Genomic DNA, 72,089 nt, shown 5'->3' with positions numbered 1-72,089 from the left:
CCATTCAACAACAGGCACTCTTAGAAGAGATAAATGCTTAGACCATCACTTTGAAAAACCAAAAACATTTTTAGTGCCAAATGCTTTCTGCCAATTATAACAATGAAGGTGAATCATAGTCCTGATACTGTATTGAAGTTAGATATCCTGCTTTCCATGATTTGTTCTAAAATTAATGTGCTGATGATTCACATCCTCTTGTAATATCACCTTTGGCTTACCATCTTTCATCACTGTATTATAATAAAAATTGTGTCTTTTGGGTAAAGAATGTTCTTCTGGAGGAATTTTATTATGATCCACATAAGTAGCACTCAGTTATTTTTGAAGAATTATTTCTCCATCTGTTCAAGTGTACTCTACATGTTTTACCCTGAAACAGGTAACATTACCTACCAGAATTCTTGGCTTTAAAAAACTTATTGAACCCCCACTCTGACCCTTTATTTTATGATCTGGATCTGTTTTACTTATTTATCAAGTTTTACCTGACTCTTGTTTTAGTCATGCAAAAAATTATAACCCAAGATTTTTTTTAAATATTGTACAGATTGCACGTGGGGAGTCTGGCAGTCTTTCAGATGGTGTTCGTTCTCTGCAGTGCAAATTGTCACCACAATAGAGAGCCTGAAACAAAAGCCAAATGCTGCACAAGGAGTACTTTTCTCCTGAAAAAAAAAAATTCCAACATTGGGGAGCATACTTTCCTCTGGATGCACACGCATAATTTCCATTATTGTTAATGGGAGCTATACATGCATAACACCCATTACTGCTAATGGGAGCTAAGTGCTCACACAAGGGTAGAATACAGTGAAATCTGTCTTAGAAAATCACCCAAGAGACTAGCAAAAATCAGTTGCCTGGTAGAGAATGGTTTTAAATTAAAAGCAGAACAGAAGTGAACTTAAAACCACAGGGGAACTATTTAAACTTCAAAGAGCAATGGGAATTGGCTTCTCTCTTTCTTGCTCTATTCCAGTATCTTATTTTCCTCATCCATGTTCTTGATGAGAACCAATGACCTTGTGATCTCCTAAAGAGACAATCTGGAAATGAATTTCACACCTTCATAGATTCAAATGGTAGACTTGGGGATCCTTTGGCCGAGGAAAGAATACAGCTTCTGGATGATGACATGCAAAATACAAGTCACATGGTATCTTTAATGACAGTTAATGAACCAGAATGAAAACAGTAAAGCAATATTATTATGGCAATTTATATCAATCATTCATTAAACATCAAAAACATCTGTTCAATTAGAGTGTTATTGTAAAAGTCAATGAAGTCAATGAAAGATAAACCAGAAAGTGATTTCCATCTACCCAAGTGGCTTCCACATTTTTTTGGCACTTCAGGGCCTTGGAAAGACAGACTACTCCTACAGTACCATAAAATCATAGGATTTTTCCCTAGTTCACTCTCTTTACTTTGCAGGTAAAAAAACTGCAGGAAAATCAAGTTCCCCCCTCCAAAGGCCACAGAGTACTAAAGGCAGATCTTGGACCCACACTCTAGAATTGTCCTGACCCCAGATCTAGTAGTTTTAATGTTCAAAGCCTGGAAACTCCCAAGGACTTTTACCTTTTTTGGCTTTGCATTGGTCTTTGGGAACAAATGCATAGATGGGTAGATAATGTTACAAATTCCAAAAGGGACACTTTCAGAGCTCTGGAGAGATGAGACCCAAGTGTTCAGTATGTTACGCAAATGCTTGCAAGTTCCAATTATTTCCAAAAATAGTTTCAAATACAAATCTCAACCAGTGCTTTATTTTAAAGAGGCATTAACAAAATAGGCAAAGGAGATGGGAGGTTCATTATTTCATTTTTACAAAAGAAGAATGGAAATACTGTGCTTTTCTGTTCAATCTCCCACTTCCTAGCTATCCCTGTAATTGCAGAGCACCAGCAATAAAGTCATTCTTGTCTCTTCTGTGTCACATATTTATATATATACTTTGTGTTATGCTTCATATGCAGATGTTCCTAATGGGTCTTGTTTTGCTCTGACTCTCACACAAATGGGCAGAAGCAGACAGAAAACAACATCAGGACCATTTGCAAGAGCTGTCCATTTACAAAATCCCATATTACTTCTCTCTTGCTCTTTTCGTGTGGGAAGTGCTCTTTGCTGCCTTGGCTGCCAGCCCTCTGCCTCTCATAGGTTCGAATATTAAGACAAAGGGAAATCACCTGCTCAGTGGAAGAACCAGAGATAACTGGAAATCCATTCCAACCCAGATATTCTACATATCCTGGCTTATTTATAATTCATAAATATATTCCTTCCTAAATACTCCTTTGAAATTGATAACCCTGTTGATTCAAACCACTAAAGCAAGGACAGTTTGATAAAGGAGGTCTTCCCTCAGCTAGGCAATGTCAGTCTAGTTAGTTATAAAATACCATAGAATACAAAAGAGGGAAGAGGAGAAGTGAAGGAAAGGAGAAGGGAAGGCAAAGAATCAAAAATGGAGAATGGAGCAAGGAAGAAGGGCCAGGAAGAGATGAGATAAAGGGAACAAAAGGAGAGGAGAAGAAAAAGAGAGCAAAGTATAAGGCTCCATAATGTTTAGGGTGGCACAACATGAAGTGGGTGTGATGGAGTAAAAAGAGCAAAGATTTTGGAGCCTGAATAACTGAGTTTTAACATTCACCTCGACTTTCATTCTTTATGTGATGTCGAACAAACTAAATAAACTTGCTGTCTCTCACTTTCCGATCCGACAGAGGAGGATAAAACACTGCCTATGTTATTTCATGGGGTTCTTGCACAATGAGGGGACCCATGAAGATGTTTTGTAAACCTTAAAAAAACGTGATATTGGACTCCTATGATTCTGACTGTCTAACAAATCTGATGGTCAGGGAAAAAGTCATACTGAAGGGATCACTGTGTCCAAATATCAGAACACATCTTGATGGCTTCTGCACCTCACCCTAAGTCTATGTGAATCTTCACTGCTACTCTAACTCTCTTCTGTGAGAAAAGCAACCCAGTAGAATAAAAAAACTTGGTGCCTCCTCAAAATAATCAGTCCCCCTTACTATGCCTATGCCTATAATTTAACAGGGCTATAATTTAACAGATACCATTTGCTTATATACACCATTTCCTTGTGTGTGTGTATACACACACACACACACACGTATACACACACAGAGATACAGAGAAGTGTTTTGTCTTCTTGATGTAATGTCTCCTTTATCACTATAAAGTATCCATCTTTGTCTCTTGTTACCTTTGTTATCTTGAAATCTATTTTTTCAGATATAAGTATGTCTACACCTGCTAGTCTGTGGATGTTATTTGATTGGAGAGTCGATTTCTACTCTTTCACATGAGTCTGTATTTGTAGCTTAGATGTGTCTCCTGAAGGCAGTGTACGGTTAGGTTTTGGTTTTTTTATCTAAACTGTTACTCTGTGACTTTTAATTGGTGAATTCAATTCATTTGCACTTAAGGTAATTATTGATGTATGTGGACTTCCTATAGCCATTTTATCTTCTGTTTTCTCATAGCTTTGTGCCTCTACTGATTCTTTTCCTGTGTCTTTCTGTCTGTTGTCTTTGGTTTGGTGGTATTCCATACTTTTTTCTTCTTTTTTTTAAGTTATGTGTCTCAGTTTGGGGGTTTTGTGTGTGATTACCATTAGGTTTATAAAAAAGAAAGTTTCATATAGAGAGCAACCCTTTTTATTTTGAATGCATTTAATCTCCAGCCCTCTTTGCAAATTCAGACTTTTACTCCCTGCCCTTATATCTTTTTTTCACAAAAGGTCACAAATTATTCCTATTCACCCTGTGAGTTTGCTGGTGATTTTACTTGTTGTTTTGTGACCTTTTGTTCTTTGTTTCAGGTAGAATAACCCCCTTGAGTATTTCCTGCAATGGAGGTTTTCTAGTAATAAACTCCCTCAGCATCTGTGGTCCGGAATAGTTTTTTATTTCTTCTACATTTCTAAAGAATAATTTTGGCTGGTAATTTATTTTTCCATAGTTTGAATATTTCCTTTTACTCTCTTCTAGCTTGTAAAGTTTCTGCTGAGAAATCCAACTATAACTTAATCCTTTCCTTTACAGGTTACCTTCTTCTTTTCTCCTGGCTGCTTGGAGAATTCTTTGTCATTAATTTTTTACTGTTTTACTAAAATGTGCCTGGAGAAGGCTTTTTGGATTGAGGTAATTAGTGTTCTGTTTGCTTTTTGATTCAAGAATCCAGGTCTTTCCATGGGTTTGGGAAGTTCTCATCAGCTATTTGTTTGAATAGGCTCTCCATCCCCTCCTCCCTCTCTTCTCCTGCTGATATGCCTATTATTCTTGTATTGCTCTTTCTGACACAGTCAATTAGTTCTCTCAGAGATCTCTTTTTCCTTCTGCATCATTTCTAGATTTCTATCTTCATTATCACTAATTCTTTCCTTCATCTGGTCAGCTCTATTTCCTGTGCTTGCTAGTTCATTCATTTTTTTTTTAAGATTTTATTTATTTATTTTTAGAGAGGGAAGGGAGGGAGAAAGAGAGAGAGAGAGAAACATCAATGTGCGGTTGCTGGGGGTCATAGCCTGCAACCCAGGCAGGTACCCTGACTGGGAATCAAACCTGCGACACTTTGGTTTGCAGCCTGTGCTCAATCCACTGAGCTACGCCAGCCAGGGCTGCTAGTTCATTCTTTATCTCTTTTATTGAGTTCTTTGTATCCATAATTTCTATTTGCTTCTTTTTATAAATTTCACTCTTTGGTCAAGTGCTTGTTTTGTTCATTGATTTTGTTTCTGAGTTCAAAATTGCCTTGAGTTTGTTTGCATCTCGTTGAGCATTTTCAAAAGTGAAATCTTGAATTCTCTGTGATTTAAATCACATATTTTTATGTCTTTAAGTTTATTTTCTGGATTTTTTCTTTTTTTTTTTTTTGAGTTACCCTGTTCTTTCTCTTTATCTAGGCATAATTGTATGAGTGGCACTTCTCTAGCAAATTGATAAGAAGTCTTTCTATTCTTTTCCAGTAGGTGACGCTGGATGGCAACTTTCTTAGTTCTTTTGCACTTCTCTGGCTTTTCAGGTCTCTGTGGGGTGGTGGAAAATGGCCTTTGTTTCCTGGCAAGGGCAGTGTCTCCCCAGTGATCTGGCTGCCCCAGTCCCAGGGAACCAACCCAGCAGGGGAATGAAATGGGCAATAGGGCTCCAAACCATAAAATGCCAGTGCTATACCCCGCAGCCAGACACCACTGGTGGTGTGAAATGATGTGTCATGGTGGGGTAAGCTAGGGGAACTCAGCTACCACCTTAATTGCCTTGCCCTCCCAGTGGCGGCAACCTTGGGCCTCAGCAGAGATCCCCTGTGCCTCAACTTGACCTTTGGATTAGTCACAGAGTATGCCACGCACTCAGGAAAAAAGTGTTCCTGTAGTACCAGTTCTCAGGTTCGTGAATAATCTGCTCCTCAACCCAAAAATGGGTGAGGGGAGATGAGCTCTGGGACATTCAGGGAAGGTGGCCAAGCTCTGTGTCTTTGTTTCTCTGTCTGAAATGCCATTTGCTAGACAACTGTGGGCACACCTCTGTGCTTCATGCCTGCCTGAGTCCCTGGGTTCAGCTGCAGCCAATAATGCTCACTCTTGAAGTATGCTCACTGAATCTTTTTGCTCATCCTGCCAAAGAGAGTGCTAGCCACAGCCTGATTCCAGCCCCCACTGGGCCAAGCCCCACAGTGAGCTCCAGGCTACAGGGCTGTGTCCACGGCTCATCTCGGCTTTCTCCCTTTTTTATCTCCCTGGTTTCCTTCCATTTGCCCACCTTTAGAGGTTGTAATGCGTGGATTACTCAGACATGTTTCTGCATTGAGCAGGAAATCTTTTGTCCAATTATAACTGTTCAAATTGTTGAAATTTCAAGGGGAGAGACCAAGGGGATCTCTCACACTGCCATTCCTCTGATATCTGTCTGCCCAAGATATTTTAATAATGTCCCCATCATTTGTCATTAGATGGGAAATTAGTATGTTTTGGGGAAATAAAGTATAGAAGTTAAAAAAATTATTTAGATGGGAAAGAAGTTTCAGTCTATATAAATCTTTATTAAAATTTGCATCTTCAAAAAAGACCTTTACCATGAAGGAATCTGATGGATGCTAATATTACCAGTGGGACAAATTGACATAATACAGCTTTTTATATAAATACCTTGAAGGGTACATTATCTGTATAATATTAATTAATTATGAGGAAACATTCAAGCAAATCTAAATTGAAGATCATTCTACAGAATATCCAGCCTGAATTCAAAAAATGGCAATGCTATATAAGACAAAAAAAAAGGGGGGGGAGCAAAAGAAAAATTAAATACAAGACATGCAACTAAATTCAGTGTATCACTTTTGATTATACCTCAAATCAAAAAAAAAAGGGACACTTTGAGATATTGGCTAAATTTGAAGATGAATTATACATTAGAAATACTATAACAATGATAAATATTTGAAGTATGGTAATTATTTGTGCCTTGGTTTTATTAAGTAAAAATTCTTGTGCTTAAGAAATACATACTAAAGTGTTTAAGGGTGAACTGTCTCAAGGTTTACAACTCACTCTCAAATGATATAGTTAAATATATATATGTCTATATACGCACAGAGAGAAGAGAAAATATGGCAATCTATTTGCAATTGGTTATTTAGATAAAGAATATTCTCACAACTTTTCTAAAGGATTAAAATATTTCAAATTAAAAAGGTTTTGGGGAAAAATTAAAACTGTCTATGTATTTTGAAAGTGTCTAGGTACTGACATGGCAGAAAGACCACAATTTAGTAAAAACAACATAAACAAATATGTATAGTGATCCAATTTCATAGGAGTTGTATATACACACATTTGTGCACTGAACACAAACAAACAACAGAAACCCTGGGTATAGGGTTAAACGCATCAGGCTAGAAAGTTAATTGTCTTTATACGTAAAGGTATCTTATTCTTTTGCTTTCTGATCATAATTTATGATGGTTCTAAACAGATGAGCATGGCACTGGATCACAATCTGTTTCAGTTTAGGGTCTTCGGGAAGCAAATTATGGGATGAGCTGTGGTGTGGGGGGTACTCCTTAGGATGTGCCATGGGATTAATGCCCAGTGGGATTAACGCCCGTAGAACCAGGAGAACGGAAGTAGGCTGTAGATGGATGGTAGCTTCAGTCAACCTTATGGGAAGCTCTGGAGTGAAAATAGCCCATAAAAGCTGTCACTTGCTGTGTCAAAATAGCAGCCTCCTGATAGCCTTACCTTGATCAGTCTTTGGATATTGGTTGTGCTGTCAAAGTCATAACCTTGGGCAGGGGCTCTCTAAATCGCAGGAGCTGACCACTGAAATCTGTCTGCAAACAGCATTCCCAGTAGCTTGGTAATAAGTCCTTCCTTGAAGGGGGAACAGATGGTGCATCTCATTTCTATCACATAATTTATCTCCTTTTACTTTAGCAGTTATGTATTGCTTTTTAAAAATTTGGTTTAGTTGAATTGGGGATTCTAATTTCAACTGCTCAGTAACAAAAGTCAGTGGATTTATATAAGCTCTATCCTCTTCATTCATAACCCTGTCACTGCATATGAGCTATACATTTGTTCTTAAATCCTAATCATCTCTCTTAGTCTTTCTCAGGGCTTGCTATGGACTGATTTGTGCCCCACCCCGTCCCCCAATCTACACTTTGAGGCCCTAATTCTTAGTATGACTGTATCTGGAGATTGTGTCTTTCGGAGATAGGTAAGGTTAAATGAGGTCGTATAAGTGGAGCCTCAAGGGAGATACCAGGGTCCTGAAGGTGGTTTTCCCAGGATGAGGCTCACCTGAGGACCGCTGCCCACTGTGGTTTCCCCACACGAGGGAAACTCAACTACATAAATTGTGGTAGCAGAGGACTGCATTTACGCCCTCCCCTGGGACAAAAAAAAAAAAAAAGATTGGACTCTTAATCCTACAGGGCTGGTGGGCCTTATAAGAAGAAAAGAGAGAAATCTCCCTCACTCTGGGTGCTCTCAAAGAAAGACCACGTGAGCATAAAAGCAGCAGCCTGCAAGTCAGAAAAAACAGCTCTCACCAGAAACCCAATCCTACTGGAACCTCGATCTTGAATTTTCTAGCCTTTAGAACTGTAGAAAAATAAATTTTTGTTGTTTAACCCATGTGGTCTGTAGTATATTTTTATGGCAGCCCAAGCAGTCTAAGACAGGATCAAAATTGAAGGTCAGATCCAAAACCTGCCAAATAATGAGACTATGTAATTTACAGTTCTTACACTGACATAATTTCATGCGTGGCATAATTGAATTCTAATAATAAGAATCTGTGATGCAGAGAAGACATATTCCGTTCAGCTTCCTCTCACTTTCTCTGTGTCCCTAAATACTCCCATGATTGTTCTGTCCCTACTTTTGTATTTAATTATCACTGTTTAATTTTAAATTTTTAATGTTTAAATAAATCATTGAAATACATAATGAAAAAAGTTTGTGCCTTAGAATTGGGCTGAATTTGTTACTTTGCTTGTTTTTATGATCCTGGTGTTACCATGAAGACAATCGAGTTCCTTACGGTTTATGGCTAGACTGGTCCATTTTTCTTTTCTTACCCTGGGATTCTAAGAAACTATAGTTATCAAGGAAGGGTTCCAGTAACAGTAATATTTTCCTCTTGACAGGCTGCTTTGATTTATTTTTTCAGAAGGAAAATGATGTCCTTGAAAAAATTCCATCCAATCTCACTTTTGCTTTTTTTTAACCACAATTGAAAAAGGGCTAGCTGAAGTGTGGACAAGAATAAGGCATGTCTTTTATGTCCCTCTCAGGGAATACCAGCCATCTTTTATGGGATCGAATCCACGGTCTGGGCTTTATTATCAGTGGGCCTTGAGCAGGAGCGCTAACCAACCCAAGAGAGTACATTGGGAGATGTCATTAATTGAAGGGGATAAAGCAAAAGCATGTCCGAGTGTAAGTTAATGTAGTACATCCCTAGGCAGAAATCGGTTATGTGCTTTTTCAGATGTAACATTTTAATTGGCCTACCTGATAGAAGGTTAAATAAAATGTACACCAAACCTCATTAGTAGTCAATTGTCAAATACCCTCCCTGAAACATGACTAAAACTAGCAGTAAGTGGGTGCAACTCACAATTATGAGAGACCTAAAAGTTGTCTTAAGCAATACTATTTGCAACAAAGAATTTCAACTGGTTCCATTAGACCAAACACACTTTAGCTATTTTCCAAAAGTTTTAACTTTTAAGATGGGTACTTGAAAATTCCTTTTCCATATAGTAGTCCATTTCACATGTCCTCCTGGAAATTATCTGTGAGAGTACATTTCTAATAAATTGCCACTTAAATGAAGCCTACCACCTGGCATGAAAACAAGATACTACATCTTAACATAATGATTGAAGGTTTTTCTAGAATAAAATGGTTACAAAGCCAAGAAATTATCTTTCCCTACCCACCTGCCTCCTCCCTCAAAAAAAGAAAAAAAAAAAAAAACTCTGTGAAGGATCATCTCACTCATATCAAAGACCGATGTACAAAGATGAATGCCATAGAATATCAAAAGCCCTTGAAACTCCCCAAAATAAAATAATACTCAAATGAACATGAATTCAGACTTTCCCATGATTACATTTGTCGATTCTCTTCCATGCTTTGCTGAATGAACTGCCCACATTTTCTCATTATTTCTGCAAGGCAAATACCAATGGTTTCAACCATATATACCTCTCTATACTCAGGAAGGAGAAATACCATAGCACCTTTCACTATGCTACTGGAATTCTTTCTGCCAAGAGACATTTATTGAGTTTCTGTTTTGTGTCAGGTCACCTGGGGAGAGCCCAGTAAAAAAGACAACCCCTCCCCTTCAGGAACTCATTGGCTAATGTGGGAGAGCACAGAAAAACACACAATTGCAATGCAGTGTGATAAGAACTAAAATGGTGAAAGTACAAAGAACAGTGGAAAGACATAAGAGGGATGTCTAACTTAGTCTTGAAAAGAGGGTCAAATTAAAAGATCATAGAGAAGGTTCTAAGTTGAAACTTGAAGTGGAATAAAAAACAGGATTTAGAAAAGGTAAAAGCTACAGAAAAAGGTGATAACCATAAGAACAAGTGTTTCAAATTTGTGAAAATTCCATTGATTTACAGCTTACTTTAATTTAGGTGAGGTGTTGGGAACCGCCCTTCCTGGTTTCAGAAGCTCTAACCCATGGCTAAGGCTGGGAGAGCCACGTTCAGACCACGTAAGCCACTAAGGAGACAAGGCTTATCTTCCTCACAGTGGCTCTGCTTCTACTCCTTCTTCTTCACCCTGCCTGGCCCCCAAGCTTGATCACTTAACCAATAACGGGTAAGATTCCCCAAGGGGGAAACGACTTGAGACAGACATGATCACGTGGGAGGCCCCCAGGAAAGGACTTCGTGGGCTATGGAGAAAGGGGGTGATGGACCTGCGCCCCTCGGCTTTGACAAAGCCTGAGGCCTTATTCTGTCTATGAGAAGTATCCTAATCTCTTGTTTGCCTTACTTCCCCTGCCTGACTTAAGCCTGAAACAATGACAGAGGGTGGTACAGCCCTGTGCTGGAAAGGGTGGGTTCCTTGGGGCAATCAGGCCTAAGAAAGAATATGTAAAATCCTGTGAAACCTGTTTTGTTTAGAATGTTCTCAATTAAATGATAAGCGTCCAAGCAAGAAGTGAGTTCATTCCTCAAAGTTTTATGGCTCTTTAGCAATCTGAATGGGCCCTCAGAGTTCTTTGTTATCTATTGTTTGATTCTTACTGCCTGACCATGATTAATGAGCTTTACCTGTATTCCTGTGCAAAATGAACTTAATAAAAGCCCACCGAGGAAAAGGCTCTTGGCCCTTCTCATTTGAGAGATCGGCCACCTTTCCTCCCCAAGCAGATCATGTCTTGGTAGACTTATTCACATCCATGGCAGCTGGGGGTGGTGGTGAGGGCCCTGCGGACAGAGCCACCAGCCCCACAGTGAGGTGGGAGGCATTGGTAAGAAATAAAGCAGGAAAGGTGAGTTTACAAGGAAATGAAGGCTTGAAAACTGCCTTACAGACTTTGAACTTTACTTTAAAGGCAATGTGGAGCACAAAAAGATTTTAAGCTGGGAAGTCACAGAGTACTGTTGGCTTCTGGAAAAACCACTCTGGCTCAGATACAAAGAACAGACTGGACTGAAGTACAACAGGAGGCCAAATGGCTGGTCGTAAAAAGGCTATTGCAGCAACCCAGTGGCTGTAGGATGAAGAAAAGGAGATGGAGCTGAGAAATACTTAAGAGATACTTTTGGCAGTTCTTAGTGATTGTCTATTATGAAAATGAGGAAGAACAAAGAGTTAAAAGTCAGAAGCAAGTTTCTAGCAAGAGAAATTGGATGATTGGATAAGCAAACAAGTGAGAGAGAAAAGTTATGAGGTCATAGAGGATTAGCTTTAAAATAAAATGTCCATTTCCACATTCACTGAGAAATAGAAGAACTGGTGGAACATAGTAAGTTTGTAGGTGAAGTGGCAGAAGTTGAAAGAGTTTCAATCTAGTGATTTCTTTTTTGTTTATGAAGTGAGAGGCAAAGCCATCTGCTGAGATGAAGGGAGACAGGAAGCATGAATGTTTGAAGAGAGTGGAGAAATTTTAGAAAGCTAATATTCAGAATGGGAGAAAAAGTGATGAAAGACCTATAGGAGGAATTTTAAGTGTATTGATCCATTTGAGGTTGGAGATCATTAAATTAATTGGAATTAATACCACTTAAATGGCATTACTTTTCAGAGTTAAGCGATTTTTTTAAAAGTAACATTCATCATCCTAGATAAAAAGAAGAGGCAAAAGTAAAAAATCAGATTGATCTAAAGTTTAGGATTTTTCCAGATGGCTGAGACATTTAAAAAAAAAAAAGACTAGAGACTTGAGGGTAACAGCAAAAGTAAAAATTGTTTGAAGTAACAGATAATAGAGTTTAGGCTGGGTAAGAAAGTGACAATGGGGTGGGGACACACACACACAGGATAAGTAAAAGAATCAAGGCATTAGAAGTCCTAAGAGCCTGAGGAAAAAATCTAGTAACAGTAACAGAGGAAGAGGCTAAGATAGGAAAAGGGAAGATAGATGTGGTCAGAGAATACAATGTTTTAAATTAATATTACAGAACTGAAGCAGTTTCAGATGATGACAGCTGGTGCTGACATGCTCTAGGGAGTGAGTAAATAAAGGTCAGGGCCACTAAAAAACGAAGAAGTAAAAGCACAGAGACTGGAACGATGTACTATCTCTGAAGTAGTCAATAAGGTGGAGGGAAATGGGATGAAGAAAAGGACTCTAAAGCCAGTGCCAATTTCTTTGAGGAATGAAGGGGCAATAACCAGTTAGTCAAGTGATGACACCAACAACTTTGTGTGGAGGGTGGAGTGGGCCTTCGTGAAGAGAGATTTTTGTATGAAAGAGAAAGAGCTACGAGCTGGAATGAAAGTGGAAACCACTGACACGCCCCCAACCCGGAGGCCTGTGGGAGACAAAGAGTGGAGAGCTGCGGCCTTTTCATCCTTGAATCCATCTCAATCCCCTCCTCAGCAATTCTGAAGAAGACCACCCTCTGTGGGTTTATTCAAATTTAATCACCATCTTGAATGGGGCTTATTTTATTTATATTTGTGAATAGTGAAGACTTTTCTCTCTCTTTCCAAAACTAGCTGGATTTCCATGGCATGAATATTTGGGACCTTACAGTTACAGCTGCTGCACATCAATCTTGCATGAACTCTTAACAAAAAAAAAAGTGTGTGTGCCAGCAGAAGGTACGGACCACACTGGGTTTTCCCACCCAGGAATGGTCACCCTGATGTGTAATCAATCAACAGGAAAGGTGTGCCTTTTGCAAAGAAACTTCAAGAGGTCACTTGCCTAGGTGTGATCAATCTCCCCCATGCTGATCATGTTACAGCGATTACCACTTCATCCTAACAGCTTCTTCTCGAGGGAGAAACAAAACTGTGTCTGTGAATGTTCAGTACGGTGTGTCTTGTCAGGTTAAATTACCTTGTAACATAACTCATGGCAAATTCACCTCATAAGTACAAAACAGCTGGAGATTTTAAAACACCATCAGAAAGCGTTCTATTTGGGGGTAGAATAATGTTGCGCAATTACAAGTGAACCATGTTAGTGACCCTCCTCATCAGCAAAAGAATCTGAATTTCTTTATTTCAGCACATAAGAAAAAATCTTCCATGCTGTATGGCCTCAAGTTCCACTGGCCCAAGAAAGAGATATTTGTTCTTATGACCTTTGAAGGAGATTAAGAAAAAAAAAACCTTAGCATTTCATGAGCATTTAATACATGCTAGACTAATGCTGTACACATACATACTCTCTTATATAAGACTCAGTATAAGCACCATCTCCTCCAGGAGGTCTTCTTGATCACCTCCCAAATCCAAGTATGTTAAATTTATGTGTCAATTTGGGCTAAGGGGTACCCAGATATTTAGTTAAACATTATTCTATATACGTTATTGAGGGTGTTTCTGGATGAGATTCATTTTGCATTAGTAGACTGAGTCAAGCAGGTTACCCTCCCCAGCGTGGGTGGGCCTCATCCAATCTGCTAAGGGCATGAATAAAACAAAAAAGCTCAATTTGTGACACCATGGGTGGAACTTGAGAGCATTGTACTAAGGGAAGTAAGCCGGGCAGTGAAAGACAAATACCATATGATCTCACCTATAAGTGGAACTTAATCAACAAAACGAGCAAAATATAACCAGAGACATTGAAGTAAAGAAATTGACAGTAACCAGAGGGGAGAGCGGAGGGGATAACAGGGGAGACAACCCTGACTAATGCATAGATATACATGTTCATCAAGGAACACATATAAAGCACCCATGGACAAAGCCAAAATGGGGAAAGGATTGAGGATGGGAGATGAGGGGGAGTGGGGAGGGGAAAGTGGTGGTGGGAAAATGGAGACAACTGTACTTGAAAAATAAAAAAAATTAATTAGTTTTTTTAAAAAAGCTCAGTAAGGGAGAATCACTCTCTCTGCCTGTTTTTGAGCTGGGACATTGGTCTTCTCCTGCCTTCAGAATTGGACTCAGAATGAAACTTATCTTGACTCTCCCGATTCCCAGGCCTACACACTCAGACTGGAACTGATACAGAGAGATTTGATCAGAGCACTAGGGAGGAGTAGGGAGGGACCGTAGAAGGAGGTTGCCCAAGACAATGGTACATAGTCTAGGACAGGGGATTGTCTGAGAAGCTGATCACGTCTGGTGTGCATGGAATTCTGGGCCAGAAGATTTAAACAGAAAGGAGTCAGAGACTGGCTCTTTCTTTCTCTTCCTGAATGATTAAATGATCATGCCCCCTGTGTTTCCCAAAGGACAGTATTTTAATGGTAGAAGGAACTCCATCCAGGTGCAGCCTAGGATCAGGCTGGCCTGGCAGAGGGTGGCAGGGTTATTCTTCTGGAGGGGACAGGCTCTGAGGCAGAAGCCTGACATTCTTCCAAAACTGTTAGCTTTTGTATCTTATATTGTTTTAGTTTATAAACTAACCTTATAGAAATAAGATAATTAAAAACTAACGGGGTGGATGATAGGGAAACTCAAGAATTAAAAGAGTTTAGCCTTAGTGAATATGCTTAAATGATGAAAGCTGAACTCAAGAGTTAAAAAGATTTCAGTCTTAGTCAATAGGCTTAAGTGACTAATACACGTGGAAAGCTGTTATTCCAAAATTGTGTAGCTTTTGAATAAAGACTCCTCTCCTTTTCACCAAACCTCTACCCCTGTAGTTTTGTCTAGAGAATGGAGGCAGGCAGCAGGACCCCACTTGCTGCTTGGTAACAGAACTACACCACTGACTCCATTGGGTCTCCAGCTCAGTGACTGCATGTTCTTGGATATCTCAGCCTCCATAATCATGTGAGCCAATTCCTTATAATAAATAGACAAGATATATCCTAATGGCGCTATGAAGAACCCTAACTAATGCACAGGGTTAGGACCTCATTATCTGCATTCTTTATTGGCCCTGTGCCACATAGTTACCGTTCTTTCCTATCTTGCTGGGTATGGTCTACTTTTACTTCTACACTGTAGCTATTTGGGTGAGTCTCATTCATTTCAGTGTTGCAAGTGCCTAGAGCAGTATCTAGCCCATGATTGGTGCTCAACGAATGGAACCAGTTAAGTAACGAATATTCATATTACAGTCAATACTATTATTATTTTTCTGAGGAAACTAAAATACAGTCGTCACAGCATTTACCCAATGGTGTCCACTGCCTCCCAGGATAGGGTTCCTTTTTTACAAGAGGTTAATAGTGAAACCATAAGGTGGGTAATCATGCAGATCACCAGAGAGAACAGTGCATTTCTACGTAAACACAGAACATTGGGCAGTTATCCCACTCTATATATTCATTAACGCATCCTTTCTGGGGGCGTGATGGTTATCTTCAGGCAGCATTCCAGCTTTCTGAGTAGTCAGCCAAGCCTCAGGCTGCAAAGCATTAAGATCACAGAAGGTTGAACAGAGAGTCCAGCCTTTCCCAGATGCATTTACTGCTGGAGCCGTATTACAACTCTGACTTCCCCTACAGCTAGTAAGTGGTAGAGTTGAGATTTGAACCTGGGAACATCTAACATCAAAATCCTTGCAGATTTTTCTATCCTGCACTGCTTTCTACTTCCCTTTTCAAAACAGAATTCCTGAACAATTAAATTTACTTTGAGAATTATTTCCATTAGAATAACAGGGAGGTAGGTATAGCGTTAAAGAACTTAGGCAGTGGGGACAGACTGGCAGAGTTTGAATCCTAGATCCTTTGCATGCTAAGCAAGTTTAAGCAATTACCTGGCCTCTCTGTGCCTCAACTTCCTTCTCCACAAAATAGAAGTAACATATAATATCACTTATGCATTATCAGTAACTCATTGATATAATAATGCTGTCTAAAAAGCCACTTTTAAGTGTAGAGGCTTAAACAAAAATCATTCTCACCGATCTGCAGATAGACTAAGATCTGGCTGATCTAGAAAGGATTTGGGTTGAGGGTAGGAGTGCTTTTCAGATTTTGTTTACAGCAGCTGGGGAAGCTCTGCTTCTTATTACCAGTCTGTGGGTCAACTGGGGTGGCTCTGCATGGAGCATCCTTCCTCCTCACCCAGCAGGTTTCTCTTGTGGTGATGGCAGATTTGCAGGAGGAAGAGTGGAAACACACAAGACCTCTTACAGCCTATGCTCCGGCCAGCATGTGGGCTCACATGTAATTGAGCAAAGCAGTTCACAAGGCCAAATCAAGGGGTAGAGAAATATAATTGTCCCACAATAAGACCATGGCAAAGATGTGAAGAATCAGACAAGGAGGAATTAATAATCAGGCCACAATTCAGTATACCACCCTAGCTCTAAGGGCTATTGTGAGACTGTAGTAAGTTGAATGCGTCATACACAGAACAGAACCTGGCACATGTTAAAAGCTGAATAAATATTCTGAATGTTCTGTCTATATATTAAAATAATTTACCTTTGTCATTAACCAGCTATAAGAGTAAATTAATTCAAAGGGCTTTCCTGTGCCTTTTTTGTTTAGCCTACCACTTGAGTTTATAATAGCTGCCTCACTTTCTTCATTAACTTGCTAAAAAGATCAAATAACAAATGGTGACTGATCATGTTTCCAAAAGAATAGGACATCCTAGGAATGCAAAGTATCATACAAGACTAATTCTAGATAACCATTTGGTTAAGGTCAGTAAATCCCTCTAGTTTCAAGTGATAGGAAGCCATAGTTCTTATTTTATAGATGAGGTAAATGCTTCAAGGAACTAAAGTACTTTTTTCCCTGGCCATAAATCCAAATACTGGCTGAGAAGGGATAGAATTAATGTTTCCTATCTTCTAGATGTTAGCTGGGTCAGAAACTGAACATGGATGCGAAGATTTAATCATGCTTCAGTATAAGGTAGTTCACATTCAAATTTTAGAAGTTCAAATTTTAGAAGGGTAGTAAGGAAATCTTCAACCAACTTCATAGTCTCCTCCACTCACTCAGCTAATAAATCCCTGGGAACCAGGGTTATAAAAGTGAAACTCTCCAGTGCCTGTCCTTGGGGACTTATAGCAAAGGAGTTAGCAACCATGAAAGCCACCATGTATCTCTGAGAACAAACTAATTATCGCAGCACCGTGGGATTCCAGGTGCCCACAGGCCATTGTCTATCTCCTGCTTATCCCCACTGACGAGACAGAAGAGGACAAAAGATACGTATCATGGAAAATTATGTCGCTTTTGATTCACGGAAATTCTTGTCTTCACGACCCTGTATCTAGCTTCCTATAGGCTTCCCTTGCACCTGTTACCCCACTGGGTTAAATATCTCTGAAACCCATTTCCTATGGAAGAGTTTCAAGGGCCTTCCCATGGGATTCCCAGAACTTGGAAATCAGACAACTTGGCTCAATACCAGGGAGGAAATCACCTTAAACCACCCACCATTCGTCCTTTCAATAGTTATTTATTAACCACTAGCTGTGTGCCAGGCATTGTTCTAAAGACTGGGGAGATATGAGTATAACGGACAAACATTTTAGCCTCTAATGGCTTTCTTTCATTCCCTGTCTTTCTTCCCCACTCTCCTACAGGTATTTCTTGACATCCCTCCTGAGAAACCAGTTGACCTTAAATTCTTGTCTCTGGGTTGGTGACACCCAGAATCCTTGCCTTCAGTATCAGACCCCAAAATCATCAAACTGAACAATGGGAGAAGTGGGTCCAGTCCTTGAAGACATATTTCATGCCATCTCACACATGCAGCTTGAGCTAGGCTCTGGTCCAGTGAACACAGCCTAAAACATGTTGGTTGTGTGTGGATCTTATTCCTAAACATCCCCAACTATCATCAGCTCTTTGAAAACAAGTTCCTGGTTTTATATAATCTTTGTGACATTTCCCAACCCCTATGCCTAGAAAAACACCAATCATATGGTAGTGATACAAAATTTGAGCTGAACTAAATGAAACCAATTCTAATTTAATACCTGATATCATTTACCCATACAAAGATAAAATTCTGGAGTTTACACAACTATATTTTCTGTGCTTAGAAGATAATTAGACTTTTCAGCAAGACTATTATGATCTATTCTGACCTGTATCCAAAAGTTAAAAAGTTTACATTTGAAGTATGTTGATCCACTGGTATTGATTTTGAATAACTGCTGATGAAGTTCATTTGCATGAACTAAATTACTTAAGTTATATACTAAGGACTTTCCTTGGGGCTAGGAACCTTTAAACTTGAGTATCCAGCCATGTAATATGAAAAATAGAGGCATTTATTGAAGAAGATACAAGATACAAGAAGCATTGTACAAAGCACAGTCACGCCTCAGTCTCCTTCCAAGTAGGCACCTTGGGACTTCACACAGTTCCCCCAGTGTTTTTTCCACTGTTCAAAACACTCTGCAAAATCCTTTATTGGAATTGCCATCGGCTACCCCATTGTATTTTCCTGAATCTCATCAAGTCTGAAATCTCTTCCTTTTCAAAGGTGACTTTAGTTTTGGGAAAAGCCAGAAGTCACAGGACACCAAATCTGGGCTGTAAGGGGCTGAGTCACCTGGGTGATTTGATGTTTCACCAAAAAAAACTGTGCATGAGATGTGATGCATGAGCTGGCATGTTGCTGTGATAAAGCTGCCCGTCACCAGTTGCCCTTAGCTGCAGCCCTTTTTGTTGTATTGCATCTTGACCCACAAGAACATAGAGGTAGTACTCCTTATTAATTGTTTTGGCCTGGAGGGGCATACTCATGACAGACAACACATTTCCAATCCAAAAACACAGTGAACATGGTTTTGATCTTGCTGAAATTTTGCTGTGCCTTCTTTAAGCATGGAGAACCAGGTGATTTCCATTGGGATGACTGGGCCTTCATTTCCAGATTAGCTGTAGACCCATGATTCATCCCTGGTTATGACCTTCTTGAGGAAATCTGGCTCATTGGTAGTGGTTTGAATCCAGTCATTAGCAACTGCAGCACAATGTTGCTTCTGCCCTGGTAGCAGAAGCCACAGAACGAATTTTGTCATGACACATTTCACACCAAGATCCTGCATCAAAATCTTGGACACAGTAGTTTTTGGAGTCCTGGGATCAGCTTCTAGTTCTCTCACTGTCAGTCACTGATCTTTGTTGATTGCAGCCCGTACACCTTCAACATTCTCAGGTGTTCTGCTTATTGTAGGTCTTCTGGAACATGGATCACTTTCAACTGATTCTCGACCATATTTGAAGCAATTGTGCCACATTTTTATTTGTGCTACACTCATTGCATCATCCCTGAAAGCCTTCTGAATCACCCAAATAGTTTCTGCAGAGGAATGTTCAAGCTTAATGCAAAATGGGATGTAGATTCATTGCTCTTACTCATTCAGTCATTTTGAATGCAATGGCCACACAGTATACATACTCACTCAGTGGCATCTACTGCCCCCACTGACTAGTCCAGTGAAGTTGTTGTTATTTACATGTGTGCATGCCAGTCCACTCTCCTTGGCTGCCAGGTTGCATCAACATTGCACAAACTGTTCTTCTTATATTAGCAATGACTGGACTTTTTCTGGATAGACCTCACATACATAAACCAAAACTCCATTTTCCATTAGGGTTTGTTTCACAATATTTTCAGGGTCACTTAGCAAAGTGACAACTTTATGCTGAACTATTTCAGGTAAGGCTTGGAGCTCTGTGTCATAATTTCCATTGGGATAAATAGATAAATTAGTAAAACTACACATTTAATGAGGAAAGTTATTTACGTTATTCCTGGATAAGAAAAAATCCAGCATTCCATCAAATTTTACTTTCCAAAACATAGGTATATTCATACCTACCTTCCAGGAATAAAGCTTGTAGCTAAAATGTTGAAGCAAAAACACACAAGAAATGTATTACATTCTAGGGAAAACAAAAATATGATACTCTCTTATTATCTTAAATGTTCTTTGAGAGATTGTGGATAAAGGAAAAAGATTCAAAAAGTGTATGTCTCAATAGTGTTTTCACCACATTTCCCCCTAAGTTGTAATCTTCTGGAAGTTTAAGATTTTAAGATGTTGCATAGGTGTTCACTTCAATGAGTTATAGTGACTTCAGATGAAGTATTATTAGTTGCTTCTCAGTATGGTTTTTAACAGATATTTCATTAACTAAACATCCCAGTTATAGTCTCTGAAATCTACACAATATATTTTAATACAAGGTATCTCCTTTTGCTCCTGGTGGGGTGGAAGGGCTCTTGTTTTACCCCTCCCCCTTGCTGAAAAGTTCTACATGCCAACTTATGTGGAGTGTTCTTGGCAGCCTCAGGACTCAAAATGAATGACTCTGGAATATACTGTATTTTTCCAGCAGTGACATTTGGGCCTCTAGCTTGCTCCCTGGCTGGGATGTGAGAGCAAGACACACACAGGGTTGCCTTGGGCCTGAGACAGAGTCTGCATGTTGAGTTTGTACTTCTAAGCATTATTTATCACTGATTCCCTTTGGATGACCAGGAATTGTTCACTTAAATTTTAGAAATTATAAAGTAAAATCATCTGTTCTATGTATTTAAGGAAAACAATAAAAACATCATCTGAACATATTGATTTTATGTTGACTCTGAAGTCTTTTTCTAGGAATAATTATTTCATCTTATATTAATATAATGCAAAAAATTATAATACCCATATTCAGTGGAAACATGACCTGTCCCATTCAAATTATAGAAAATAATTTCTAAATCACCAACTATCATAAAAAGATATGCATGCACACTGAAAAGGCCTTTTTCTTTTCTCTGCTGTTTCACCCAAGCAGGACTACAACTTATTTCTTTGAGACCAACCCTTTGGTACTTGTTTCTATGCCATCTTTGAAAGCCAGATCTCCAGAATTCTGTTATAATGAGCCCTAAAGAGAGAAACAAAGAGAGAGACACATAAGATTTTAATGGAAGGGTAATCTTATTAGAACCAATGAAGCTAAAGCAGCCCTAGAATGATAAATTATTTTGTTTCATCATATTCAGAACAACACTGGAAGAATATGCCAACGTCTTCTTAAAATACTGTTCTTTTTTTCTGCTTATAATCCCAAGCAGACTTCTTCAGATATTGTGAAAACACATTCACATTTCATTACCACAGCTGCCTGGGCAGCTGTATAGAAATCTATCTGTTGTTGGTGTTTCTGAAGCATTGACAGGCATTCTGCAGGGGAAACTAAGTAGAAAAGCTAACCCTGAATTAAAAGCTATGCAGATTATTCTTATTTTTATGGTGAGTAAAATTCAAATAACACACACACACACACGTCTCAGTTAATACCAACAAAAGTACACTAAAATCCTCTGAGACTAGATTGGTACGCTGGCAAAAATTGGTAGACTGGCCCTGGAGATTATACAACAGCAGCACAGCACCAAGATACTTATTTCTCTGAATGGCAAAGAGTGAGTGAGCTAAACCCTAAATCTGCATTTCCTCATGAGATTGTGGTTCATTAGAGACAATCATTTTAATCAACCTCATAATCAATGTCCATAAGCGAGATGGTACATTAAACATTGGTCAAAGGTTAGCCACTGAAATCAAAATACATGGCCTTAAATAAGAAAGATTGAATTTCCAGGATACTCATGGAGAAAAAACAAATACTCCTCCAATACCTCACCCCATTTCTTGGGTCACCAACTCCAAAGAAAGTGCCTTACTTACATGGCAGAAAGGAGTGTGGACCAATGACAATTGATAAAACAAGTTAAAGTATCAAGAGTAATGAAACAAGATTGATAAGCATGCTAAAATAATTTAATCTTGGAAAGGGGTAAGTGAAAATCTTGAGGGAGAAAACCTAGGCTTTAAATGTTCAAACCTGAGCCCTGGCTGGCATAGCTCAGTGGATTGAGCGTGGGCTGTGAACCAAAGTGTCAGAGGTTTGATTCCCAGTCAGGGTACATGCCTGGGTTGCAGGCCATGACCCCCAGCAACCGCACATTGACGTGCCTCTCTCTCTTTCTCCCTCCCTTCCCTCTCTAAAAATAAATAAATAAAATCTTTTAATAAAATGTTTAAACCTATGAATTAAATTTGAAAAGAATTAAATATACTTAAGAGCGAAATGAAATGCAAAGTTGACTTTTATTTTAAAAACAATTGCATGAACAAAGCATAACAACTGCTATGCACAATCTCTGAAAAACTGCACCCTCTCATAACCATATCCCGTACCCCTAACCTCCTTTTCTCCTATGCAGAGAGACAGTAGTTCAATGTATACCAAAGGTATTATGTAGAATGTTTGGTACTCAATCCAAAGGGAAAGTTACTTGGATATTAAAGCACATTTCCTTCCCGCTGGTATAAATAATTCCAGTTCACAGAAACCCAAGGAAATGCACAATAACATTTGTCACTAATCAAGTAATCTATGAGTTGAGAAACTAGGTAATTGTATTCCCTGGAATCTGTCCAGATTTCTAGTGCTACACTTGTTACCTACAGAGGAATATCCCTCCAACAATTTGGATGAACTGTATGGTAAGGTTTTGTGTTCTGCTACACAGAACTGAAATACGATCTTCAATCTCACACACAGTTATTGCATATGGCAGATTAATGTCAAGGAGGCTTTGAACAAGCTAGTTTCATCATCAGAATTTTTCTCTAGTACTGAGTTATGACCTAATGTGTTTCCCTGCACTGTCCCAAAGAGATGAGAAAAGAACGCTTGAAATATTATATAGTGTTCATAAAAGAGGTGTTCTTTCCCATCGTTCAGAAAAAAAAAAAAAAAAAAAACAAGGAAAAGATTTGCTAAACTCATTTCCAGAGAACAGTCTATTGTGTGACCATTGAAATACACCTAAATTATTTTGAAATACATCATACTTTGAATTATAACTTATTGAAATGATCAGCTACACATGTTATCAAAGCCTCAAGCTACTCACTTGCTTTGGATGTAGTCATCCATCACAATGGTCACCTAGGAGTTTCGTGGATAAGAACAGATTATAAAGGAGGGTACACTTAGAGTTTGATGAGTTTGATTTCTATATGAACCATCTAATTTGATTCTCTTATAGGACCAAAGACTATTTCTTATAGTGACGAATTTCTTTGTCGGTCTCAGTATGAAACATTATGGGCAGCTCAGTATATGAGCTGATCAGTGGTTCCTTTATTTGGCTGTGTCTCATAATTACTATTATTTTTATTTTGCTTTTGTTGTTGTTGTTGTTGTTGTTCTTTAGGCCGCCTGATCTTCTGAATCCTAATCTTTGAGATGATTATTGTACAGGCACTTATGATCACTTGCAAAATAGTGCTCTAGACTAATCCTCATCTGAGGGAGAAAAAACCTTAACACCAAAAATGCAGTGGGTCAATCAAGCTGTCTCCAGGCCCCACGCACTACCCAATCAAATAACGATGCCATCTATTCCTAGTTGGGTAACATAACTCGTGAAAGAGTTTTTAGGCAAGAAATAGATTATTGTCTAGAAATCATGAAGACCCCACCTAACTAAGCTAAGTGGCCCTTATTGGTACCCCATCTTCAAAGTTGCTAAAATGTATTTTGATATTCTAGTAATGTGTCCAATTCCTTATCCCAAAGTTCTTGAGAGCAAGAACAAATTTTAATTCCTCTTGGTGTCTACTGGAGAATTTTGCATGTGTTCTCAAAATATATACTTTTTTGTTGCTAAATAAACTAGAACACTGAAAGAAGACCCATGCTCAAACAGTCGATTTTATATCGCAAGCAAAATCTCTTTATCTTCAGTTCCTCATGAAGATACTGTACTAAATGTTTCCACCTGTTTTTTTTTTTTATCTTTCATCTCTCTGCTACTGTATATTTACATATAATGAATTGACAAAGACTGGGAGAATAAGACTCTACTCTCCAGCACATAAAAAGGTATTGACTTCTTCTTAATCAATTTTTGTTTGACACAGTCTTGATCTACTTAGCTCAGCCATAGAACTGAGGAATTTCCTAGGAAAATTGTGCTTTTTATGCCAAGAATCTAAAATATGTGTCATCTTTAGAATCTAGTGGAGGCATGAATTATACATATCATTCACTTAATGTTGATCAACCATCCATTTGGTTCCATTGGAGTGCAGATTAGCAGAAGGAGCTTTGATGTGCTCCAAAGGAGCCAAAATCTTAGTATTGAAGAGAAAAGAGAGTAACTCAAAATCCTCTTTGCCAAAAACTTGTGGCTGAAATTATATCCTAATGAGATTTTTTAAGCCCTTCAGTGTCCCTTTCTGATTTTAAGCAGATGCAACCTGAAATTACTCAAATATTTACATTTATGTCAATGGCTCTAATCCATTTTGTCACTTAATTGTATAAAGCTATCTTCTACAAAAATAGTAGACTGGTATTTTGAAATAAATTGATTTTTTTAAATGGACATGGATAAAAAAGCTACAGATGGGGTTTTTATATACAGTTGTTTGCTCAGTAGATGGAATATTGAATCTTTCACCCATTAAATGTATGCTCACCACAGATTTGCTGCACCTGCTATTTTACATCTCAGTATATTTCATACTGAATATTTATGTTTCTTTCAAATTAATATGGCGACACTAAATGATCAGAAATAGCCCAATGCTGACATCTACTGGATACATAAATGGATGCATTTGACTATGGAAAGAATCCCCATAGCCCACTTCATAAAGTAAAGGTGTAAGAAACATAAAGCAAAACTTACTTGGCTTTACTTAATAAACACATCTACTGGTTCTGTATAAATCCCTATTCATAACTAAACAAAGGCTATATATGAAATATAGTGATATTTCAAATGGCTAATTTGGGGAATTTAGACAAAATTGGACCCAGAAAACAAGAAACTGGTATTCTGAATGGAGGTGAGCTCGGAAATAATGCCCTTCAGCCACCACCCCATTCTTTTTGGTGAAAGCCGCTTCCCCTCCCTGTGTGTAAACAGAAAGCATAGCTATCACTCCATCCTGCCTTGGTCTTGAGAAAATGTGTGAGTCCTGTTCTAACTGTTCTTTTCCACACCAACATGGTTTCTTTGACAGATTTTTCCTTGGCTTCTATGAACCTATTATGAATTATATCTTTCTTTTGCCACGGTATATTTAATTGCCAGATAAGCTGTTACAATGGAAAGTCACACAGCATTGGGTTCGATTTCTAACTCAGCCTTTTATGTAAGTATCTGAGTGAAGTAGAGAAGCTATTTAATTACAATGCAAATAAATTACATGTTATTACACTATCACCAAAAGAATTTATGGCAATAAATGTAAAACACGCAACATTGTCTAAAAAGTAGGTGCTAACTAGTGGTTATTATTATCATCATTGTCATCATCATCATTATTTTCAGCTAAATCTGTAGAATACCCCAAACTCAAATTTTACTGCTGTGCAGTCTTCAAAGGCAGGGGCCATGGCTTACTTATGTTTTTATCTCTTGCACTTAATATAATACCCGACACAAGTAGATGTTCAATAAATGCCTGCTAATCTGAGCTCTCTTTCTGACATGGGTGATATCAGGAATCTACCTTACATCCTATAGAGATTGCACAGGGCTGAAACATATGGCTATTCTCCTGGTTAAGAAATATCACAAACAAGAAACAGTACTAAATGGAGAAAACAGGATGACCAGCTCACTACTGTCAGTTCATAGAGTTAATACCATAATAACCCACTGTCTTCTTCGTATCAAAGGAGGGCTTGCACTCATGGTATTTTGATGTGTTATTAACCTAGTCGATTTTATGGCAGGAAGGTTGGTGCAGGAAAAGAAGATTCTACTGTTCAGAAGCAAAGAGACTGACCCAGATACAGAACTGCCTCTTCACAAAGCACATTTACAGTTCTATGATCTTTGCCCTGCATGGTTTTCTATTCAAGGTTCTCCCTGCCACTAATCACAAACTGTCTCCCATTTGAGCCCTGATCAATATTCTAGCCAATAAAACTTACAAATTTAATTTTAAAACTGAGCCCTACAAATAAAGCTGAGAGCCACAGAATTGGGGCAATTTTCCCAGATGAGATACTCAAAGCACATATATCACAACTCAGAGAAACTGGGTAGAATTCAGTGGAGGAGGGATCTCCAAGGAGAGGCACCCAGTCACATGTCATGCATTACAGGCTTTCTGTTTAATTGCATTGTAAGGGCTAATAATTTAACATAGTACAAACTCAGCTGCATGAAAAATATGGGTTATTTTCTATGACTGATCTTATCTTGTTCTCAAGTCCCCTGTTTTACTAGGCAGTGAGAAAATTCAAGCTAAGTCAAGTAACACAGATGTTTACTTGAAAGGATCAGATTAACATAATCTGAAGAAATTCAAAGTTTCTCTCATCTCTCCTTCTCCAAGCCAGCAGAGACTCTGGATCTCAATAATATCTTAATTATCCTAATCTACAAGGAAGAAGGATCACTATATCAGTGTTATTCCTTGTTCTTTCTTCTGGAACCCTGTTAGCCACCTTAAAAATATCCCTTGACCCTCATGATTCTTTTTATCCCTCTATATGTACTACTGAAATTCATGGCTGGTAAAACTTTGATATTTTCTTAACATAATTGGTAATGTCCATGCCCACTCTGAAGTCTTGGTCCATCCTGGTCTCCACTCATGTTATAGATTATCTGAAATGTCAGCTACGTTTGCCATGTGGCCCCTGCCTCCTGATTCTCTGCTCTTAGCTATCACCTCTTTTGATTGAACAAGGACGTTCTGTATCCCTTCTAGGATATCCAGCCTTCTCTGGGCTTAAACACATCACACCATCACCCTATAGCACCCATACAATGTAGACCTGTGTTATTCTGGTAGGTAGTGTCCTCCCTCAAGCCCAAATGAGTGGAGCACAAACTGTTCTTATTTCAATTTCCTCCACAGGTTCTGCATTTTATGTTCATATATTCTGTTTCCTCCTTTCAAGGATGACTTGGGGAAGGCAGGCAGAGCACATGGATAAAATTTATTAATATCTGATCTATCTCCTCTCATCTCCCATCCATCCTTCTCCCTCTCTGACAACTGAAAGATTTTTATTTTTCTTACAATTCCTTTCTGGCAGAGACTTCCTCTAAATCATAGTGTCCCTTTCTGTTCCCTTTCCTAAGGGTCTTAAAACTGAAAGTTTGTAGACAAAGAAGCCATTGTACCAAAGACAAAGAACACATAGGGAAGAGTTTTCAAATGATATGCCCATTACCGGAGGAAAACCTTTGCATCTCCCAAGATGGTTTTGATTTTAGTCATTAAATGAAACTTTTGTCTACATAATCCTGGAAGGAATAGTGCAATTTAAATAGGGGATAGAAGTAAAACTTAATTCCTTGAAAGCCCCACCCAGCTTGTACTCCTATATAGAAAGAGCTAAGGAGTCAATCTAATAATTTTTTAGGAAAGAAATCCCTCAATAAGATTCCTTCTTTGAAGAGCTTAAGTTGACCACACTCAAACTCAGACTTCTCCTTCCCACTCCTCTAAATTGAATTTGTCAGAGGCTCTAGAGGTCAATCACCTGTACCTACACAAAGGGACCAACACAATGATTAATTCTGGATCCTACCTGTCAGTAAGACTATGGATGATAATATTTATTTTCCAGTCAGAATGAGATCGGAAATTCAGTGGGGCTGACCTGCAAGTGAAGGCCATACAGATAAATGACAGTAGACAGAAAAGGCAGGAGATTACATTCCTATGAAACCTCTGCAATGGATGAGCCAAAGGAAAAAGAAGAGGCCTCTTTCATGACTCTTGGCCTTTTCTCATTTGCTTCTCGTTCTCTAGCTCAGAACACAACTGTCATGTGGGGACAACATAGTCCACACTGAGTCAAGAGATGAAGGGAGATTTCTGCATTTCATAGTCAAAGAATGGGTCAAGTTAAATTAACATTAATCCATTATTTAGCAAGAGAGACTCTCAGATAGTATTATCAAGCCATGAAATCTTTGTCTGGTTTAACTGCATATGATTCACTAAATGTTAACATTCACCCCAACCCCTTTTAAGGGACTTGAGAAATCTTTTACAGCTGACAAAGAGATAATTTTTTTAATAAGAAATGTGTTTTATTGTCAAACTTTTTTGAAATCATCTAACTCATTTAAATTCATGACACTAAAACCATGTCTAATTAATAACCTTGGGGTTTTTTCCTTCTCTTTCTTTTCTTTTCTTTCTTTTTTTTTTTTTTTTTTTTATTAATTGGATAACTTGTAGTTTAAAGAGCCAGGACTGTCTGCTGGTAGGAAACAACTAAGACTGAGAAATAAGCAAGATTCTAAGGGAGGACTAATTGGAGGGACCAGAAATGTAAACAGAAGGTAATGTCTTTATTCCACCAGCTTTTAAACAGGCATCTATGGGGTGAGATATAAACTAGAGTAAAGTAAGGAACATATCCTCAGAATATCAACCACATCCAACTCCTATTCTACCATTAGAGTTTCATTCTCCCAAGACTGTGAAATGTTTTGCAAAAGTTTAAATGGCATTGTTAAAAGAGCATGGGGATAGAGTGATGTTAGTAAAATGGCAGTATAAGAGTTTCCAACACTCATCCCCTTACAAAGACATCAATTTGAACAACTAACCATGAAAGAAAATACCTTCACAAAAGCTAAGGATTTCCAGTGAGGGATTACAGCAGTTGGGAGGATACAGAAATAAGCAAAGACCCATTGAAGAAGGTAGGAAAGACAGTTTCACATTACCCCTGTCACCCCTTCCTCAAGCCCAGGCAATCCAGTTCCATGAAAGATGCTCTTCCTATAGGTGAAGCAGAGTGAAGTGAGTACCCCACTTTACCGTGGACCCCCATAGCAAGCCCACCCAGCTCCAGACAAGCCCCCACAGCCTCAGTGTTTGGGCCCAGCTCAGCAGTTGCTGACAATCAGCCCCAAAGGACCCAGGATCAGGGCCTACCCACACAGACCGGGGTCACAAGCCCACCACTGCAGACCCAAGCACCAGGCCTGCTCACCTGCCAACACAGGTACCAGTCAGCCTGCCTAAGGACTTTAGCAGCAAGTCTGCCTGTGGACAGCATGAGATGGGCCACTCAGAATCTCTGAATGGAGTGATTTATACAAAGGGCTTTCCCTTTGTCTCCCAGAAACAAGATGATCTTTGTTGTATTTGAGAAATTGTAAGCAGTACATGGAACAGAAGATATAAGGAGAAAATAGGAAGAAGTTGAAATTGGAAAGGATGCAGAGTTACAGATCCAAAAGCGGTTTTGTAGGCAATTTTAAGGACTTTAAGGAGGAAAATCATCTAATTTAGAGTGCATCAATAATGTGATTTTGACTTATGTTTTTAAAGGGTCACTCTGGCCACTCTGTTGAAAACAAATAATAGAAGAAAAGAAGCAGAAGCAAAAAAAAAAAAAAGTATAAAAGCTATTGAAGTAATCTAGGCAAAAAATAATTGGAGTAATAATGGTGGAGTTAGTGGAAAGTGACTAAATTCTGGATATATTTTAAAGGCAGAGCTTACAAGTTTTGCTCGTGTGATGTATGAAACAAAGAAGAATAAAAGATGAATCCAAGGTTTTTTACCTATGTAACTGGATGTTTGGAATTACCATTTACTGAGATGAGTTATATTATAGCTAAAACCGATTTTAGTAACCGATTAAGCAGTGATGTTTTAGGGATGTTAGATTTAAGACATCTACTATTGATGCGGACTCCGGCCAGCAGGGTCCATGTGTTGTGGCTGCGACAAACAAATGCACATGGACTACAGAAGTCCTGTGGAGAAAAAGGGGCAGCATGGCCACTCTCTAAGTAAGAAAGGGCCCCGACCCCTGCCTGGGCAAGCTTTTACTGCTTTTCTGGGCACATTATATGGGGGATGGTCCTCATTTACTGATGCATGCATCACCGGCCAGCAGTGATCATGGAATGCTGCGGATAGCTCGTCAAAACTCGAGAAAAACATACACAGAGACAACCAGGTCCTGTGGGGGAATAGGAACAGCAGGGCCACTCCTCACATGGGGAGCTCACCGCTTGGCCACCCTCCCTGGTGGGGAGAGCGCTCCCCCTCCTGAGAGGCTTTTTATTGGTTTCATTTGCATAAGAATTCAGGTAAAACTCATTACTCATTGCTAGGAAGTAAGGATCAAACAATAGATAACAAGGAAGTCTGAGGGCCTATTTTGAGTCAGGGTCAAAGAGCTGCAAAACTTTGAGGAACAAACTTACTTCTTCCTTGGACCCTTATCATTCAACTGAGAGCATTCTAAACAAAGCAGTTTTCCCAGGATTTTACATATTCTTTCTTAGGTGTGATCACCCAGGGAACCCACCCTTCTCAGCACAGAGCTGCACCACCCTGTCATTGTTTCAGGCTTAGGTGGAGCAAGGGAACTAAGGCAACCAAGAGATAAGGAGATTTTCTCCCAGATGATGAGGACTCAGGCTATGTCAAAGCCGAGGAGCAAGGGTCTATCATCCCCTTTTGCTGTAGCCCCCAAAGTCCTTTCTTGGGAGCCTCCCACGTGATCATGCTTGTCTTAGATCATTCTCCCTTTGGGGAATCTTACCCATCATTGGCTAACCAACCAAGCATTGGGGTTCAGCTATGAATGAAGCAGCAGAAGCAGCACTCCTGCCAGGGAGATAAGCTTTTGTCTCCTTGCTGGTTTATGGTCCAAGGCCACTCCCTCAGTCTTAGCCTTGGTGGGGGTTACAGCTTCTGATACCAGGCAGGGCAGTTCCCAACAATTTACTATGCACAGGTTTGCTTTAGGTGATTACCTTTTACAGATAACAAAGGAAAGAATGTTGCTAATTACTTCAAAGAGAAGGATGTTGCAGATCAAGGGTAAAGGTGTTGAACTGGTTACTCTCCATCCTTGGGAGGTTTAGCACAGATTTTAGGAAGTTACTTTGAAGATATACAGTAAACATTTGCTGCCTAAATTCAGGGTGAGGGACTTTTAGCAAAAAGCAAGCCTTATAGCAACCTAGGTACAATGCAGGTCTGATTCCTCATGGGAAAACCAATCCATGGGCTCAGTTCCTGTGGTCAACTCACTCCCCACCAGTTTTCCAAATCAGGGGCTGGGCTACATTCACCATGCCACTCGAATAGGTTCCCTGTAATAAACTTATTCAAGTAAAGATATTGTGTAGGCAGTTAGACACCATTTAGCAGAAAAGAGCAGGATAGAGATATTAACTAGAAAGTCATCAGCTTGAGGCTATTTAAAGACAAAAGACCAGATGAGATCACACAGCAATGGAACATGAAGAAAAGGACCAAGAAGTGAGCTCTGGAGCAATAACAACAGCCTATACATTGATTATTAGCCCCATTTTGCTGATGAGGAAACAGGTTCAGAAATGGTAAATAATCTAACAAGATCATACAATTAGTAAGATGCAGAGTCGAATATTGAGCAAGGATTATTATACCACACTGTGTATGATGGCAAACAGATTTGAAGTCTGGCAATGAAAGTACCAACCCTAACAAAACATTCCCAGATGATTTTCTAGGTCACTGCATCCCAAATGCCTTCCACACACCAAGCATTCCCTGGAGAATGAATAAAAATGAGTTTGAGGCCTCTTTCCCTAAGCTTCTGATTTGGTAGATCTGTGGAGGTGTCTATGAGAAATTGTGTGTGTGTGTGTGTGTGTGTGTGTGTGTGTGTGTTACATAAAATGATTTCATAGCTATAACTGGGGCAACTCATCTGAAAGACATCAGACTGAAAGTGTAAACCAAAGAGGAAAATAAAACCTGCACACTTTCCTGGAGCTTAGTGTTGAGACACCATCAACTCCAGGCTGAGCAAGTAGACACAGAGGATGGGAAGGCAGGACTAGCTCTAGACACTGTACCAGTCCAACAAGGGGAGGGACATAGGTTCTCAGAAAACACTTACTTGTGGCTCATTCACACAAAGGAAGATCCTTCAACTAATGCTCCCTAAAAGTAAATTGCTTTTTCACTGCCACAGGAGCCACCAGTTGAGACTGTTGGCCAGTAGTTGGCCCCAACCTGAGTTGCACCCAGGGAACAATCAGAATTCTTTTGTAAAATATAAGTTCCACCTAGACCTGATGATTCAGAACCTCAGAGACCTGGGAGTGTGTCTTTCAACAAGCTCCCCAGGAGATACTTATACACCCAGTTCAGTATCTATCAATCTGTGAACCTATATTCAAACCATTTTTGTAGAGAATTAAAGCCCCTAGGTCTTTTTCACATGTCCTCTTGTTAAGCTAGGAATCCCTCACTAAATGGTGTGTGCATACTTTAAGCTATTTTGAACATAAATGCAGATTTACTATACCAGCCAAGATGGCAGCCAGTGGTCATATGTAGCCACGAAGCACTTAAAATGTGACTATTTCAAATTGATATGTGCTGTAAGTGTGAAATACACACAGAATTTTTCTTTCTATTGAATTTATTGGATGACATTGTTTAATAAAATTATATAGGTTTCAGGTATACAATACAATAATACATCATCTATACACTGTGTTATGTGTTCACCACCCCAAGTCATCTCCTTCCATCACCATTTATCTCCCCTTTGCCCTATTCTGCCTTCTCCCACCCCCCCACACAGAATTTTAAAGACTTAGTTTTAAAAAAGAAAGTAAACTATTTTATTAACAACTTTATTGTATATTGAAATAATATTTTGGATATTTGAATTAAATATGATATACTAATTTTACCCGTTTCTACATTTTTTATATTTTAAATTTTTTACTTTTGCTTTGAGAGAGAGGAAGGCATGGGGTAGCAAGATAGATAGGAAGAGAGAAACATCAACTTGTCCCATTTATTTATGTATATATAGGTTTACTCTTTTCAAGGAGGGATGCCCCCCAAAAACAGAATTCATTTACAAAAAATTGTGTATTTATTCTTACATGTTTAAACTTCAGTCACCTTAAAATTACTTTCTATTTGATGCAGTACACCTATTGGGACATTTTTTTCCACTGATCAAAATACTATTCAAACTCGTCAATTTTGACACCTTTTAGTGCTCCTGCCATTTTTTGTTTCACCCCTTCCACATTGGAAAAACATTTCCCTTTGAGGACTTTTTTCATCCAGGAAACAAACAAAGAAATCGAGAGATCAGGTGAATAAGGAGGGTGGGGTACAGGAGTCATGCTGTTTTTGGTGAAAAACTGCTGAACACTCAGCACTGTGTGGGCGGCTGTGCTCGTAAATCACCCATCATGAAATGGGCAAACGTGTTGAAAGAATCTTCAAAAAAAGTCACTGAAGCCAAATGCAGTCTCTCACAACACCACCAGCTGGTACACCGATACAGGTGGGTTCCTAGAACACTCACATAGCAGGGGAAGCCTGTATTATAAGGGACCTAACTTCCTGAAACCTAACTTCCTGGTTTTTGAGGGGTCCTTCTGACTGGGGATCAAACCTGCAACCTTGGTATATCAGGATGATGATCTAACCAACTGAGCTAGTCGGCCAGGTTCTACTCTTTTCAATGTACTTTCTAGAAATAATAAAATTATACATTTTAACTATTACTTGCATTATTTACCATTGGGCAGCACCGACTAGCACATATCACTATTGATTTTCCCACTGTTTGTTAATTGCACTATATTCTGGGCTCCCACAGTCCATTGCTCATAATTCTATACAAGACTTGTAACAAGATCCTCCAATTTTATTTTTCTATGTCAGTTTCCACCATGACTGCGAGAGGCTCCAGGACCAGGCCCCAGCCTTATTCACCTGTCTCCTCTAAACCTCACACAGTGCATGGCACCTGACAGATGCTCATGAACAGTGAATCTCCCCCACTTCCCTGCCCAGGGCCACACAGACTGTTGATTGCAGAGTGCAGACTCTATCCCAGGTTGCTTGACTTCTGCTCTGATGTGCTATCCATGACATCCCACCGCCTTAACACCCCTTCTGTAAAGATTAGCACAGAAGCGAATTGAAGAAAAACTCAAATGAGCCCAATTTACTACTCATTAGCAGTTTTTATGAAGACTGGTTATAGGAAAGATTGAAACTCAAAGCTAATGTGACATTTTGAATTATCTCAAGTTGTCACTTTTCTATGCTGTGCTTCAATCTCATTAGGAGAAGTAATCAAGAGCTGGACCTGTTATTATACTGTGGCCCTGTTATTAAAGCTCAGCACTTGGGTGTATCTAATGTTCATGTTGATGCCACGCTTTTCTTATGGCACAAAGTGGAGTCTATTCGTTTTTCCCTGATTAATGTTTTGGGGCGTTTACCCTTTTCAAGACTGCTTCCTCAGCCTGCATTTAGATGCACATTGGTTTTCTCTGAAAGGATTTGCTTCATAACTTGATGGATATATTCAGGTTCTTTACAGGGAGACATCCTATGATGCTTTTAGTTCTCTCCGTTAACACCACAAAATGTCTAGGTTTTGCAGGACCCTGGGAAAATACCTTTTGTATACACTATAAACAATTTGAGCTTACAATTTATTTGAAAATTCACAAGCCCATGTGAGGTGTAGTGGGTTGTCTGAATAAAGATTTAGAATAGTGAGTAGAGAAAAAAATCTTATATATTTTGTCATCCAATCAATGCAAGTGAAGATTCTCTACAGTGTCTAGCTACCATCTTTTTCTGTTCAGATTCAGCAACTATCTTTTTGTTCTTTACTGTGAAAAGCTCTATTCCTAGGTAATTTCGTATATCTTGCTAAGAGACAAATGTAGCAATGCTGTTATTACTCACAATGCTATGGTTCTTTGAAAACTTTCATATTGAAGCATGATAGATTTTCTCACTTTTGTAGATCCCAAATACTATTTATTTAATGCTGGTTACATCATTATTTACATAATAATGTAATCATTCATTGTACTGTCATGAATACTGGTTTCTGATAACAGTTTCTAAGGTTGTTGCTTGGTTTCACTGATGATCCTAAATGCAGGTCTCATCCAGAGTATTGAGGAAACTGAATAATAGTTAATTTTCTGATTGTTAAATCTGGCATTTAGAATTTTATAAAATAAACATAGGGAAATACTTCTTCCAATCATATCTTCTCTTAAAACTCTGTCTTAGTACATTAAGGCTCCCATTACAGAACACACAGAGTGGGTGGTTCATAAATAAGAAAAGCTTATTTCTCACATTTATGGAGGCCAGCAAGCCCAAGGTCAGAATGCTAAGAGATTTGGTATCTGGTGAGGGATGACCTCCTGCCTCATTACTCTGTCCTCACTTGGTGAAGGGGCCAAGGAGCTCTCTGTGATCTCTTTTATAAGAAACTAATTTAGTTCATGAGGGCTCCACCCCAATTACTTCCCAAAACCCCCACTTTAAAATACCATTATAGAGGGGATTCAGTTTCAACATATAAATGGGACAGGGGCATATTCAGTCTATAGAACACTCTTTAAACAATTTTCATTGCATTTCTAAAATGTGACCTCTTGTGATCTTGACCACCCCAACTCCATGTACGACCACCAGCTAGGAGAATACAAGAAGGACCCATAGGCAGAATGGGAAAAGTGGTTTCATTTGTTGAAAGAATTGTCATAATTTGCCAGGCACAACTAAGGTTCTCCAGGAATAGCATAGCATTATCATATCTATCAGAGGCAGGAGAAGACATTGATTAGAATGGCCAATTGTTGTTGTAGAACAATGGCCTCAAAAGCTCTCAGAGGAGGTAGTAGAAGTGACCCAGAAAGACTGCCCGCTACCTGGTATAGAGACTGCAGAGGGATCGGAGCACTATGCTGGTCATCAGTGGTGAGGCACAGACAGAGTTAAAGATACCTGCTGCCACCTCCCCAGCCCTTCAGTGCTGTGCACTGAATGTGGCACCACAGCTGGGCACAGGCAAGAGCTGACACATGGACCTATATATGCAGCACAAGGCCAAGGGCTGGAGTTGAACTGTCCATAACCAGAACCCTAAACTCATCCTAATTCATCCTGCATTCTATGTAAGTGAGGATCATCCAAAATCTCATGTCGTGTAAAAATATACCATGCAGGCCAGCTGAAACAATCTTCTCAGCAAGCCACTCTCCTGGCTCTGCCCCCATCCAGAATGCTGGATGATCTTGTAACATTCCTCAAGGCATCTGGCTGGATGATTTCATTAGAACTCCTCAAGGCATCTGGTTTACCACATGAAGGGCATCACCGAAGAAGGTATGGGAACACTGCAAAGGAGATAAAATGGCACTGGGTCCAATGGGTACTGATCCAGTCTTGGGGTTCTCCTCCCTGGCCAATCCCAAACACGTGGGAGGGAATTAAAAGTTTCAAGGGAGACATCTCTGTGAGGGTTGGCATTAGCTACAACATATTAAATTTAGGATTAAAGGGTTTTGAAATTCCCTCAGAAGTAAACTAAAGAGGAAAAAAATTCTCAAGAGAAACTATAACATGCTAGAGGGGAAAGCCAAATCCACAGGCCATTCGAAGTGATGACGTGTTTGCACCTTATGAGTACATTTCAGATCATATTTCTTTTAACATTCATGTGACTGTAATTCTGAACCTCCAACTCCCCAGTGCAGAGATGTCCTAAAATACTCCCTGGCACACTTGTTCAGGGTTTGTATGTAAGGTTTGGTTCTTCTAATTTTACCAGTGTAATAAATACACTTGTGTATCTACTAGAGTCTGGTGCTTAAAGCTAGTTTGAGGATTTGTAATGTTTTCTCTCCCAAAAAGCACTTGGGGCTTCTATGAAAATTTGTACAACTCTACTCCAGGGACTTCCAGGGTTATGATAGTGGGGCTTTCCTTGTCAAATCCAAAATATATCTAATGTTATGTCATTTTACTCTATTACATCACATTCCACCTAATAAAAGGATGTAGTGTTGGCCAGTATTAATGACAAAAAATTGTGCCAAAGTTTGTCTGTATCACCTTTTTCTTTTTCTTGGCAATATGATATACCAATAAAAACATGGATTTTGAGTCTTCTAGAACATGGTTCAAATCCTACTTTTATGAGTTATTAACTATAAAATATTAGCAAGTTACTTTATCTCTCTAAACTTTGATTTTCTTTTCTGTAAAAATAAGATTGATAACATCTGCCTAGTAGGGCCACTGTAAAGTTTAAAAAGGATAATGAGTGTAAAGTCCTTGAAAAATAAAAGGCAAGAAGTACACACTGGTAACTTCCCTCCTACTTTACACTCTGCCCCCACATCCAAGCACATAGTGCTCCTGACTGCCTAGTACCCACAGATGTGGTACCTTGTCTCCAGGCAAGTCCATACTCCTACTTCTGACTGAATGCTTCTCCTCTCCAAAGCAATTTACTACATTTGATTCCCTTGGAAATTCTCTGTTCATGACAATGGCAGGAGTAAATGATTAATTCAGAGGTTAGCCAGATTCTAACTTTGCCAGAGATAATCAAAAGCCTGAACTGGGATCCTGGGGTTTGAGAAGCACTTAGGAGCTGTCATTGCTGGAGCAGATCATCTAGGGAGAGAGTAGTCAAAGAGCAGGCCAAAGAGATAGTCAGGGAACTATTTCTCATGAGCAGTGGTTCTGAACAAGGAGGAAAGAGAGATTGGCCCCTCCCTAACCTCCCAGGACCTTGGGCAGTGTGTGGAGACATTTTTGCTTGTTAAAACTTGCAGGGAGTGCTAGTGGCATCTAGTGAATAGAGAACCAGAATGCTGCTAAACATCCTACGTTGCACAGGACAGCCCCCCTATGACAAATTATCCCACTTAAAATGTTAATGGTGCTGAGACTGAGAATCCCTGATATAGGACAATGATCATCAATCCTGCATGCACAATAGAATCATCTGGAGAGTTTTAGAAATACTATGCCTGTGGCCTTACCCAGAGATTCCACTTGGCTTTAAGGCCTAGACATCAGTAATTTTTCAAATGTAGAGAAACATGTAGAACAACTCATGTTGGGCATGATAAGCACTTATATTCACAGTCAATGAAGTGCCTAATTGCTCTCGTTCTTTCTAGACTTCAAGTTCCAAGAGACCTGGGACCCTGAATCTTGTTCTCAGCAATATCTCAGTCTAGCATTGTAATTGACACATAGTAAGTAGCTACTAAAAAAGGAAAGGAAGGAGGGAAGGAGGGAAGGAAGGAAGGAAGGAAGGGAGGAAGGAAGGGGAAGGAAAGAAGGAAATTAAATTAAAATGTGAAATGAAAGCATCACAAACAAAAGTTTAATGGTCCTCATCAACATCCTTATGAGAAACTTTAATCAGAATTGGTCAGTGGGGGAGTTATTTAGAACTTCTTACTTAAGACACAGGGTTTTGACAGCCAACTCACTCCAGTTGAACTTCCAATTACTTATTTTCATCCAAAACTAAGCAATGTCATAACTCTCTATCATCTCAAATGTGTATGTGTATTAAATAAATACAGTCACTTGGCTATCTTAAAATGTGCTTTCTTCATAGTTCCCTTAGCTGATATAAAGGATATAAAATGTGGGTACTAATGCTGGTAAACAAGCAATCTTTGAGGCAAGATTTCAAGTAAAGCTTCAACAATCATAAAAGGGTATAAAATGTCAAAAGAGCCTGAACTCTCAAGAAGAAGGAAAAAGGGGAGTCCACCAAGGGGAAGAATTTGCTTATTAGCCAGCTCTCTTCCTCTGTCTTCTTGTGAGTTTTTAGCATCTTTTGACCTGCCATAAGTAGCCAATATGATCATTTTAAAATAGCACTACCCTACAAAAAATCTCCAGTGACTTCCCATGGATTTACAATAAAATCCAACTTCTTAATATGCCCTACATGTGACCTCTGCCTACTTCTCTTATATCATCTCCTACCATTCTTTCTCTTCAGCCATCGTGGAAGTCCTCTAATCCACATTATTTCAGAATAACGTATCCAGAAATTTCAACGTATGTGCCACAAGAAATTTTTTAAGATATGCAGTATCTGACTGTTTAGTCAGGGCCACTGACCTCTTTTCCCTTAGACTGTCAAATTAAATAATCACAACAGCCAACACAATAATAGCTGTCCAGTGTGAATGCCCTGTCTTGAACCATGAATATGTGTCATTTAATAGAGTTGCAACTTATTGGTCATGTAGCATAATAAGATTTCATCTGATTAGTTAGTTCTTGGTACCAAAAATCCTTGTATAGAAGTATAGGTACCTGATTTTTTAAAAAGTAACTTTGCAGCAAAAAGGGTTGGTCATTACTATTTTTTTTGGAAATCAATCAAAATTATACCTACTTTTTGTCTGATTGGCAAAACATATATTTTGGTGTGCTGCAGAATTTTAGTAATTAGTCTATGTGTGCCATGAGATGAAATAGGTTGAAAATTACTGGTAATCTAACAACACATATTTATCCTAGCCTTATGTCCTTTGCCCTAGCAGGAATCTTAAATCACAGGTTGCTCACTGCTGTTTGTTATTCAGCTAGCACCTAAACATTGCCTCCTCCAAGAAGCCTTCCCTGATCATCTAAAAGAGCTCCCATCACTCCCTATCACACCACTCCATGTTAACATTGTGAATAATAACACTTAGCCTCATGTTTTTCTTCTTTGCTTACAAAGTTTCTGTTTGTCTCACCACCCACATCAGAACATATGCTTCAAGAGAGTTTGGATTTTGCCTGTCTTATTCATCATTGTCTCCCCAGTTGCTGGGTGTATCAACAATTCCTATCATATAGCTGGCACTTAGGTGAATGAATCAAAACTGGTCTCTGTATATAAGAGGCTGAAGCTGGTTCCCAGAGTCATTTCCCAAACAACAAAGAAAATAGCCTGTAAAATCTAAAGTGGAGCCTTGGATGGTATAGCCCAGTGGATTGAAAATGGGCCTGCAAACCAAAGGGTTGCCGGTTCAATTCCCAATCAGGGCACATTCCTGGGTTGCAGGCCACGTCCCCTGTAAGGGGGCACATTAGAGGCAACCGCACATCGATGTTTCTCTCCCTCTCTTTCTCCCTCCCATCCCCTCTGTCTATAAAAATAAATAAAATCTAAAAAAAAAAAAAAAAAACCCTAAAGTGGAGTTTACTATCAAATTATCAAACACAAACATATCTTATTGGTCTTCAGGCTAATTATGGGTATCCAGTGTTTCTAAAAAGGCAACACCAGAGACATACTAATAAAGCAACACTTTTTCCTTCAATATGAGTTTAAATTGCATTGTGTCAATGTAAAAGTAATGGTTTTGGGAGGATCTGCCATGAGCCTGATGTATCTTTGCTCTCAGCCCCTGCTGGACTCCATCAAGAAGGAGTGCTTAACCTTTTCAGAAGAAGGAGTTGTCAAGGCTTTTGATGTTACAAAAGAGACCCATACTCCTGCAGGCCCAAAAAGCATATAGAAGACAGTTCAGGTAAAAGGCCATCCTGAGGACAGTGGGCACCAAAGGGAAGAGACACACAGTAGGAAGCATTAGCTGAAGTCAAATATCATTAAACTTGATATTTTATTTGGAGACTATCCTGAATGTATTGATCATTATTTAGCTTTTTAATATACCTCTTAATATAGGCATCTTTTCATTCCTAATGTATCTCCAGGAATAAAAAATAGTTCTCAAATTATTATTCAGGGTTTTAAATGAAAAGATTAAAATATCATAAATGTGCAAGCTGGAGAGAATACTATGCCAATTTTTGCTTGGAATTTATTTGCAAAAAGTAAATGTCAACTTCAAGATCTTAAAATGGAATATAAGATGATACTACTGTATTTAATCCATAAAGGCATTCAAAAATGATACAATCAGAAACATTACCAAATTGCAAATGATATCAGGTTCTGTACATATAGATGGATCTCGCCTAAGGTGTTTAAGTGCTAAGAATCAATAGGTTAAAACAAATATACTCTACATGACATTAATTCAAGTTAAAAGTTTTAAAATGAAAAGTGCTCTTCCACTAAATGGTAATGTTGTTCCCTAACAAACTACCAAATCATGCCCTTGTCAGAAGAAATAAACAGAATAACAAAAGATGTGCCCCCAAGTGCCTGAGAGGCAGAGTGTAGCATATTAACTAAGTCACGTCTTTCAAACTGCACTGCACCTCCCTCCTGCTGGCAGCATATGTTAACAACATAGCTCCACGCAGTTCCTGACCTCACGCGGCTCAGCACAGGTACAGTGCTACAATAGGAGGGTCCAGAAGCCTGCACAGGTACATAAAAACAACAGGTCATGCCGCCTCTGCTCCTGTGAAGACATAAGAGACACCTTTTACACCTTACACGATACAGCTTGGTCTAAGGCCTTGAGAACTGATGGGATTAAAAAAGGGTGCAGTGCTGAGACTCCTTGCTGAATGTAACATCAGTCGTTTAAGACCATCGTTCCAGCCACCACCACCCCCAGAAAAGACCATTGTCCTTGCCTCAAAGGTTCCTAGGGTGCATTTTTTTCCATTGCCATCATGGAATATTTCCATTGTTACTTGGTCTTCTTTCTAATTTGTGTCTTCAGACACAAAACACATACCTTCCCAAAAGACCCAATACCTCCCCTTCAGCAGAAGGACAACCTCCCCCCTCCCCTACAGAAGGCTTACCAAACAGGTAAAAACAATATCAAAACTGATGCTTGATCTGATTATTTACAAGTGTGTTTTCGATGAGAAAAAAAAAGGTGCTAATTAATATTCATATTCAGGGAGGAAGCCCAGTCTGAAACATTCTGAGTGTCATCTCTAGTCGTGACAATGGCTTTAAAATGACCCTTCTTTTATCTTACAGGGCTACAGAAAGATGTTTGTGACTGGTTTTCTGGACCTTCCCTTGAGCACCAGGGACCATGGCACAGCCATGAGATCCAAGGAAGGCAAGGATGAGTGACGTGGAAAAATTTATACTGAGTCAGAAGAACTGCGTATGACTTCTGCTATAATCAATTATCTTCTTTTTATTTTGCCTTAACTATTTAATATAGATAAGCCTCATTTAAATCTCTATAAAGCTAGGATGATAATGTCTAGCTTACAAAGGTTTATTTGTTATTTTTTTCTATCGTCAGTTAGTGTCTCTAAGTGCTGGGAATTTTTTTAAAATGAAAGGGAACTAGGCACTGTTTTAACTGCTTTAACCACAGTAATGAGAACAAACATGGAAACAGATAATTGGGTAGCAAGATAATCTGTCACTCTGACAGATCTGACAACAGGGACCAGATGGATACAATCCCTCGTGACACCTCATCAACACCACCATGACTACTCAACCAAAACTTGTAGAAAAGAGAGAGGAGATTTGATGGTAAAAACTCCGAAATGGTTAAAATTAAATCTGAAGTGACTAAATTTACTCAGAATTTATTTAGATAAATTTTTCTGTAAGCAAACACAATGGGCTTGAAAGGGAGATTAAATGGCATTTTTGGTCAAGATCCTCAGAAGTAGACCCTGAGGCAAGGAGTCCTACATGAGTAAATTATCAGGGAAGTATTCCTGAGAGAAACAAGTAAGAGAAAGGGGGAAGCAGAATGTGGAGGACAAAGAAGTCAAGTAAGGGTTCAGGCAAAGTCCCTTAGAAATGGCTTTAGTCTATGCCTCAGGGTGGATAGTGCCCCTGTCCCTTGAATGGGATTCCCTTGCCATTGTTGTATCATTGGCTCCCGGTCCCCTTGGAGGGATGTAACTCCCAGGCACCTCCAGCTCTCTGCACATGCGTCTTTGAGAAACAGCCGCAGCAGTCCAAAATTGGTCCTCTGAAGAAGAATTGCAGGTGCAGGTGGGGAAAGTGAATGGACACTGACATCAGGGCCAGAGTACACAGACATAGGAAAAGGGACATACAAGGCTCTGGGAGCAATACTGACAGTGTCCAGTAGAAGATGAGTTACAGAAGTGCCAGGTTACACATTTCATAGCTGAGAATGTGGACTGAAGTACTATCATAACTATAACTGCAATACAGAAGTATTATAATAGAGGATGACCATGAAAACCCCAAGGAAGCAGTGACCAATTCTATCTGAGAAAAATGGGTATATTTATAACAAACTGTATGATTCCTCCTTTGAGGGGCCATCAGGTTTTTTGGAGTTTCCTGAAATCAGACTGAGTTGAGACTTGATCCTGTGTGTGGTTGCCTTGCATGCCTGGGGACAAAGTCAGAAGTAAAGCCCTATCTACAAATTAGTGATAAGAAACAAGTCATAGACCCTAAGACAATTTTTAGAAATGAAAGACTGTGAGTTGAACAAGTACAAAAAGAGTGTCAGCAGCCAGGAGCCAGATGAAAATTAGGCACAAGGACCCTGGCTTTTAAGCATGTGCAGGGCAGGACAGGGCAGGGTCGTCCTGGGTATCGCAATGGTTAGAGATGCTAGATAAAAGTGCCAGAGTGACCAGGCTCAGGTCCCGATGGAAGTGTGGGGTTTTAGATACAGCAGGAACAAATGGCATTAGAGAAAGAGAGAAAAGTTGTGCAGAGGCGTGGAGGCCAGAAGTTGCTGTAACTTGAATTTAAAGGACATGGTTAGGAGAGAAAGACAAGGCTGGAGAAGTAATTTTTGGCCACCTTGTCAAAAGCCCTGCAAGCCATTCTGAAAAAGTGTTTACTTAGCCGAGTGGCCAATATATCTTTTTCCCCCATTTATAAGAAGATCATATGGAGGATAAATTAGAGAGAAAGAGAGAAGTTTGAGGGCTGCAAACTCCGGTTAAGAGATAATGTACAATGTAATTAATAGCCTCCCCAAAGCGATTTTTGTGGATCAGGGAACTAGCCAAAAGAAAAAAATAACAGATTGTTCTTAAAAGATCTTTAAATCTTTGCATTCTGTTTGCACATTGGTAACTGCGAAGGAAGGAAAGAAAAAAAATCATCTATTTTTTAAAATTCTAAAAAAGGCTCGATCCTCAAAGTATGTTGATCTTGAAAGTATCTTGCTCCTGCAGAACAGCATTACTGAGGTGAAACAGGAACTGACTCCTCCCTAACAAATAGAAGACCGACTCACGACATAAAATCCTGGCTCAGGGAAGGGATCTTAGAAAAATAACACTAATGAAAGTGATTGAAACATCTCAAACTATGGAGAATGCTGGTATAAGCTAACTGTATTACATTGAAACTAACTTTTAGCAAGTGAAAATTATTAACAGAAGGCAAGACAATAGAAAATTCACACCTACCTACAGATGCCAAACTAAAGCAATGTTAGTAAGATTAGACACCAGGTACAAAAGAAGAGAGCATGTGGGGCTACATTCAGTGCAACTTGGTACCAAATTGTGCGTTTTAAATGAGGCAGACTGTACAGTCTACTATTAGGCTGAGGGTTTGGGACTGAAGGAGAAGGAGCAATCTGGGATAGTGAGGCAAATGGAGAATTCAATAGTGTGTGTGCTCAGCACCCAAGTTGGAGGTACCTGGTGGGTGGCTATAACTATATATTCAATTCAGGGAAAAGATGGCTCTGGAGATACAGATGTAAGATCCATTTCTATTTAGACTGCAGATGAGCCCTGGATATTAGTGGAAAAGTCTTTAGAGGGAGAAAACAGGCATTCCAAGTATACAACCCTGGGAAATTCCAGTATTCGAGATCTGTCGTATCTAAAGAAGACCTAATAAAAGATGTTTTAAAAGAGTGGCCCAGAAAGAATGAAACTAAGTAGTATTCTCTAAAAGAGGAAAGAGAGCCCAGAATGAAAATCCAAGTATGTCTGCCTGGGCCTAATTGACAGATCCACTACTTCCCACTGTGTGAAGGGCAAATAACTTAAACTCTTTGTACCTCAGCTTCCTCATCTGTAAAATGAGGATAATAGCAACCACTTGATAGAGTTGTGTGGACCAATGATTGGAAAGTGCTCAGAGCAGGCCAGGCAGACAGCAGATGCTATACAAGTGCTAAGAAAAAAAAAAAAAAGAAGTACTGCGGAGACATCACTTTTATTAAGTTGGTTAATGCCTAAAAACATGTTAATTGGATTTGATTATTAGAAAGTCATTGTCATTGGTCCTATCTAGGCACTGTCTAGGAAAGCACACATAGTTATTATTTTAAAAAATGTTCCAACTTGCTTATTATTTAGGGTTTATGAACACAAGAGAGGAAACAATGATAATGTCTTTATAAAGACCAGATAAAAGAGAAATCTACTGAAGATTAGAGGTAAATTTAGCACAGCACACCAAAGTATAAAATTATCACCCACATAAATGAAAAAGACACGTGGAGTTTTTGTTATCAGCGATATTAGATGTCTGAAATTTCACTGGAATTACTTTAGAAACACAGATGAACAGACAGATGCATACTCTGTGGATATATGAGTGCGAATACGAGGAGAGTAGATGATGCAAATCATAGCTGGGATAGTCTGCTCACCTTAAACTTATGTATCTTTCTTTCTGATTATGATATTTGCTGAAAAAGAAGATACAGCTTCAAAGAACACAAATCTTGCTTTATAAGCACTAGTGTGTGTACCATGTTGTACAATTTTATGCCCAGAGATCATTACTCTCCTTTATACTTTATACTTATACAGCATTTATTATATGCCAGACACTATTATGTTATATGTTATATTATATTATATATTATGTTATGTATTCATTCATTTAAATTTCACAGCAACCTAATAGGCAGTTATTAACATCTTCATTTCACATGCAAGGAAACTGAAATACAGAGAAGTCAAGCAACTTACCTTTTCTTTTTCCTCTAGTGTTTGGAACTGTCCTGCCTGGCTTCAGAATCTGTTACTTCCCAGGGCTAAGGCTGAGTGAGAGACCTTGGGACCATAAGCCACTAAGGAGACAAAGCTTATCTTCCCGGCAGGGGTGCCCTCTGCCCCCTTTTACTTCACTCTGCTTGGCCCCAGGCAGATGACTGGTTAGCCAATGATGGGTAAGATTCTTCAAGGGAAGGACCACCTAAGACAGGCAGGGTCTCAAGGGGTCCTCGGGAAAGGGCTTGGGGTGCTATAGAAAAAGGGGGTGAGGGTCCCTCACCCCTCAGCTTTGACATAGCCTGAGTTCTCATTCTGTCTTCGAAAAGTCTGCTAATCTCTTGGCTGCCTTACTTCTCCTGCCTGAATTAAACTTGAAACAATGACAGAGGGTGGTGCAGCCCTGGACAGGAATGGGCCATCAGGCCTAAGAAAGAATGCATAAAATCCTGGGAAATCTGCTTTGCTGAGAATGTCCTCAATTTTCTGATAAGGGTCCAAGCATGAAATGAGTTTGTTTCCCAAAGTTTTATGGCCCTTTAGCTAACTGACCCTCACTCAGAATAAGCCCTTATAGTTCTTTGAATGTTATGTATTGTTTGACCATTAGTGCCTGGCAAGGATGAATGAAGACCTTCCTTCAGGTAATGCTCCCAAAAAAGCAATAAAAGCTTGTCCAGGCAAGGGTTGGGGTGCTCTCTCACTCAGAGAGTAGCCGTGCCATCCCTTTTTCTCCACAGGACTTCTGCAGTTCATCTGAATTTGTTCATTGCAATCCACAACACTGCGGACACCGCAGACATCACTGGCCAGAGTCTGCATCAGTCTAGTAAATGGCACAGCAAAGATTGAATTCAAGTAGACTGGCTCCAGAACAAAAGCTCTTAGCTGTTATGCTACATTATTTTTCGATGAAGAAGGAGGCAATAAAAATAAAGAAGATGGAATGGAAAAGCCTACCCTTTCTTTCCAAGACCTGTAACATTTTGTTATAGGCTGAATTGTGTTCCCTCCAAGTTCACACGTTGATGCCCATTTAACCCCCAGTACCTCAGAATGTGACTGTATTGGAGATGAAGCCTTTAAAAAGGTAATTATGGTTTTAAATGAGGTCATATGGGTGGACCCTAACCATATATGACAAGTGTCCTTATAAGAAGAGGAAATTTAGACACACAGAGATACCAGGGATGGGAGTGAGCACACTGAGGAGAAGCCACGCAAGGACGGAGCAAAAAGGCAGCTGTCTGCACATCAAGGAAACAGCCTCTGAAGAAAACCAAACCTGTCAGACACCTTGATCTTGGAGTCTAGGCTCCAGAAGTCTATAAAAATTAATTTCTGTTGTTGAATCCACTCAGCCTGAAGTATTTTGTTATGGCAGCCTTAGCAAGCTAACACACATTTTAAATACCAGAGGTGAGTTATTAAAAAACATTCTCAGACATTATTTCATCTAGGAAATCCTCCTTAGCTTAGCTGAATCCTGTTTTTACCCTAGCGCTTCTTATGGTGGCCTCTTTATAGAAACGTGTTCCCTATCGAGCTAGGTCCAGGCAGGAACTGTTTACCATCTTTCCATCCCTACAAGGCACATAGGTGCCTGGATCAACATAGACTGTGTGTTTACTTTTTCTTACTTGGCGACTAATATTACCATCTTTACTGTGGATTTATTTTCAAGACCAATTCTTTTCTATCCCCTACTCCTACAGCTGACACTTAAAATGCTTTCATCCAGAGATTATCTCTGATTCACAGGTATACAGTCCAAGAATTTTATCTATCCTCTCAAAATGAGCAGTAACGAGTTTTCAAAATGAAAGTTTTCCATGCAATGGTGAGGAAAGAGACTGCAGAAAAATTGACCTTCTCTTTTAAAATACTAGAGGTCAAGCTTTTGAGATTCCAGGAATTCTGCAATAAGTCATGTGTCCTACTTAAGTTCTGGGCAAAGAGGCCACCACGGACTTGTTTTAGCCGGGAGCAGTTACTCAGGATTCTTAGGAGCTTCTCTTTTTTGGCAAGTAAACTCATTTCTTGCTCCCTGAAAGTTCTTTCTAATCATCCTTCACAAAGCTTCAGAAACTTCTTTAAAATGAGATTTATTACCTCTTTATGCCTTCTGAGGTGAGTAGGAATGATCAAGCCCTCAGCAGACCTTACTATAACAGTCAATTTGATCAGGCTTGGCCTCCAAAGAAACAAATCAAGGAGGCAGCTTTATAGTAAATACAATTCTAATGAATGAAGAAAGGAGATATAAAACAAAAGAAAGTGAAATTCATTGAAAGACAAACCATTTCAATTTATGACATTTTGGGAGCCACATTGTGAAGATGGAGATGGATAGAAGGTTATAACTCAAGGACGTCCTGCCTAAATCAAAGGAGTTTTCATAAGGGGCACTGTATTTACAGTATAGCTTATGATTTGTTAGCTATCATAGGTACTACAAAGAAACATTTGTTCACCCATTTTCCTTTTGAAGGATACAGTGTATAGTTGGCTACATAGATCTTACCTACAAGAAAAGCTCAATTTTGAAACCTATTTGAGTTTTTTCTATTAGTATGAAGCTATATATTGTAAGACTCAGTATATTTTATGTATTCTCCAACTTCTATATCTAATATAATTTTTTATATTATTTTACAGTATGTTTGACATACTCTGAAAATGCTGGAACACTGCAAAATTGGCCAGGCAGAAAAGTAATTCAGGTATAAACTGGAGAAATAGTCGCACATATGGTAGACTTCTGCCAACAGAGAAGGATCCAAGGTCAGTAGCTTATTGATGGCAGATCAGGCTGATGGCAGAGCACATCTGGTGCACAGAGCATGGGCCTGACAGTCAGGAGACTCGGGCTGTATCTCAGCCAGGCTACTGGTTCACATAGTGACCTGCAGCAAGTCAATTAGCCTCTGCCCCCAGTTCCCTACTTGTAGAGCTGAGGTAAGAGTATTCTTAAAAATATTCTTAATTCATAGAATTGTGTCAGAATTAATGGTTTATTATTATAGGAATTGGTAGAATAAGAGACATGCAATGAAACCCAAAGAAAAAAATTGCCCGTCTTTTCTGTCTGGTTTAATTCTTCAGGAGAATTCAGTGTTTTAAGGATTATAGTGAGTCTAATCCATGTGTTTGCGTTAGAAGTTCTAATACTACAAGGAGTTCAAGACCATTAGAATAACTTGTAGACTGAGAAAATAACCTTAAGATGCAGAACATTAAACCAAAAAGGATTATTCGTGAGCCCTAAAATCTCATGGAGTTTGCCTTTTAGTTTGGGCTACTTGGGACTTGTTACTCCTTTCTTCTTTTATATTTCTGTCTTTTTAAATGGAAGGTCTATCTTATGCTTGTTGCATTATTATATTTTAGACACATACCACCTGTTTGATTTCACAGATTCACAGTTACACAGGAATTTCCCCGAGGATGAATTGTACTGGTACTATCTATATCTGACTTAGATATTTAGGACAGACTTTAAATTTTAGACATTAAAATTGTGCTGGAATAAGTTAAGACTTTGGGGGCTATTGGGATGTAATAAATGAATTTTCATGTAAGAAGGGCATAGATTTGGGGAGGGGGGTTGGGGGGCAAAATGTTGTATACTAAATATTTGTATTCTTCTCAAAATTCATGTGTGAAAACCTAATCCCCACTGTGGTGTTATTTGAAGGCAGGCCTTTGCAGGTGATTAGCTCTGGATAGCAGAGCTTTCATGGATAGGATTAGTGCCCTTATCAATGAGACTCCAGAGAGTTCCCATGGCCTTTTTACCATGAAAGGACGCATAGAAAAGACAGTCATCTATGAAGCAGGAACCAGGTCCACACCAGGCACTGAATCTACTGGCAGCTTGATCTTAGACTTCCCAGTCTCCAGAAATGTGAGAAATAAATTTCTGTTGTTTATAAAGCACCCACTGTATGGTATTGTTAGAGCAGCCTGAACAGACTAAGATGGTCATGTTAAGGTGGACATTCTCAAGTCTTGGTCCTGATAGTTAAGCTCTGTGGTCACACAAGATCTTAATTGTCACAGTACAAAGTAGTCTAGTTTCTTCAACAGGAGCCTTTTATGAAAACAACAAAAATAAACACAAATGCTGAAAAAAGAGAGATACCAAGGAAAGAAAGAAAGGAAAAAGTAGTATATGGTTTTCCAATAACAAACTTTATGGGTGTGAAAGCCAAGCACAATTGCCTTTGTCAAAGAGGTATTTGCTTATTCCCAGGGGCATTATAACAAGGGTGACTGTATGATTTACATCCACACCGAAGAACATTTAAGACTGAAAGGGATGCTAAAATAAGCTACAGGCTTTAACTTATTTACAGTTGTTATAACCAGAATCCCAGGCAAATCTTTGGCCATCCACATTACAGCCTAAATAAGCAAGCTCTAGTATAAAATTTAGAAGAAACAATAAATGTAATTACTATCTGTAGACTTCAGTTTCATCTCTGACACATAAAGAGCTTAAAAGTCACTCCCATTCTTAAAAGAAAAAAAAAAGCTGAACAAATTAAAAATCAACAACTTTTCTGGGATTTCCTTTTCATAGAATTGATAGCTATGGGCCAACCACCACTGTAAAATCTGGAAAGACAGTAGAATAAAAGGAATCAAAGTTACGTGGGTTTTTTTTCCCACAACACCCAGTTCTCCAGCACCAGCTGGGTATCCAACAATTCGATTGAATTCTGACAACATATACCAGGAGTTAGCATCAGATCTCTTAAAAGTTCAATTCTACAAGACTGCCCCACACTTCAGAGGCCAGTCACAAATCTGGGCCTCCCACATTTCTGACCAGTTGGCTCTTAAATTGAGGGTTCCCATGACCTCCTCCTCAGGTTCAATAATTTGCTAGAAAAAATGTCTCATACAACTCAGAAAAACACATTTACCAGTCTATTATACAACAAAGGGTTGATAAAGGAAACAAACAGCTAGATGAAGATGTACCTAGGGTGACGTCTGGAAGAGTCCTGAATGCAGGAGCTTCTGTCCTCATTGGTTGAACTATGCCAGGCTCCCAAAATATGATGCATTCACCAACCCAGAAGCTCTCTGAATCCCTTCAGTTAAGAGTTTTTTATGGAGACTCCATCACATAGGCATGGCTGATTATTAACTCAACCTCTGGCCCCTCCTTCCTCTCTGAAGGATGGGAGTGGGCTGAAAGCTCCAACCCTCTAACCATATCTTGGTGTTTCCAGCAACCAACCCCTTTCCTGAGGCTGTCTAGTGGCCCCTAGCTACCAGTCACCTTATTAATACACAAAAAGATACTCTTAGCACACTACAGGTTCCAGGGGTCTTAGAAGCTCTGTGTCAAGAACAGGGGCAGAGACCAAATATAGATTTCTTTTTATGTCACAGTCATCCCGATCTCTGGTTATGAACTTTGTATGGCAAAATGATCAATCATAAAAGTCCAAAGCTAATGGCACATCACTAAAATTCTACTCAGTCACTGATAATTAGTCCCATAAATCATCACATTTTATGAAAATATCTCCCAGGGCAAGGCTACTCAGGTTTTCAAGTTTCTATGAAATCCTGTCTGGTTCCAAAGGCTGGAGCAATCTGGCAATGTAAGACTTCACCCTTTCAGACACCTGATGTAATTGACAATATCATCTCTTTCACAAGACCTCTTTTAAATTGTTAATATAATATTGGATTTGCCTAGTTAAATAACCCACTTATTCACCTTTTTATCCCTCTTTTCATTTATACTGAAACTTTGCTACCTTTGAGAAGAACATTAGGTTTGGCCACTGTGCTGGTTTAATTATAGGCAGCAATACTAATTATAGTCTAGCAAGCCCCCTCCTCCCCACCCCACTCTACCCCCATCATATAGATAAGGGTACACAGGTATGAAACCAGATGTCTATTTTCATCACCAGGCAATATAGCCACATTCACTGTTAACACCAATTTTGACAGATAGTGTAAAGGCACAACTCACTCCATCAGGCCCTTAGGAATTCTGACATAAAGATTTAAATATATAGTTATAGTTTTTGCTTGGTAATTATCCCAGCTTCCAACATTTGCCATTGCAGCCCTGGTCCTGCAACCACTGTACTGAGTAGGGAAAACAAAAAAATTGAGATGATGTGAGGGAAAAAAATAAGTCTAGTTGTTATAGCAGTGTCCTCCCTGCTCAAAAAGGATTGCATAGTCGTACAGGTATCCTCCTTGACTTACTTTTCCCCAGATTCATCAGAAAAAAATAGAGGGATCCATCCAGTGGGGACGCCTCTTGAGATGCACTCCTCCTGAGTATGAGCACACACTCATGAAGGTGTGTAAGCCAACATTCCATGTTTATATCTCTTCCCCATTTTAGACAACCAATGTTTTAGTTGTTCATTCCCATTTCCTATCAAACTATTACTCTGAAGAGGATATCTCTCTGCCCACTGTCAGACATTATAAACTGTCAAGTATGTTCATTACCTGAAGACATAGGACTTAGAGGTCCAAAGTGGTATAATACCTTCCAACTCTTTTATGGCATTCTGAGCATTTGCATCTACCACCTGATAAACAAAACCCAATCCAGAGTTAGTGTCTATTCCTGTCAGAACCCATTTATAGCTCCCTAAAGCTATACATATCAGTCTGAATTACCAGCTATGTTCATGGCTTTACCCCCAGAGAATTTTTCACATAGCCATCTGCAGTCTCTGTCTCTTTTGCTGGCAGACAGAAGGTTTTATTGGCATTTTGTACCTCGAAGAGTGCAAGAGAAATATGTCAAATTTTAACCCATCTCTTCATTGTTGTAGCACCCCCATATCCACTCATTTCATGGACCTCAGTGGCTACCTTAAGCAAATGCATGGGAATGTCTCCTTGTTCATTTAATCACCTTCTGAACCTGGGTGGGAATTCTGATGGGCATCAACACATCCTACTTTAATGCACTTCTCAAATTCCCGTAGTGATATCCACAGGGGTGTGATCTGTATAGGCATCCTTATAATAGGCCAGGTTTCCATTGGATGGCCAGTCCATTGGTCACTGCCTATGAGTCAGTAAAAACCCAAACATAGGGACTTTTGCCAATACTCAATCATTCCTCCACTGCTAGGAAAACAGTATGCAGTTTAGGTCACCAAGCTGATCTGTTTTTATCTTCTTTGACCAGTGTGGCAGCCTCCCAAGCAGGTGTTTTCTGTCCACCTTGGAACTGCCATCCACAAAGCAAGCAACTCTTTGTTGGACTGTCAGGAGCTGTTTATAAGATAATGACCAAAAGATGGTAGACTCCAATGCTCTTCACAGAGTCAGTCTTAGGGGAGAAGAGGCTCACCGTGTTCTCCTTATGTGCCACAATCTTGTGTAAATTGTTTCCCCTTTATTATGGAATTTTTCTTGCAGCTTCAATCCACATTACAGAGTTTCTCCAACATTGCCTGTGACATCATGGTATTTCCAGTTTCAAGATTATTTTATGTCCTTTAGTCATAGGGACAGTTTTAATTAATGTCCAATAGTAAACTAGTAATTGCTCCTCAGATGAAAATTCTCTAGTCCAAAGTCCCAGTAGTCATTGTGAGAAGCTGCTCTCAGGCCTTTTCCATAAGCCCCCATCTACAATCCACATGGGGCTATCACTGAGAAGTTGTCCCTGTCAGCCCACCAGGTTTTATTCCACACTGTGTGGGCTCATGCAATCTTACTGGTTTCCATTTAGCATGTCCAATTGATATTGCTTGAAGATCAGATTTACATGCCTTCCATTTTATAAGGCTAAGTAGGGGAAACATTCCTCAGTAACAAACAATGTCTGTCTCCATAATACAATCAGGTAAAAATGATGTAACCACCTCACATAGAGACTGTTCAACATATCAATTCTTCAAACCTTTACCTTCGTTCCGTCAACCCTTACATTCCTAGCCTCCATTAAGACTGCATCAACAGATTCTGGTTTTACAATACTAGGTACAGGCCATGTTCTTCAAATGTAATATCATTGTCATAAAACATTCAGGTGAAGGAGAGCTTCATTTTAATGACATTTTTAAATTAATTAAGTAAGGAGGCCTTTAGGTTGAGGTGGCTTTATTGCCTTATTAGTCTAAGTAAACCAAAACTTAAGTCTGTAATACCACAAGGTTAAGAAATCAAAACCTGCCAACTAACCACATACAAATAATGAAGCTCCCCGCAAAAAAAGGCAACCACTTAAGCTATAGCCAATCAAATAGTTTCCTTGCTTTGTTTCTGCATCTTCTCTATGAAACTATTTCCCCCAGCTCCTGTTAGCAGAGTGTTCATAACAATTTCTAGTTTGGTGCTGCCCAATTCAAGTAGATTCTTGCTCACATAAACTCTTAAAAAAATTTTAATATGCCTCAGTTTATCTTTTAGCACCATCAATATCCACTTTATTTAACCCATTCTTAAAAACCATCTAAAGATTTCCACCATGTTGGAATGAGTCCTGTGACTGTCTCCCCTTTTTAATCTTAATTTCACTCCTATCAATATTTGCCTTGTTTCCTTCTTCTTAATAGTGGTTAAAATTTTTCCACCTTTCTAGAAAGAGTACATTGACTTTCCCCTCTGCCTCCCCGTATTCTTCTTCTTCTTCTTTTTTTTTAAGAGTTTTGTCCACACTGATTTGAATGAATTTTTCTGGAGCTGATGGAGGCTCCAGAGTATCAAACTGGGATTGCAATAACTCAAGGGGCATAAAATGTCCTTTTCTTTTGAATAAGCGTTCAGAGATGACCTCAAATAACCTGCTCAGATGGACCACAAGGAACTTCACCTCAGCCAGCTTCCCTTCCTTCCCCGGTTCATCAGGCTTCACAAGTGCACCATCTTTTCTCTGGATTAAGATGTCTCTATACACTTTCTTCAGAGCTGAACAGGCTAAAATCACATGCTATCCTGAGGCTACATCTCTCAGTAACATTTCATGCAAGTTGCACAGCCAAGAAATCCTGTCCTGGCCATTCAGTGGAATCCCTTTTCCCATCTTTATTCGATTTTCTTCGGGGTGATAGTCATCCGCATCATAGAATTTCCATCCTAGTTTCCTGAGCCATTCATGCCCATGACCAGTAGCACTGCAGGCTCCTTCTCACTGCTTCCTCCTGCATTCTTATTAGCTAACTGAAAGTTTTTTTTATTACTCTAAGACTCCTAAGAAGAATCTGAGATACCAAATTCTAAAAGGATTCTCATGCTATTGCTTGATTTTGCAGCAGTAAAAATATATGGTATATCTATGATAAAGGGCTGCCCTTAATCACAGCATTAACCATAATCTAGCAAAGGGCATATTCAGCAGGTGAATTTCCAGGTCATTGTAAGCCTGTCCCACATGGCTTGCTTATGAGGCATACCAGTCACTTCATCTAAGACATTCCATTAGCATTTATAGAAGGTATGGGCAGTCCTCCTTACCAGTGTAAATAGACCTGAAGGTGGCTTTTATCCAGGTCACCAGGCTGTTTCTCCAGGAATAACCTCCTGTGTAATTGCATTATGTGTAGCCATCTGTGATTGTTTGGTAGGGAACTCTACAAACTCAAACATGTTCTTCTGCCCTGCAGCATCCAAAACCAAAGACAAAGCCACTAAATTAGTTACTGTCACAATTCATTTTATTAAAAGGTCTTCAGGGAGCTGATGATAACAATTTACAAAACAAAATTACTCCTTCACACTATACCACCTAGTTTCAGTAGTTTCTTGATTTTTGCCCTCCCCTACATGAACTGCCTTGTTGATGACTTGGAGGAGTCTTGGAGGCACTTTGTATTCTTTCCCACTATTCCCGCACTATCATATTTGAATACACAGCTAGTGCAATAAGACAAGAAAAAGAAATAAAAGATATACATATTGTAAATGAAGTAATATAATTGACTTTGTTCACAGCTGAGGTAATTACTTATGTAAGAAAAGGACAAAGAATCAACAACAATGAAAAAAGTCTCTTGAAACTAATAAGTGATTATTATAGCAAGGCTGCAGGATACAAGGTTAATATACAAAAATCAACTGTTTTCCTACATACAGGCAAAGAACAATTGGAATTTAAAACTAAAAACACAATGCATTTACAATAATATCCCCTAAAATGATATATTCTATTATGCATGTGTTTGGATTTAAGGCAGGCCCACCACCCTGTGTCTTTCATGAGGCATAGTTTCCAAAGCCAGAGCAAACTGTGGCCTTGAACCATTGCTTGGCCTCTATCTGTGGGTTGCAGGCACTGAAACAGGTTGCACAGTGGGGAAAAATGATATATTTTATCATAAATCTAACAAAATATATACAGGATCTATATGCAGATAAATATAAAGCTCTCATGAAAGAAATTAAAGAAGATCTACTTACTATATTTGAATAATGTTTCTCCACTATAGAAAATAAATACAGTGCTGGAAGAGGAAGAAACGAATTAGTTGAACATCTATTATATGCCCATTACTATGTAAAGCAGTACTTAGATTATTTCCTTCATAATTATAAAATACCCTATGAATAAGATACAAATGTGAATATTATTGTTGTATAATGACAAATATGAATATTGTGCAGTTGAGGAAACTGAAGCTTAGATAATAGCTGCAAGGGATGGTAAAAATCTTATGATAAAATATTATGCAGCTATTAACAATCATCCTTTTGGAAAATATTTAATAACATGGTCATGTTATGAAGTTAATTAAAAAGAAGTTCAAAGAGCAGTATTCAAATCTCTGTATACCATATGAGACCAATTTTATTAAAAGTTATAAAAACTTAAAAATAAACTTGAAGACATTGCTCTATAATTCTCTGAAAAATACATCAAAACATTAATACATGGATCAGCTGGAATGCTCATGCACTGCTGGTGAGAGTACAATTAGTATAGCCACATTGGTAAACAACTTGAAAGCATTTACTAAATTTGTAAAATGCATATTTTAAAGTCAAGAAATTCCATTCCTAGCTCTGTAACTAACAGATATATCTTCTGTTCATCAAAATTATATGCAAGAACATTCATATTCTTATCCTATTTTTAATAATCCAGTGATGGGAATAACTCAATAATCATACACAGTAGAATGTATAAATAAATTCTGGCATATTCATGTAATAGAAAACTATAAAATAATGACAGTAAATGAACTATAACTGCACACGACATGGATAAATCTTGCAAAGGTATTTTTGAGCTAAAGGAATTAGACATAAAGTAAATAATTTCACATATACATATGTGTATATTTCAAAAACAGACAAAACTAAACTATGGAGAGCTAAATAATGTTCTATTTGTTTAGCTCAGTCAATTATATGGAAATATTCACTTTGTGAAAATTTGTTGAGTTGTACAACTAATGTAGTATTTAATTCTTCAATTAAAAGATTACTAAAAATGTTAATAGTAGTTATATTATATGATGAGAAATTTTTCATTTGTTTTTATGGCTGTCTATATAGCTTTTTATATTTTCTATTTGATAAATTATGATAAATATGTATTCCTTTTTAAAAGCTTTATTGAAACACAATTTATATAGATAAAATTAACTCATTTTAAGAATACAGTTCAGTGAAATTTGGCAAATGTATAAAGCTGGGTAACCACCACCATAGTGAAGATACAAAATATTTCCATATCCCCGAGAGTTCCCTAATACTATTTTGAAATAAATTCCCTTGTCCACCGAATCTGATCTCTAGCCTGCTTTCTATTGCTTTAGTTTTGACTTTTCTAAAAATTGCATATAAATGAGACCATATGGTATGAAGTATTTTGTGATTGGCTTCTCTCAGCTGGTGATGTTTTTAAGATGGATCTATGTTATTGTGTGTAACAGTGGTTCTTTTCTATTGCTGGGTAGGATTCCCTTGTATGAACACAGCACAACTTGTTTATCTGTTCAACACCTAATAGACATCTGAGTTTTCTTTCTTCATATTATGAATAAAGTGGCTATGAACAGTTAAATAAATTTCTCTTTATCTTGAGTAAAGAACTAGAAATGGAATTTCTCAGCTTTATGGTCAGTATATATTTAATTTTATCAAAAATTGTCAAACTGTTTTCCAAAATAAATGTGCCATTTTTTAAATTTATTTTATTGTTATTCAATTACAGTTGTCTGTATTTTCTCTCCACCCCTCCCCCCACCCCTCCAAACCCACCTCCCTTCCTTGCTTCCACCCCTCCACTTTGGTTTTGTCCACGTGTCCGTTATAGGATTCCTGAAAATCCTTCTCCCCACTGTCCCCTCCCTCCTCCCTTCTGATTATTGTTAGATTGTTCTTAATTTCAATGATTCTGGTTATATATTGTTTGCTTTTTTCTGCCCAGAGCAATTTAAAGATTCAATGCAATCTATATTAAAGTACCCATGACATATTTCACAGGTACAGAACAAACATTTTGGAAATTTATATGGAACCATAAATGATGCCAAATAACTGCAACAATTTTGAGAAAGAAGAACAAAGCAGGAGGGATCACAATACCTGATATCAAACTGTATTACAAAGCTACTATGATCAAAACAGCCTGGTACTAGCATAAAAACAGGTACATAGACCAATGGAACAGAACAGAAAGCCCAGAAATAAACCTAAGTCTCTATGGTGAATTAATATTTAACAAATATTAATTGGAGGAGAAGCATAAAATGGAGCAAAAATAGCCTCTTCAAAAAATGGTGTTGGGAGATCTGGACAGCTACATGCAAAAAAATGAAACTCAATCACCAATTTACACCATACACAAAAATAAATTCAAGGTGGATAAAAGATTTAAATATAAATTATAACACCATAAAAGTCCTAGAGGAAAACATTGGCAGGAAAATCTCAGACATTCTACGCAGCAACATCTTCAGATATATATGAATTATCTTTTTATTTTTTAATAATGTCTTTCAAAGAGCAAAAGTTTTTTGATGAAGTTTAATTTATTTATTTTTTAATATATTTTATTGATTATGCTATTACAGTTGTCCCATTTTCCCCCTTCACTCCTCTCCACCCTGTACACCCTCTCCCACCCACATCCCCCCTTTTAGTCATGCCCATGTGTCGTACTCATAAGTTCTTTAGCTTCTACATTTCCCATACTATTCTTACCCTCCCCTTATCTATTTTCAGCCTACATTCTATGCTACGTATTCTCTGTACATTTTGTCCCTCTCTCCTCCTCCCACTCCCCTGTTGCTAACCCTCCATGTGATCTCCATTTCTGTGGTTCTGTTCCTGTTCTAGTTGTTTGCTTAGTTTCTTTTGGTTTTGCTTTAGGTGTGGTTGTTAATAATTGTGAGTTTGCTGTCCTTTTACTGTACATGTCTTTTCTTTATCTTCTTTTCTTAGATAAGTCCCTTTAGCATTTCATAAAATAAGGGCTTGGTGATGCTGAACTCCTTTAACTTGACCTTATCTGAGAAGCACTTTGTCTGCCCTTCCATTCTAAATGAGAGCTTTGCTGGATAGAGCAATCTGGGATGTAGGTCCTTGTCTTTCATGACTTGGAATATTTCTTTCCAGCCCCTTCTTGCCTGTAAGGCCTCTTTTGAGAAATCAGCTGACAGTCTGATGGGAACTCCTTTGTAGGTGACTATCCCCTTATCTCTTGCTGCTTCTAGGATTCTCTCCTTCATTTTTACCTTGGCTAATGTAATTATGATGTGCCTTGGTGTGTTTCTTCTTGGGTCCAATTTCTTTGGGGCTCTCTGAGCTTCCTGGATTTCCTGGAAGTCTATTTCCTTTGCCAGAATGGGGAAGTTCTCCTTTATTACTTGTTCAAATACGTGTTCAATCTGTTGCTTTTCCTCTTCCCCTTCTGGTACCCCTATAATTCAGGTGTTGGAATGTTTAAAGATGTCCTGGAGGTTCCTAAGCTTCTCCTCATTTTTTTTTTTTGAATTCTTATTTCTTCATTCTTCCCTGTTTGGTTGTTTTTTTCTTCCTTCTTGTCCACTCTATTGTTTTGAGTCCCAGTTTCCTTCCCATCACTATTGGTTCTCCATGCATCTTCCTTCATTTCTTTTATGGTAACCTGCATTTTTTCATCTAATTTGCACCCAAAATCAACCAATTCCGTGAGCTTCCTGATCACCAGTGTTTTGAACTGTGCATCTGATAGATTGGCTATCTCTTGGTCGCTCAAAAGGATGACTCCTGGGGCATTGACCTGTTCTTCTGTTGGAGACATATCTCTCTCTCCTTTTTTTTTTGGGGGGGGGGTCTGGTCGCTCTTATTACGGTAAGGGGTGGAGCCTTAGGTGTTCACTGGAGCTGGGCACCCCAGTCGCTAGATTGTGACATTGTGGGCAGGGCCGGGGGCGGGAGGGAACAATGGTGGTAGGTCTGCTCTCCTGGGACCTCAGTATCCCCCAACCCCGGGATCCTGGGTTGTGCACTCTGCCCTGGTCCACAATGGCGCCTCATTGGGTCCACCAGCCGCCACTTGCATACTCAGGGTCCACTGCTGCAATCTTGCGCGTACCGGAAGGCTTACACACTCCCGATTGCCTTGTGCACCCAGTTCTCCCCATCTCTGCACACCTCGACCCTCATCCAGCTCCTCCTCTCCGCCCTTCCTACTGGTCTGGATGAATGGGTCTACTTCAACTTTTTGGCTGTCCGACTTCCATTCAGATAAATTCTCTGTCAGTTCTGGGTGTTATTCTGCCTCTAAATTGTTGTTGTTCTACTCTTGGTTGTGCGTGGAGGTATGGTGTGTCTACCTATGCCTCCATCTTGCCAGAAGTCCCTATTTATTTTTATTTTTAAATATATTTTATTGATTATGCTATTACAGTTGTCCAAAATTTCCTTTTTTCCCCACCCCCTGACCAGTACACTGGTTCCCTCTAGCAATCCCTCCCCTTAGTTCACATCTATATTTCGTGCATATAAGTTCTTTGGCTTCTCCATTTCCTATACTATTCTTAACATTCCCTGTCTATTTTGTACCTACCAATTGTTCTTCTTAATCCCTGCATGTTTCCCCCCATTCTCTCCCTCCTCCTTCCCAGATGATAACCCTCCAAATGATATCCATATCTATGATTCTGTTCCTGTTCTGGTTGTTTGTTTACTTTGTTTTTGTCTGTTATTTTTAGAGTCAGTTGTTGATAGTTCTATGTTTCCATTTTAATGTTCATATTTTTATCTTCTTTTTTTCTCAAATAAGTCCTTTTAACATTTCATGTAATAATGGCTTGGTGATGATGAATTCCTTTTGCTTTACCTTGTGCGGGAAGCCCTTTATCTGCCCTTCCACTCTAAATGATAGCTTTGTTGGATAGAGTAATCCAGGTTGTAAGTCTTCACTTTTTATCACTTTGAATACTTATTGCCAGTCTCTTCTTGCCTACAAACTTTCTTTTGATAAATCAGCTGACAGTCTTATGGAAACTCCTTTGTAGGCAACTTTCTTGTTGCTTTTAAGATTCTTTCTTTATCTTTAACCATTGGCATTTAATTATGTGTCTTGGTGTGGTCCTCTTTAGCTCCAACCTGTTTGGGACTCTCTGTGAGTCCCTGAACTTGTATAGATATTTCCTTTACCAAATTAGGGAAGTTTCTTTCATTATTTTTTTTTCAAATAAGTTTTCAATTTCTTGCTCTTCCTCTTCTCCTTCTGGCATCCCTGTGATTCAGATGTTGGTTTGTTTGGAAAAATCCCAGAGGCACCTTATACTATCCTTGTTTAAAAAAAAAAAAAAAAACTCTTTTTTATTTTTGCTGTTCTTGTTTAATGCTTATTTATTCCTTATGTTCCAAATCATTAATTTGAATCCTGGCTTCATCCCCTCCACTGTTGGTTTCCTGTAGATTTTTCTTTATTTCACTTAGTGTAAACTTCATTTCTTTCTGGGTCTTTTTTAGGTTGTTGCCATATTCAATGAGTTCTTTGAGCATCCTAATCACCAGTGTTTTGAACTCTGCATCTGATAAGGTTGGTTATCTCCATTTTGTTTAGTTCTCTTTCTGGGATTTTGTTCTATACTTTCATTTGGGCCATATTTCTTTGTCTCCCCAATTTGGCAGCCTCCCTGTGTTTGTTTCTGTGTAATAGATACAGCTGCTTTGCCTTCCTGTCTTAGTAATGTGGCTTATTGTAGAAGAAGCACCTGTATATTGTGTAGGGTTGAGCCTTAGGTACTTGCCAGGGTTGGACAACCCGCTTCACACTTTGTGGTTCTTTGTCGGGGGAAGACTTGGAAATGAGACAATGCCACTGCCTGGCTTCTGGATGTTTGCCCAGCATTTGCCCTATGCAACTGCGGTCCTTCCAGCTTTGGCCCTCATGCTGAATCCCAGAACGGGTGGGTCTGCATATGCTTTAAGTTTGTGTGGCCCTTTAAGCAGAGTTTCCTGAAAATTCAGCAGGTTTTTTTCACCACGTCAACCCCCACTGGTTGTTTACAGCCAGAAATTATGGGTATTTATCTTCCTGATGCTGGAACCCTGTGGTATGTGGTTCGGCCTGGGACTGGATCACTCATTCTCAAGGTATCCCTCCTGATTTTTATCCTCCACACTTGTATGTGGGACCACCACTCTACTGTCACTGCTTCTCCATGCCACACCACATCTCACACTTCTCTACCTATCCCTGTGTCTCTGACTTCTCCTACCCATCTGGATGAACATTGCTTCTTTAAATCTTTAGTTGTTGGCCCTGGCTGGCATAGCTCAGTGGATTGAGCATGGGCTGCGAACCAAAGTGTCGCAGGTTCGATTCCCAGCCAGGGTACACGCTTGGGCTGCAGGCCATAACCCCCAGCAACCGCACATTGATGTTTCTCTCTCTCTCTCTCTCTCTCTCTCTCTCTCTCTCTCTCTCTCTCTCTCTCTCTCTGTCTCCCTCCCTTCCCTCTCTAAAAGTGAATAAATAAAAAATCTTAAAAAAAAATCTTTAGTTGTTGGACTTCCACACAGCTCGATTTTCTGACTTCTGGGTGTTATGTTTTGAGGTCTAGTTGTAATTCTGTCTGTGGTTGCACAAGGACGCAAAATGTGTTTACCCATACCTCCATCTTGACTGGAAGTCCAATTTATTTATTTTTAATTGTCTGTGCTGTTTGTGAAATTTCCCTTTATAGAAAAGCATGTTATAAAGAAAGCATCCAACAATGACTAAAAGATTAAGTAGATAGATTGATCAGTCTAACTTAGGCAATTGTAATTCAGAGATTTAAACCATCTATTTGCTTGGCTGAAATGGACTGTTTGCAAAACGGGTAGCGTGAATGCAAAGAATGTTTCACAACCTTGCTCATAATGACTGAGAAGGTATTTGATTTAGGGTAAAAGAAAAGAAAAAGATCAATTCTATAATAGAAGTTACTATTCTAAGGCAGTTTAGTCTTAGTTTAGAGAAGTGAAGCCAAGCATGCTTATCATTGTTTAAATCCTTCTTCAGAATAAAGTCCAAAAAAAGAAGGAATCATCTCTCATTAAATTAAGAATAGTAAAGGGAGAAAAACTCTCTTTTGTAAAGAAAAACTCAGGGAGACTAATGGAAAGGGGAGTTTGGAGTATGTCTTAGCTGAAATATTAAACCATATTCTGGATAGAAAAGACAGAGGGTGTCTGTTTTTTAAATGAAAACACAAATTTAATTCCAGTACACAGTTAAGTTTGGACTACATGTGAAATAAGCAAAATACCTAACTACTATTAGAGGGAGACACCTTTTGAAAATGAGTTTTTCTAACTACAACTTGTATTTTTTTAGTACTTCATATCAGTCAATAAGCCAACATTCCATGTCCTCACTGGCATGCATAGACAATAACTGTTCCCTTCACCATATTTATTAAACTTTTTTTATTGATGGGTTTTAGAGAGAGAAAGAAAAAGGAAAGAGAAAGAGAGATCAGTTTGTTGTTACACTTATTTATGCATTTATTGGTTCATTCTTGTACATGCCCTGACCAGGGAATCAAACCTACAACTTTGGTGTGTCAGAACAATGTTCTATCCACCTGACCTGTCTGGGCAGGACTCCCTTCATCATGTTTAATTCATGTTGTAAAACCCAAGGAAATATTTTTAAAACCTTAGAACATTAATAAACTTCATAACTAATTAAAAATAAAATAAGAATTTGATCTGTTTTCCTAGTATTCCCGGTATTTTCAGAAACACTGTATATAATTACAAGCACAAAACTATTTGTCAAAGTTTAAAGATAGACAAGAATTAAAAAGAGCCCTCCCTTGAAATTGTAATTTTAATTAAAAAAAAAATAGGGCTCTTTCCCCCTCCCAACAAGGCAACTACATAAGGATAATTTCTTCTTCTCTAGGAGAAAACTAAATTAATAGGCTTAATGAATATTGTAATGTTATTTGTATAAAAAGAGTAGATGGTAAAAGAAAATGTGTACAAACTCAATGTTTGATATTTTTCAATATAATTGTGATTCAGTTAGGGAATGCATTTTTAATGCTGTCTTTTCAACATATTGAGATTTTTTAAAGACAGAAAATCTTTCCTAAATTAGATTCTCTTTAAATTCTTCAGGATACTAGGGAAACAAGGGAACAGCTTGCCTTTGATAAGAATTTTTCTTTCAAATGTGACAGAAAGAGATCCAATTTTTGTAGCTAACTGTATTAGAGTAATCCTAAATAATTTAGCTTCCATTTATGGTTTGAGCAAGTTCATTATATGTGAGCTCCCAGCATCTCCTCTCCTTAAACTCTTTTTGATCAATTAATGTACACTTTTAAGCAGAAAATGTACAAAATCTCCATAGACTATTACTTTAAGTGTTTTTTAATTTTACTCATGTCTTTATGCTAACTAAGAAAGGAAACTAAAATGTGCTGAAGGCTGAAATATAAGCTCCTCAAGAATAAGTAAGTTTCTAACTAGATATAAGCCTCCAACTAGAGTGGAGCCTGCATGATTATGAGAATTTTGTTAATTTTGTCTTGCTCACCACTGTATCCCAGTTCCTAGCACAGAACCTGGGACACAGTAGGCATGTTAAACAAAAATGCATCTCTTTCTGCCTACTATATACCAAAATAGTGTTAAGCTCTTTAAGATATCATTTAATATACTAATATCCACACACACACACACAAAAAAAAAACATTAAAAAATAGGTAGCACTCCTTTTTTCAGATGAAAAATTGACTCTCAAATAAACACATAATTTTCCAAACATCTTTCGACTATTAAGTAATGTTAATTTAATCAAACCCAGGCCTTTGAGCTCCCAAGCACGGGGCTCACATTTGGGTTATATAAACCAAATATAGGTTCAGCTGGATCTCAAAGACATGTTTCATTGATCCTTCTCTCAATGCCACTTTATTTTTGGTTCCATACTCTTTGACCTCCTCTCCATAAAACAACAATTTTCTAATATCATTTTATAGAGAGAATATAATGATAATTCAGCTTTGCCTCTAGCATAATTGACTTAATATTGTTATTATTGATAGTGTAGTGATTTCTTCCAGACACAAAACTTGGTATTGGTAATATTCAAGATTTTTGTCAAACTGAAGGATCCTTCTGGGTAGAGTACAAAGAGTGACCACAAATTCTTTGCAGCAACTCATCTCTCCACTCCTTGAAACTGGGTTGATCAAGACCTCGGAAGCTTCCTGAATGAAATCTGACATTGGCCCTGATACATGGAAGCACCCACCCAAACCACGGCTGTATCCCTGAGGCCTTCATTGGTCAGGTGAGGCATCCAATGAAGGCCTAATGGTAGGGGCAGCTGGGGCAGGTCTGAATTACTGTTCAGGTTTTAAGGTTTCCCACAGGCTGACCAACACCGTGTTGGGTTGCTGGTCTCTCTTTGCAGGGGGTGGTCTCAGCAACAATGTGATCAAATCACTTTTGCTTCCAGGTTACTTTTATTAGACCCTTTACAGCAGAGTAAGATAAATTATTGGCTTTCCAAGTTTTTAATCTGAGGTCTTTTCTACAGCACATACCCATTCCCAGAATTTGTTCATTTCTCCCAGATCAGCAACAGCTTGCCCAATACCGTAAATGTCTTATCCCATGACCAGGCTCAGCTTGGACATCATGTCCCACAGCAGGCACTGGGGGGGGGACTGGAGTAGCTTCACTTTCGTTCCTGAAGAGAATGTGGCCCTATCAGGGCTTCCAAATACAGGGGCATAGGTTGTCTGTCTCATTCCCAGCTCCCTAAGAATTTGTTGTACACCTTCTATAAATTCCCAGGCACCCACATGTCCAAGGACAAATACTTCATTGGCCTAAGCCTCCCTGCAGGCTAGAAGGGTCCAATATACAAGTAAGTGCATGCCTTGAATGCCTTCCCTCCCACTAAGTGTCATGCAGGTGCCAAGGGAGGACAGAGTGTGTGGTGATGTTGTTCATTTCCTCTGCCTCTTACCCAGTCAGAAAAATGCCATTACCCCTATTATTCCATAGCCACACTAATCATGCCTGGATACCTTCCCCAGCCTTTCTTTGGGACTTATCAGATGTATCAATAACACAGAATGACTATTTTCCCTTATCATGGAGTATTCCCCGAACTGAGGGCTGCCCCACTGGCTGAGGTTGCTCTTGCTCTACTTTTGCTTTCTTTTGCATTAGTGATCAGATAGCACAGAACATTTGTCCATTTCTTTGTCAATCACCACAGTGTCCTGTTCACTCTCCTCACTTTCTCAGGGATTCCACCTCTTAGTATACCAATCAGGTTTTGTCACAAGGACTTCAACCTTAATCCATAGCAGCTGGTGCCTTCCAGTTTTGCAAAAGGCATGGTAAGGTGTCCAATTTATCTACTCTCCTGCTATGTCCCCAGCCCTGAAGCTAAGAGAGTAATAGACAACTTCACGTCATTCTCTAACCTCAGCTCTTCTTCTAACTTTCTAACTTGAGTTTCAGCCTCCAGTTGTACATCAGTGCTGAACTGCTCAGAGTAGAGGTCCACACATTTCAGCAGCCTTTTGTTTCCCATCTTTGCTGTGCAATGCATACTGTGCAGTTCTTCAAATAAATGCATTAAAGCTGCTGGCATTTTCCAAGCACTCCAAGACTCAAACGGTGGTCCACAAGCATCTAACATATGGGCTACCCCTCCCCACATAGAGGTCGACGGCCATCTGGAAATATTCCTGGCAGATGCTGCTTTCTCCAGCGCATTTCTTCAGTCTCTTGGCTGGGTCACCAACCATCAGTTCACAACCTCAGGAGCTCCCAGGTGGAATTTGAAGCTAGCCCCCATACAGCAGACAAGGAGAGACCAAAGAAAGAAGCAGGCCATGCCAGAATGGGAGTTGGCAGATTTAAAAAGCAAGAGAACTTATATACCAGGATTATCTTGATCCACCACAAGACCAGTAGATCATGTGTTCAGTCATATATTCAGTCCAGAAGGTCTCTGCAACACATTACTCTCTCAAGACTAAAAAGAGCTCTTAGTGTGGCAACAGTGGGTGGAATGTACATTCCAAGGACAGAAGAAGACAGAAGAGGGAGTCAGAAGCCTCTTATTGTCCAGTATGGTCACATCCTCCTGATGACCTCCTCCAACACGGCCTTTTGACTTTCTTTGTTTAAAAGAATGCAGCAAGGTGACATTGTATGAGTCATGCGCCTAGGCCTTAAGAGACCTTGCCTTTGCTATTACCCTGTGAAGGTAAACAAACCATGGCTGCTTTGTAAAGGATACAGTGTCTTCAGGGGAGAAGGAAAAGCACAGCCATCCTGTTGATGTGCATGCCCAGAAAAACACCATGTGGAGAGAGATGAGCCATCTTAGAAAAGTCCAGGCCAAATCCCCAACCACAAAATAATGGTTTTTGGTTTAAGTCAACAAGTTTTGGTGAGGTTACTTATGCAACAATAAAAAACTGATAGAACATTTCTAAATTTTGTTTTCTATCTGGCTAATATAGGTATGATCACTATTTGTAGAAATATGATGGATTTGCCCTATAAATACAGGAGTTTTGACAAATTTTCTTTCACACAGTTCCCACCACCACCACAAACAAACAAACCCAAACATGATTCATTTAGTATATTCCTGACAGGTGGGACTATTGATAGGAACCAAATCCTCCAATTACAGTTTTAAACACCTAACGAATGGAAATGTTTTCCCTAGACCAGCTTCTGGCTCCATATATTTCAAACCTTGTTTTTGTTTCACTACACACATACTTTAGGTGCTCAACACCTTAAGACATATTCATAGCACTTTGGCCACATACCTGTGAGTCATAACATCAATCAGGTTGGCAGAATGGGCAACAGGAGTATTCCTGGAAGCTATTCCTTTGTCAGAATGAGAAAGTAGTAACTTAAATATGTAGGAAGTGATGATGTGAGTCACATAAATATATTCACTCAATTAAAAATATATTCTGCACTCAAATTGTCTTGGCTAGAACTCAAATAATGTCTGTGGTCACTCCAAAACCATCCCAAAGAAGGAGAAACATAATGGAAGAGAAGACAGAGCAGGAAAAGGCAGAATACTTAATTGATGTAGTTAAATAAATATCTTGCATAAACTTTACCAAAGTACTTGGTTGTGTGAACACACTGTGAGGGTCCCTATCAAGGCCTTGGAATAATCTCCATCATGGAAGGGAACCTAAAACTTAAGCTTCATTAGCTTGAGGGTAAATCCACCTCTGATCTGCCACCTCTTCCTGGCTTCCTTTCCTCTCTCAGTCTCAGAAGTAGTAACAAATGGCCCCCCTATATTCAAGCCCCTTTGGAATCTTACTTTTCTAACTTAAGCACTTTTCCACTATACAGTCACATCCATATTATTTTTTCCTTTTCTTTGCTTCTAAACTCCAGAATACGAATTTTAATGGCAGTGCAAGCCACCTGAAGAGATAATTGCTTGAGTGTGATAATGGTGACTGACAATTTCATCTCCAAACTATTTATCAGTTCACTCTCTATATATTGGGAATCAAGAGAACATGACACATCTTGTCAGTAAAACAAAAGAATCTTGTGACAGCATTTCAATTGAATTTTTCACCTGGCATTCACCACATTAGCACTCAGTTAAAATAACTCCATTCATTATAAAACACACACATATACTTGCTCTAGACAAAGTAAATGAAATTGTATACATGAATATAAAAGCTAATACTGCACTGATGCCAGGTTTTACCATCTTCAAAATAACCTGCTTTGGTTTACTATAACTTTTTTATTTGTTTCTGACAATAAACCAATCACAAGTCATTCTTCTATACAAGTGAATCATTTATTTCAGCACAGAATGACTGCTTATCATGCAAAATAGTAAGCAAAACATGTCAATCTTAAAGTCCAACCTAAAGTGTCTCTCAGTTACTTCTAAACTTCTCAGTAAAGGTGTCAGTCCAAAACTCTCAATTGGCCTGAATGCCATTTTCATAAATGGCCAAGTCTCTTGACCATTTTCTTCCAGGCCATTTATATACATGTCAGGAGTTCTATTATATATAGGTCAGGGATTTTCCATGAAGTCCTGGTTAGTTCCTTCTTGTTCTGCTTTGGAGTTTGGGAGAGAAGTCCCAGTAGCTGTTACAGTATGTCACTGTGCTCTGTAGGTCATTATGACCTGCTCAGACACTTAGGGAAGAATGGCCAAGGCAGCAAAGGATTTGGACACTTGTGAATCTTCTAGACACATGCCATCCAACTATCACATTGCCATCTACTCTGAATAGCACCCATTCCTTTATTTGGAGAAGTTCTACCTAAATAAATAAATAAATAAATAAATAAGAAAAGTAAATGAGACTGTTATATTCTGTAGTGAATGTGTTCTCTCTTTGACTTTTTCAAAACATGAGCAAATAGTTTGGGAGCAGAGCTGAACTTCTAGTCTGTCTGATGAGAGGAGCACAGGAACATGAAAGACAGACACCATTTTATTCTCTACAATGACACAGTGACCAGTTAAACAGGGATTTCTACATGTTCAAATTTAGCAGCCAGAATAGCCAGATTCACTTGAAAGATCATACTTACTTTAATATACACACAAAAAAATATTATCCCATCGTTCATTCTAGTCAGGTACATATGGGGCAGGGGGAAGAAAAGACGAGGAAAGGTGCCAATTGGTGGCAGTAGGTCCGGTCCTGCTTTCTGAGCTGGACTTCAGGGTAGTTTCTCAGCCTACGTTTGGCTGTCTTCACAGCAGCCTTTAGAATGTGAGAAAGTTAACATCTTTTGTGCTCAGCTTTTTGGCCTTAATCAAAAATCTGAGACAATGGGAAAAAGTGTCACTGAACAACCTATTAAATGTGTTTACTTGCTCCAAATTCTGTAAAATGTCAGCAAAATAAAACCAGCAATTTATAAGATAAACTCTGGAAATGCCAAAATAATCAAGAAATATCATAATCATTATGGTTTTCTTCACAATTGGAAAATGATCAAACCTCTTTGCCACAAGTAGTTCTCATTTTATTCTCAAAGCCTCGACCATTAAATGTATATATTTAGAGGTGTATATCACACTCAGAGAATATGCCAGATAGATACTCCTACCCAGAAAAACAAAAATATTCACAAGTCAGTTACTGGTTTTCCCTTTAAACCTTCTGGGCTGGCTATTTGTCATTTGGCTCTCAACGCTGTTCCCAGCCTTCTGGAATCTCCTCTGTATCACAGGATGGCTGGGAGCCTGCAAACTACATCCCGCAGACTTCCTTGCCAGCTGCTTTCTAGTGAGGTTCTGCCAATGGGAAGCACTATTAGGGAATTGAAAGGCAGGAGGGAGGAAAAAAAGCTGTGTGGATTTTTTTTTTTCCCCTGCTTCTGGTGGTACATAGAAGCATCAGCCTGAGGGACAGGGAAGTGTGGGCTGTGGGGTCCTGCACAGGCCGTGCTATTCCACAGCAATGGCAGAGGTGGTGCTCAGCAACACAGTGCTAATGGGCTCTGGCTAAAACCAGCTGCAGCAGTTGAAGCCTTGGTAGCAGGAGACTGTGGGCTACTGGGTTCCTGAAGCCATCAGTGTGGGTGTGGGCTCCTAGCTGCCTACAAAGGCTAGTGATAGTTGCTACAGCAGAAGAGCAGCAATAGAACCTCAACAGGCTACTCAGCACAGCAATCCTAGTTCTCAATAACACTCTTTTCCCTGCTGTTTCTCCAACCAGACAGGTGGCAGGTGGGTAACTTCACCTTCCCCTCTTCACTTCCTTAGTCTTTCCAACAATTTTATGACCAATCCCTTATATTTTTCCTAGTTTTTCTGAATTAACACTTAATAATATACCTACTCGATCTCTCTTAATACTAATGGGTCAAGAAAAAACAATAAAAATATATATTTTGTTGATTTCTATATTGGTATACATATTTGATAAATGCTGCAAAAATCTTATGATTTCAAAGTAACTTACAGAGGACAGTATTACTCACTCTAAAGTAAAAAAACATTAAAAATTTACAGAATTCATGTTAAACATGATGAATTAAACATATACAATTCAAACTAAAATAAGAGCAAAAGAAAGAAAAAAATGTATAAAAGCCCAAGAACAAAGAAAATGGAAGAGGGAATGCGAGAGCAGAGACAGTAGACAAGAAATGAAACCACAATTTTGAAAGACAGAAAGGACATGGACTAATGCAGGGGTGTCAAACTCATTTTCACCAGGGGCCACATTAGCCTTCAAAGGGCTGAAATAATTGTAGGACTGTATAAATGTAACTACTCCTTAACTGTTAAGGAATTGAAATTGCATTAGGCCCTTTGAAGGCAACCATGAGTCTGACGTGACCCCCGGTGAAAATGAGTTTGACACGCTTGGACTAGTGGAATCTGGCTAGCAGAGCTCAGAAAGTTAAAGCGATGATTCAGGTAGAAAATCATCAAAAAGGCTCAGGAATATTTTTAAAAATCAGACATTTAAGTTGCTTCATACTTACAATTTATAACAACTAATCAGCAGAGATTAATAAAGCAATGCTTTTTTACATTCTAATGGCAAGTTATTTCTAACTAAAATCCTATCCTCAGCTATACTTTAATCTAATGCAGGGTAGAATGAGAATATTTTCAGCATGAAATATCTCCAGACATTTTATCTTGTATGTAGCCTTTGTAAAACAAATTCTAGAATATGTGCTCCATCAAGACAAAGAAACAGACCAACTAAGAGGAAAACATAAAATGCAAGAAATAAGGAATTTAATGCAGGAAAAAAGAGAAAAAAATAAAGAAAATTC

At 38.9% G+C, this 72,089-nt stretch overlaps 1 long non-coding RNA gene, 1 other non-coding gene and 1 pseudogene across 2 annotated transcripts; all 3 read left to right on the top strand.

Moving 5' to 3' along the window:
• The first annotated feature begins 7,791 nt into the window (after positions 1-7,791).
• LOC114498372 lies at positions 7,792-7,939 on the top strand (annotated as a pseudogene).
• Positions 7,940-43,462: 35,523 nt separating this feature from the next.
• On the top strand, positions 43,463-54,969 carry LOC118500434. Its single transcript, XR_004902992.1, has 3 exons — positions 43,463-43,472; positions 50,597-50,607; positions 54,496-54,969. It is a non-coding gene; the product is annotated as an uncharacterized LOC118500434 (long non-coding RNA).
• Positions 54,970-56,000: 1,031 nt separating this feature from the next.
• LOC114498308 lies at positions 56,001-56,141 on the top strand. The gene has a single exon (XR_003684740.1). It is a non-coding gene; the product is annotated as a small nucleolar RNA SNORA42/SNORA80 family (small nucleolar RNA).
• The last annotated feature ends 15,948 nt before the right edge of the window (positions 56,142-72,089 follow it).

The sequence above is a fragment of the Phyllostomus discolor genome, chromosome 5 (genome assembly GCF_004126475.2).
Source record: "Phyllostomus discolor isolate MPI-MPIP mPhyDis1 chromosome 5, mPhyDis1.pri.v3, whole genome shotgun sequence".
In the NCBI taxonomy this organism is placed as follows: domain Eukaryota; kingdom Metazoa; phylum Chordata; class Mammalia; order Chiroptera; family Phyllostomidae; genus Phyllostomus; species Phyllostomus discolor.
Note: the sequence above shows the minus strand (reverse complement) of the source record. Positions and strands in the feature narration are given on the sequence as shown.